This window comes from Phasianus colchicus, chromosome 3 (genome assembly GCF_987193195.1).
Source record: "Phasianus colchicus chromosome 3, bPhaCol1.hap1.1, whole genome shotgun sequence".
Taxonomy (NCBI): domain Eukaryota; kingdom Metazoa; phylum Chordata; class Aves; order Galliformes; family Phasianidae; genus Phasianus; species Phasianus colchicus.
The window spans coordinates 63,731,776-63,803,864 of NC_143438.1; the positions used below are offsets into that span (position 1 = coordinate 63,731,776).

Sequence of the window (72,089 nt, forward strand, 5' to 3'; positions counted from 1 at the left end):
AAGGTGGTATTTTGGATAGAAGAGCAATGAACCTCTTAAATATTCTATTTCTGCACATATCTGCTTTGAAAATGAAGAACTCCTTAAATGGTGCATGCTGCTGCTAGACAACCTCTTTATTACCAAATAATTGGTCTTTATCTTTGATCTGAATACTTCTTAAGAAATACTGTATTTAGTGAATAACTTATTTATTGATGGCCTGCAATTAAGCAGATGTGTCATGATTTGCAGAAAAATATCATGATCTGCAAACAAATTTGACGAAACATGATAGTTGCCTTGAGAGCAATTCAGATCTTATAAGCGCTGACAAATGTTTCACCCTACATTTAGCTGGTTTAGGAAGATAACGCATCTTTTTTAATGCATGGTGCCAAACTGTGAGGAAATAAGTATGTTGGGTTTCATTATGTGGATGGCAGCCTTTGGAAAAATATGAAAGCTTCATTCTGATTTCTGCAGTATTCTGTAGGAGCTGCAGGTGCTTAGCAGTTTTAAAATTCTGACAAGTCTATATAACAAATCAGTGGATGGTAAACGTTTGCTAAGCATTTTCAGTGAATGAAATTCTTAGAAATGTGGTGGTATTTCAGAGGATAGTAAACACTTACTATATCGTAGAACAAAGAAATTATGGTGACACATAAAGAAAATGAAAAGCATAGTAAATTAGTCCAATCTTTATTAATGTATAAGATCATAGTGGTGCAAGATTAGAAAATGGGATCCTTCCACAAATTCTAGATGTACACATTAGTACAAAATGAAATACTTATTTTGTGGAATGTGCATCCAAAGAACATCCCAAGGTTGGTATGTCTACAGGGTGAATTTTTCTAGTGACTGGATAATGTGTTGAGTAAAAAGGCCTGCAGGTAGTTAATCTGATGTTAGGCAGATGAATCTTTTCTTCTTCCTTAAGTACTGGAATTCAACTACGATCAAGAGAAGCAAGTATGGTGAATAAATTGTTAGGTCTTGCAAAACACAGAAAACAGATTTTTCTTGCTGAATAGTTATTCTTCTTTAAAGCTAGGAAGTATAAATGTACGTAGGTCATTCTGAAAGTAGTGCCTCCTATTTATTTCCATGGAAACTACAACAACTACAAAGAGCACAATAGTTCTATTGGACAGAACAAATTCTCAGCTACAAAACTCTATTTTTCAATAGTCACCATCATTACCTATGTATTTTTGTGACCAGAAATGATATAATCCAGGAAATTGTTCTCTTCAGCCTCATGTTCAGTGGGTCCTGACAAACTGACTTATGGTGTTTCTGTACTTGTATGAGAACTTGTGGGATCCACCCGGCTCAAACTTTGGAATATTCCAGCACTGGCACCATTGTTTCTAACACATTGAAGCTGATATTCAGCTCCATATACCATTTCCCTGGTTGTAATCTGCCTCATGTGGATGAGCTGATCAAGATGCTCTTCATTTTGTGGTGTCACAGCTGTGCATGGTGGTCTGGCACATGGCTTATCTTTCAGACCACTGTCACCACTGCTGAACCACATCACTGTACTCACTGTACTCACATCCAATGTCTGCTCTCCATAAATGTTTAGCAAGGGTCTATGACTGTCAATGGGTGCAATTTTTTCCAAAGAGAGGAATTCAATTCCACACAATTGCTCTGTACGCACTTCTGTGTCAGACATCATTTTGTCAGACTACCCTCTGCTGCCATCTGTCACACAGCAACAAAATGAAATGGACTATTGATGGGAAGGTTCAGCCTCTACTGCCTTACCACCAACATCTGCCTCTGGTGTCATGGGCCAACATAATAAATTAGGATGCGTTACTTTCAGAGCAATATTCCATTTCAGGCCTTCATCTATGGGTCATATAAGAAAGCAGAGCAGGTAAAAGTGTGTGAATTGCATTGTGATACTTTGTCAACTGTGATATAGATGTGTATACACACTATTCTTTGTATCTCAGTATTACAGTAACTCGTATTCACAAATCACACTATCAACCTTCAGTCCTTCTCTTGAGAGTATTTGATGACTCAGCTATGAAAGTTGCAGGGTTTTTCTTTTTAGTATTTTTTTTCCTCTTGCAATGGAGCTAAACAGAATACTTAACAATGATATTCAAAATAAGCTTTAGGGAAGTTTTGCCAAAAAAAAAAAAGGAATCGAGTGTCTAAGCAGGCCTGGGTTTTATAATTTGAAAAACCTGTACTTTCTTGTCTTAGTTTTTTATCCACTGTCCCATGTATCTCAAGATCTTCACATACTTTTGTCTGGATTTGTTTCAAAGAGTGTGAATCTTCCAAGTGGATATGGTCATTCTCTAACATGCTGAATTTTTACTTGTATCAGATTTTGACAAGACTTTTTTCTATTTGCTTGGATTACTATGGTATTTTTTTCTAACATTTTAGTGTTGATGTCTTGCCAATGTGTAGTATGCATAATAAATTCTTTTTTCTTTTTGCAGGATATTTTCTCTACAGACTATCCTTCTTTCTAGTTAGCTTAAATGAGAAAAACACTTCATTCATGACAGATCATCACAATGTCTGGGCAGGCCTGTGTTTTCAGAAGCTTTACCAAAAATTTTGCTATCTTGTACAAATGTAGTTGAAGAGCATGTCTGATGTCTGCCTGGACACAAAGGTTTCAACAGAGGTGCTGAACTAGTGTGCTGATGGTCTTAAAGTTGAAAGACGTCTTCTTCTCTCTCCTTTGTTTCTTCTTTTCACATGGAACTACTTCTTGCATTTAACAGGGTTGGATGTTGACATCTCTCTTTCCACTAAAACTCAAAACACCAATTGAAGTATAGATAGTTGTATTAAGTTATGTTCTAGTTCAAGTCAAAAACATTATCTGCTTAATTTTTTCCAATAATGTTTCTTTGGAATTTGAATGTCTAACTATGAAGTCCTGGTTCAGAAAACTCTTATAATCAGTCTCTGAACACATGGCCCATGATTTAGTTTCATGGCAGTAATAAAAGAATGTTCCTTTTCATATATTTCATGCCAAGAAATAAAGTTTTTCTTTTCTGTAGTTGAATGAATTTATCATTTTGCTCTGACTCTTCTGAATTTCAGATAATTATCTTGTCACTCTAGTTCTCATCACTGTCAAACTGTAATATCTAGCAGTCTTCTCAGGAATCTGAAACACAATGAAGTCATGCTATGGACACTCAGAACAATCTCTTTCCTGAAAAACTTTCTTACTATTCGACATGGGCTTCTTTGTTAAGTAGAGCTGCAGGAGTCATTTATCCCAAATACATACTGATGCCCACCCAGTATGTAAGTCTAAGTCTTTGATACAGGGAATGCCATAGTTTGCACTTAAGGGACAGGGTTTAGTGGGGCTGTATTGGTGGCAGGCAGATCTTGGAGATCTTTTCCAACCTTGGCAATTCCGTGATTCCATGACTTCATCAATTATGTTCTGTCCTGGGATGAACCCTTCACTGTGACACAGAAGATCTTTTTTTTCCTATGAGTCTTTCCTAGAATATCTGGGACAGTAATATCCAGGTACTGTTGTACAACTCTCCTTAAGCTAGATAAGTTTCAGGATTTGGCTTAGCCAAATAATTGCATAGTTTTCTTTTATAGGCTGAATTTGATTCTTAAAAAAGTCTTTTCAATGCTAATTGTAGGTGTTTTGGCATAATTAGAAGCTGTTGGCTTTTTAATTTGAATAGCTGCTGTGCTGTAATCTTTATAAACAAAATGCGGGGGGGGGGGGGGAGGGAAGGAATATATTTATTTTCCTACTTTTCTTGCTAGAATTCAGAAAACTTTTGTGAAAACTGCGGAGAATAATTTTTAACAGCTGGTTCTCAATATGATGATTGAATTGTTGTTTAACAGTATTGAAATAAGTGGCTTATCTCAATAAACTAAGCAATCTGCTGCCTTACTTGGTAAACAGTCTTGAGTCTGTCAAAGCTAGAAATAGAGACAGTCCTTACAGTAAATATGTAAGACTCCAACAGAATTTGTAGTGATTTTAGTTTTATAATATGCTTGGAGTTTTCGTGCTGATTCTTTTGTTTAAAGAGCATTCACTCTATCTTCATGCACAAGAACTGTCGTGCGTCTTTCCTGTTTGTTTGGTTTTTGTTGTTGTTTTTTGTTGAACAAGACAATCTAGAAGTGAAAGACAGTATCCCAAAATAATGTTTCCTTCTCATTATATTAGTTTTTGCATTGACCTATATTAGGCAAATTGCTTTAGAAAATGTCCTAAATTGCTTAGTACATTTTAAATGGTGAAAATCTGATCAAGTTCAGTATCTGAGCTTCAGTTATCTACCCTTCAGTTCAAGTTCAGAATCTGTGCCAGATAGATGCATGAACTGTATCGTTCCATTTAGAACTAGTCCCAAATAAACAATTGGAAACAGAATTTAGATTTAGTTGGGTAAGTAAAACAGCAAAACTGCTTTAGGAAATCACCACAACTTCAATTTTCTAAGCTCCATTTATGTCTCATATCTCACCAAAATGACAGGGGTGTGTGAAAAAAAGGAGGAAAGATAGGAATCAATGAAGAAAAATAAAGTTGGGAGTTTTTTACTCTCTAGTTTGGAATGTGAAACGAGGGAATGAGATGGAGAATCTTTGGTGTGAAGTGCATTTTAAAGGCAATCTCATGGCAAACCATCTCAAACTGCGTAGGTTTGGCCTTCATGGAGTTGGATAAGGACACCAGGCTGTGCATTCCTAATCAGGATCTTCCATCAAAAATAAGGGTTCTATTTTTTTTTTTTTTAATAAAAATTATTTCATTGTCAAAAACATTTTTTTCAAAACAAAAATGTAAATAACCATCGGCCTTCCTTCCTCTCCATCAGAAGAGGGGTGGCCAGCAGTGATTGTCCCTCTCTACTCTGCCCTTGTGAGGCCCCATCTGTAGTATCGCGTCCAGGCTTGGAGTTCCCAATATAAGAAAGGCAGGGAGCTGTTGGAGAGGGTCCAGAAGAGGGCGAGAAAGATGGTCAGAGGGCTGGAGTACCTCCCCTACAAAGACAGGCTGAGGGAGCTTGTTCAGCTTGGAGAAAAGAAGGCTGCAGGGTGACCTCATTGCAGCCATTCAGTACCTAAAGGGAGCCTACAAACAGGATGGGGAATCAACTCTTTGAAAGGGTAGATAACAACAGGACAAGGGGAAATTTTTTTAAGTTGACGGAGGGAAGATTTAGGTTGGATATCAGGGGCAAGTTGTTTACTATGAGGGTGGTGAGATGCTGGAACAGGCTGCCCAGAGAGGTTCTGGATGCCCCATCCCTAGTGGTATTCAAGGACAGATTGGATGGGGCCTGGGCAGCCTGGTCTAATATTACATGTGGAGGTTGGGGCCCTGCTTGTGGCGAAGGGGTTGGAGATTCATAAATCTCAAGGTCCCATTCAACCCAGGCCATTCTGTGATTCTGTGATAAAATTTTGACATTTGAACTGAACATTACTTGAAATATTTTGGAATCCTATGAGAAAAAAAAAAATCTTTAAAAATGTGAAGGTTTTCATTATCTTTCATTACCGGTCTTTTACTTTTTTTTATCATAACTATTTTCTGTCAGGATTGTTCTGTTTTGTTGTTTTGTTTTGTTTTGTTTTTCTCTACATATACAGATGTATGTTTTTTATATACACGAGTTGGACAAAACTTGTATTTGTAAGCTCTTGTTGAAAGAAACATCTTTCAAAGAATAGTAAGAGACTTGCCCTAATAGCAGCATAGTCTCATGGATCCATCCTTAATAAATCTGAGTAGTTTTAACCAGACTGCCATTTGTCTGTAGTACTATTAATCCGCAACCAGAGAGACAACTCTAAAATAAGAGGTGGCTCTGTGTTTGTGTTCATTCTTTCCTCATAAATCCATATAAAGTTGACTTCACTACATCTTGCTTTTGCAGATTACACATGCTGGTCTTTCCATTTATGGCACAAGTATTGGGTTTATTAGGATGTAGCTTTTACAAATATGAACTTCAGTGAAACAATAGTAATATTTTAAAGCTGGTCACAAAAATGGGCAATATTCAACATTCAGCCTTCAGTTATTGAATTTATTTGTGGTACGGATTTCAACCGTGCCCAGAAGTGATTTAATTAAGAGTCAACTTATTTCTGGCCATTCTAACTACCACAGTATTCAGATGAACTAAAGAGCTGTGTGGATTTCAGCATTGCCATGGTTACAGATTTGGCCTCTCTTTTCCTTGAGCTGGTTCTATGTGTAGTTGGAGAAGGATACTACAGAGGCAGATTTTATCAGATTTTATCATACCAATACTCCTTAACATCTTTATCGGTGACATAGATGATGGAATTGAGTGCAATATCAGCAGGTTTGCTGATAGCACCAAGCTGAGCAGAGCAGCTGACCCAGCAAAAGGGATGCCGTCCAGAGGGACCTCAATAAACTCAAGTGGTGGGCCCTTGTGAACCTAATGAGGTTCAACAATGTCAAGTGTAAGGTTTTGCACTTGGGTTGAGGTAATCCCAGATATATATACACACTGAGAGAAGAACTCCTGAAGAGTAGTCCTGCTGAGAAGGACTTAGGGGTCCTGGTTGTAGGAAAAGTTAATATAAGCCTCCAGTTTGTACTTGCAGCCAAGAAGGCCAATAGTATCTTGGGTTCCATCAGAAGAGGGTAGCCAACAGGGTGAGGGAAGTGACTGTCCCCCTCTACTCTGCCCTTGTGAGGCCCCAGCTGGAGTACTGCATCCAAGTCTGGGGCCTCCAGCATAGGAAAGATGTGGAGCTTTTGGAGAGGGTCCATAAGAGGGCCATGAAGATGAACTAAGGGCTGGAGCACTTCTCCTATGAAGATAGGCTGAAAGAACTGAGCCTGTTCTGCCTGAATAAGAGGAGCTTGCTGGGAGAACTTATTGTGGCCTTCCAGTATTTAAAGGGAGTTTATAAACATGAGGAAAATCAACTTTCTACATGGGTAAATAGTGATATGACAAGAGGGAGTGGTTTTAAACTAAAGAAAGGGAAATTTATGTTAGAGCTAAATCTCTAATTTAGAGGAGGAAGTTTTTTACTCAGAGAGTGGTGAGGTGCTGGAACAAGTTGCCCAGAAGGGTTATGGATGCCCTATCCCTGGACGTGTTTAAGGCCAGGTTGGATGGGGCCCTGGGCAATCTGATCTAGCATTTGATCTAGTGACTGGCAACCCTGCCTGTGGCATGGTGGTTGGAACCTGATGACCCTTGAGGTCCCTTCCAATCCAAGCCATTTTATGATTCTATGAGTGCAGTTTGATTGCAGTGGGTTGTAATGAGTCGGTCTCAGCAACAATCTGCAGGAGTTATTCATATTGCTCTTGTCTGTGCTATTCTCCTCTGACCTTTAAGTTCCCATAAGGCTTATTTATTTACTCTTGATATCGTGTGAATTTTTCAGCAAGCCCTAGTCTGGGGCATTCTGCATAGAATAACAAATCTTCTGTGGTGTACTGGGTAGCACAAGAAACAGCCTGCAGTGTTGCTGTTCAATGCCTACTTCCAAGTTCCAACATTAAGCAAGAATTAGCATGAAAATGTTCAGTTCAGGTTGAGCCATCTCAGTGCATAGCTACTCAGAGGCTTCTGCATCATGCTGTCCATAACTTCTCTCTTAGACACCATGTTTTCACAGTTTTGTCTGCATAGTTGGAGACAATGCAGCACATGCTACTCTATATACTCAGAGGTTTTTGTATATGTCAGTAGAAAATGTACAAATTTGCAATTTCAGGAGTGTGTTTAACCATGCTGTAAACACTTACCATTTCCTATGTAAAGTAATGCAGTTGTTCAAAGGAAAACACTGAACAAGCAAAAGGAGTTAACCTGATTCCACTGAGGGAGAATCTGCTTGTGAGAAATCTCTACAACAGACTGAAATCTAGCTGCTGTTGGTTTATTTGCTGGAAGAAAACCAGACCATCATTTGCCCACTTCCCAGAAGTGTGTCTGTGTGTGTTCTCTTTTCTCTCTTGCTAATACTAGAGTTGCGATCTTGCAATAAGGCCCAACTGTTAAAAAGACTATCTCAAGGAAACTATTGTTACAGAAAATACTGACATCAGCCCAACTTCTCTGTTGTTGTACTTCTCCTGGTGGCACAAGAGTAAAGACTGGGTTGATTCTTTCTTGGAACAAGAAATGCAGCAAGAATTGCTAAGCCCAGCTTTAATTCTTTGCTGGGTTATTTTGTTTACTTAAAACCTCCTTTGTCCCAACCTCTAATTACATGTATTCTGTGTAAATATGGATCAGAGAAAAAAAATAACACTGAGTTCTCCAGGAATATGAAGATGACGGAAAAGTGCCTCATCCCACTTGTATTTGTGTATTCCAAAAATAAAGCATGCCTCTGTTTACAAAAGAGATATTTACAATTGGTATTATTCCTTCATCCCGTAGGAGAGGAAGCAACCACCAACCTTGCAACACTGTGAACTCGGTTACTAAAGGAAACATGAATTTGTGAATCTTTGTAATACTCATTACAGTAATTGAGTACCTTGCATCAGCAGGTAAGTGCTGTCAGTTATGTCTTTGGACTGTTATGAATCCATTTAGAAAAAAGGAAAAAAAAAAGTAGAAAAATAACAACAAAAAGTAAACTGAGCTTGTATTCCCTTTATAATTTGTTCTGCTTCCTACTGGTAGAAGAAGTCAACTTTAAAGGACCACTGCTATAAATCTTTACAACAGCCACTTTCTGTTCTAGTTGTGCTGCTCTTAGCTAGTTGTCTTTGCCCACCATCTGGAACCTTTACAGCTTCCTGTAAAACCATGCAAGAGAACACTCCCTAGTCTGAAACTACCTTCACTATTGGATGAATGAAGCTTGTCCGTTTTGCCTGAGGTGATAAAAGATTATTTACTTCCTTTATCAACAGGTTTAGGAAGATGGTGACAAATAGTGTTACAATATATTCATCTATCACAGCTTCACAAAGCAGTTATCTCTCTGGTTAGTTTGATACAGTCTTTCCCCTTCATCCATGAAGACTGTGTTCCTAAAAAGTGCTGTGATTAACAAGTCAACAGATATCAAAGCATTTTTTTTCCCATAAGAATGACTGTTACAGATGGGAGATGCAAACACAGACTTAAGTACAATTTATATACATGAGGACAGTGTGGGTGCTGTGAGAGGTGAAGAGGCAGAAGCAGGATTATGAGCTGGAGGAGGTGTTGGATTTTGGACAGCTGAGATGTTTCAGACTGATCCGCCACATTGTTTAATATCCTGTTCATCATTATCCTAACTGTCATCATTATACTGTTTTTCATTCTTCATCGTTGATAGGTAAATAAATTTCACTCAAGTTTGGAGGAAGATAATGACAGTGATGAAGGATGCATTCAGATGTGGAGTTTTCAGTACAGAAGAGATACGAACCTGTTGAAGTGTGTCCAGAGGAGAGCCACTGAAACAATCCAAGGGGGGAAACACTGCCCTACAAGGACAGGCTGAGAGTGCTGGAACTGTTTTGTCTGGAGAACAGAAGGCTCTGGGGAGACCTAAAAGCAATGTTTCAGTATCTAAAGGGGGGCTATGAGAAAGAAGGTGACTCTTTAGCAGGGTCTGTTGTGATAGGACAAGGGGAAAGGATTTCAAACTAAAAAATGAGTGATTAGAGTGGATGTAAGAAAAATGTTTTTTACAGTAAGGGTAGTGAAGCACTGGAAAAGAGATGGTGGATGCCCCATCCCTGGAGGCACTCCAGGTCAGGCTGAACAGGGCTCTGAGCAACCTGATGTTGCTGCAAGTGTCCCTGTTCATTGCAGGAGTGTTGGACTAGATGACCTTTAAAGATCTCTTCCAATTCAAACAATTCCACGATTCTATGAAAAAGCAACCATTCAGAAACAGGCAGCAAGAAGGCAGAAAAGCTTTAGGTCAGGCTTTTGGCCTTGTGATGTGACAAAGTTTGATAGACATGTATGGTCCAAAAGAGCTCAGCCACAAACACCAGCCCCCAGGAAAGCAAGCATCTCCTCCAGCTGATAAACCAGATTATCTTACTGCCTCCTTCTGAACAGTTATGCTTTCATCACTGTTGTCTTCCTCAGATGAATTAAGGTCAATAAATTATGAAGGATGGAAATGTTTAATGGTGGTTAGCAAGGAAGGCTGTTAAAGGATTAGTGATGGTTTTGATGAGCAGCTTCTGTCTAGTTTAATGGCTCCATAACATAACCATACTAAAGTTTATATCATGGAAGTCAGATTCTTTGTTCACTGACCATTAGCACAAGCTATTAAGTTGTCACATCATTATACAGTCCTAAGCTTTTTACTCAGCAGCACTCTTGCCTCATTTGGCGTAGCAGATAAGAGATGTTCACTCAATGAACAACAATTCAAAACTGTTTTCCCTTGCTTACTCAGTGTGTGGCCTTCAAACTGATTTATTGCATATTGTTTTCAAGACAGAGCTATGAAGACTGTTAGGAATTTTCCTCACTAGGGTGCACACGCATGTCTCACAAAGCAAATTATTTTACTGTTGTTATAGACAAGGGGGTACACCACACAAAGATTACATTTGAAATTATCTGCTAGTTTTGGTTGCCTAATCTGAGGCATTTGGGATCTGGTTTGCTCGAAGTATTTGTAATGAATAGGCCTTCATATGATAAAATACAGATTTCATGGCTCTTACTGCAAGTTCTGATGGCTTTTGCAAGTAATAGCCTGAGATCTCCAGCCAGACACATAGAAAATAAGTATATACTTACAGTCATTTAAATGCAATATAATTCAATTCTTTACAGTGAAGAATTAACTGAGATCTTTCTCTCCCAGCATCCCCATATCTTAACTTACCATCGTTGCTAGATGCAGCAGGTATGAACAAACTTGAGGGCTTACAAGAGAATTAATGGGAAAAAGGGGAAGGATGTCGCAGAACAGTGACCAAAAAAGCACCAAAAAAGGTAGCAATGTGTGATAATGCTTGCTGGGTTACCTTCTAAGAGAGACAGAAGTCCCTATATGTTGCACTGAGCTGCTGTTTCCAGAGGGTTGCTGCTTGCCTGAGGCCTGTACTGGGACACTGTGGATATCTTGCTGAGTAATCTTGATTTGAACTACTATGCTTTGCCTCTCATCCACACCTGCATGGACACGAATTATACTATTCTCCTAGTGCAGTCCTTGAGCAGATTACTGCAGTCCTCTTGGGGGCAAGAGTGAAGGGTATGGAGCTCCAGGTAGCGTTCTCCTCAGCCTTCTTGTCAAAGGAATCATAGACTCATAAGATTACCAAGACTGAAAAAGACCTGCAAGATCATCCAGTTTAGCCATCCACCTACCACTAATACTTCCTCACTAAAACATGTCCCTTAGTACATGGGTCAGTACTCAGTACAGGGTCAGTAACTCCAGCACCTCCCCGGGCAGCCCATTCCAGTGCCTGACCATTCTTTTGGAGAACTACTTTTTCCTAGCGTCCAACCTGAATCTCCCCAGGTGCAACTTGAGGCCATAATATTCTGTGAATACTCTGGGATGTGTGGAAATGCTGCTCATTATCTGTGTAACCAATGTTATTAGAAGGGTTTTGGTCCCTATGACTATAGGACTCTGAAGAATGAGAACTGCCAAGGAAAGGTAGGGTCCACTTCAAAATATGGAGAAAGAGCTTATCTGCGAACAGACCTGCTAACCTTGTGATGTGGGCTTTAAACGAGGTTTAAGAATCATTTCTTCAGAAATGATGTGGGGATCCTAGGAAGCATGAGCCCTCCAATGTACCCTTGCAGTGATGAAGGCTTGCTGTATACTGACCTGTGATAGCAAGAGCATGTCCAGTAGACTGAAGAAGTTGATTATTCCCCTCTATTTGGTACTGGTGAGACTACATCTGGAGAACTGGGCCCAGTTTAGGGCCTCTCAAAAGTTATGCCAAGAAACTGCAGAAAATCTAGAAGAGGGTCACTGAGATATTTAGGAAGATGGCACATTTTTTTATGAGAGACTGGAGGAACTGAGTTTGTTTTATTTGCAAGAGAGAAGGCTGAAGGAGAAGTCAGAGGGCACTCTATCTGTCTCTAGTTAGGACTAATTAGATGTTAGAGAGAAAGATGGAGCCAAATTCAGACTTCATGGAGGCACACAGTAAAAGCACAAGAAGCAAATGCCATAAGCTGCAAGAAGTAAAATTAGTTACACGAGAGTAGTTGGGTAATATGGAGAGAGGCTGTAACATCTCCATCCCTGGCTCTGAGCAGCCTGAACTAACTTAGAGGTTATTGTATTTTTAGCAGGTGATTGACTTCAAGAGCTCTCATTCAACCTATTTTTTCATCTTTATTATCTACTGAGATTACCATTTACTTAAAAATTATCTTCTTGTCATTACAGAGCACACTCTTCTGCTACATAAATCACATTTCAGTGTTGCTCTGAGGCTAGAGATAACGTCCTACTATTTGACATTGCACTATGAGTGTTTATCTGGCTCAGTGCTTTGCCAGGGATCATAGAGGAATACTGTAGTAGAACTAGAGCTGCCACATAACCTAGTGCAGTTATTCACATTGAACAGAAGATAATGACAAAGACACTGTCTGCATACTTTTACATCTGTCTCATTCTCTTTGCAGGTCACTACAATGTTAATAAATCACTGAAACAATGTGGTTCCTATAATTGCTTTCACTTTTTGTGTTGAATGGACATCTTTCATCAGAAATAGCCTGAGCAAAGATATCCTTGCCCTGCAAATGAGTCTGCGGAGAGATGTACATGTTTGCAGTTTTTCCTTCAGTCACAAAGTAAGGATCATCTGCTAATTTGGGCAAAAAGTTTCTTGGTCAATGTGAATGTGGGTACTATTGTCTGAAAGGAGGATTTATCTCATGCAATAAAGACAAAAATAAATTGATGAGTCGTGGGACTTTTGACTGAGCAAGTAAGGGTTACTTGCAGTCTTTGCCAAAGCCATTATTTACTATTGTTGCAACATCAGAGGAGCAGTTACCAGGAATTAGTGCCAGTTTGGTTCCATGCAAGGCAATGCTCATGGTTCTCAACATGTCTCACTGGATTCTGCAGAATCTGTGAGCACAATCACTGCTGGTAACTAACTTTTTTGCCAAGGTAGGAAGAAACTGCAAGGCAATGAGGATTCACTAGAGATTGTGCATCCAAGCAGTAATTAGGTTCAGTGCAGAAAGATATCCAAGATATAGCTTTTTCTTAGTCTTACACAGTATGGCACAAGTTCACTGTTTTGATCCAGAATTGGCTGGAGGGGCCCTGTTCTACTGTACAGCTACCTTCAGATTCAGTGGAGAAGGAGAACAGAGGAGGTTCTCTGTCAGAAAGTATCTTGATAACCCAAAAAGTTGTTTTAATTTGGTCAGTTTAACTTAGATGCCTTTCTACTCTTCCAAGTATAGCAGTTAGCATTGTGACTCTGTAAAGCCATGTGTCCTGTAAGGTTTTATGAGGAAAACATGAAAACAAAATACAATTTTGAACAGTCTTTTTGTGGTGTGGCCTACTTAACAGAAATAATTAAGAATAACATAAAAAAAAATAATCAAAGGTTATTTTACAAGTGTTACATTTGTAATTCTTAAGGATAGAAGGTTTTAAAGCTTCTCTCTGTCCTAAAATATCAATAAGCACTTGTGGCAATAGCAATGTTGGGATTCCTAATCCTGCACATATAACATGGCTTGTGCTTTTTAAAAACAGTGCACATATAAATGATTGGCATACTAGACATCCCACCATATATACAGGAACAAAAGGGAACGTTTATGACAGGCAGTTGTAGAAGCTGACAGTTCTGAAAATCATTAACGTGCAAATACATATTCAAAGAAAAACCATGAGAGTATTGTATTGATTTTGTGTATGTGATGGATGCACAGGTGAAGATTTACTCAGAATGAGGGATTCTAGCTTTCCATTAGCAGTTACTATGTATTAAAATGTTGTGATTTACAGTTGTGTAGGCTATGTACACTACTACTCTCCAGAGCTTAAAGGCTTAAAAACCAGCTAGAAACAAATAATTTTCAGGTGCATATAAAGAGCCATTGTGGAATGAGATGGTTTTTCATAGCTATAGGCCTTCAGTAAAAAAATCTTAAGGTCATTCCTTTGCAAAACTCACACATTATTAGATCTGTTTTGGCTCCATCTAGAGATTCATTTACAAATTGACAGCAGTGCAGTCATCCACTGTATCCACGTGGGCTTTGTGTAAGAGACCAAAAAGTACATAAAATTCTATATGTAGACCTATTTTTAATGCTTAGATTGCTGTCAGATAAAAAACAAACACATGGCCTTTGGACCCCAGAAAACATGCATAATTAAATACTTAAGTAAACTTTAAGAAAGTGAGTAAAACTTTCTGCAGTTTATAGGCTGCCATGGGCTTTGAAACATAGGTACTCAGCAGTGGCCAAAAGCGTACATCACCAGAACTGCATTTCACTCGTGAAGGCTCCAGATGGTAGCTGTTGGACTGGGACTTCCCATCCAAAGCCTATTTGGGATGAAATTCTACTGTTAATTTCATGTAACAAGTAGTACTGTTGGGTCTTGATATAGGCACAATGGTTTGAAATTGAACAGTTTCAACATACTGCAGCAATTGCCTTTTTGTAGCCTTCAGCTATACGTAGCTCTGTGCAGGAGTGTTACCAGGAGGAACATTTACATAGTATGTTATTGTAGATGAGTGAATTTGCCAAAGCGGTCAGTATCATGAGCTTTGGCATCTTCATAGGATCCTGATGGTCATAAAGACCCAAGAGATCCTTATACGGTACAGCAGTGCTGTAAGTAAACTTGTAGCGGTTCTGTACTTCAAGAGAAGACATTGCAGATGTTTAAGCAATAGGAGGCCCTGTGGGTCAAAGCCGAACTCTAACCTGAAGAATAATCTATAGAGACAGATTATTAGTTTACAGGATTCTCAGTACAACATTCTTCCAAGAAAGTATGAGTATAGTTTTAGAGAAAAATCTGCATGTTTAACTCTGGTCTTGGTTTGCTATTCCAAAAGAAAACCAACCTTATTACTAATCTGGATTACTTGTATGATGGAGAATCAATGGACATATTAAAAAAAAAAAAAAAAAAAAAAAAAAAAGCAAAAACAAACAAACAAACAAACAAACATGTTAAAGAGAGGGATGGAAATGAAAATGACTGCATTCCTTTTTTTTTTTTTTTTTTTTTTCCCCCTCTGCTGTTTTTACATAACTAAGCAGCAAAAGCTGTAAAAAAAAAATAAACCAATTAAAATAAAAAAATATCAAGTAGTGACCTGAGGCCTTCCTCAGTTGAATACAGGTAAGGAGAGCAGACCTAGGACGGAGTACTCCAAGGATGCTGCCCCTCTGCTGTTCCAGCCCAACCCTCACTGCAGGTGAAAATTTTCCTGACTCGAATCTGTCTCTGAATCCAGTTCTTATTTGAAAATAGGTACCTGCATTGATATTTAACTGGATACATGTACCTACAAGCTTAATCCTAGAGTACGAGAGCCAAAAGTGTCACCTAAAATTCTCCTACCATGCTTGTTCCAAATAACGAACATTTTGGCAGGGCAAAGAATCTCGGTCTAATTTTTGCTTAACATTCACAATACAAATCTAGACCAAAATATACTCAAGCCATTAAATTAACTTATACCATATGTAATGCTGAGGTCAAAAGAAAGCATTGCTATTATCCAGAAATACTCACTTTTCTAAGAAGTATACGTCATTTTTGCCGTAGGCAGACAGATGTGAAATTGAACCCATCTCAATCACAAAATATTATTTTGTACGTATAGAAAACTTTTTCACAGGTAAGTATACACCTCCAATCTGTTAAGAAGAGCAGTTACCACCTGTCCAGGTACTTTTGCAAACCTAACTTAGCTTCATGTTTGAGAAAAATAAATCTGGGACAGGTTTCTGGACAGTCCGCTGCAAAGACAGTTGAGCTGGGCAGCTGTGGGAAGATAGGAAGCAATCACACCTTTATAATGCTAGGATTTTAGGTCTATCTCCCCTCATTTGTGACTGTAGTGACCAGGCGTCAGAGTCCTCCCTGGCCATAGTACACCAGCTGGCACAAATCCCTTCATTGGCCACAGCTACCTGTTCCCCAGCAGCACACAGAAGTTTAATTCCATAATTCCAGGCTGTAAATTGCACTCCTGCTCTTTTAGGATGAGCTGGCTCAGCTACTAACTTGCCATGTAAACCTTGGCAAATTGTGTTTTCTACTTAGGCTTTTCTCTTAGCAGAGAAAAGACAGTAGTACTGATATCAGATAGTTACTTCAAAGTCTGCTAAGAAAAGTGCTGTCATACAAAGGCTTTAGCAGTGGAAGCTGTAGAACAGTAGTTCATTTCAGACAGACAGTGATTGTAATCCAAAAGAGGAGAAATGAACAGCTTGACAGCAGGAAGCCAGATGTCGGGCAGACAGGCTAGCAGAAAGTTAACTCAGTCCTTCCAGGTACTGGAAATGAGCTAGTCTGAAATACTGTTCAAAATGCATGCCTCTAGAGTTAGAGTCATTCACTTCTTCCTACAGTGAGCTAGATAATTTTTAATTATATACAGTAAGGAAAACAAAATAAATAAAAAGATTAGATGAGGTTTTCTTTTTGTTTTAGATCTTTTGTCTACCATGTTTCATGCCCTCAAAACACTTACTTGAGAGCAGAAGTTTCAGAGGTAGTAATGAGAAATAAAACAGCAAAGATCATGCAGAAGCCCTCCAAAACACCAGACACCAATCTAACAAAGTGATCATTAAAACTAAACCACAATAATAATAAAAGAAATGCCACCAACCAGTTAACAGTGCTCAAGTCAGAGCTAAGAACTCCTCACCTTCAACACTTCTGGTTATAAATAAATGCAACACTTACGTCCTAGATCCTCTAGTCTTCTAGGGTAAAGAGTCTAGTGCTCTGTACTACCAAATAATTGATTTAATTTCTTCTTAACACCTTAATAGCACTTCCTATGCTTAACTCAAAACAACTGTACCATTGCCCATTATTTATGCTGATTTCAATTCTTCTGGCTTTTCTCACAAAGGAGGGATAGATCAATAGACTGTCTATATAAAAGAAAAGCTTACCACAATTTTCCTCCCTTCTTTCACCAAAGGATATTTCAGTATTAGAAGATATTAGCAAAATACAACAAGATTATAAAATATCATTAAAAAAAAAAGCCAGTATTACAATTTACAATTTAACACTTAGACGTGTCCTACAGTTCAGTCATATTAAACAATGCCTGTCAAAAGACAGTAGAAGAATAAGAGTCCACCTGTTTTTCAAACTAAAATTAGACATGTTTGGAGCCTAGCTTGACTTTCATTTTTTGGTGTCTTGGCTCACAGTATATTTGTTTCTATCTTGGAGGCCTTATAATGATGTGTGATATACAGTATTAGTATCAAAAATTTAAACATCACTGTACTGAAGTTATTAGATACTGTTGTGGTATTCTATATATTAGATGCTCAGAATAATTGAGACCTGAAAACTTCCATTGAATTTTACTGGGAAGTTAAGAAAGAGCAGATTTTCAGTAACAGCTGCCCTTATGTACAAGTGTGATAATCCCAGTGTAGCTCCTAACAAAGTGCAGTAGGAGTGGAAACACGTACTGTGGATACATACGTGGTACCCATGTGCCATGGGTACAGCACTGCTGCGGAGGTGGACAGCACAAGCCTGGTTAAGTTGTTCCAAACATCCTCATTCAGGATGAGAAGGATGTAGAGCGTGCAGCATGCTGACTTACAGCCCCTTTGTATTGCCAAAATTGCACTAAGCAAGAGAAGAGTAGTACTGCTGTTTGTACCTCCCCATGCTCCCTTTTTCTTCTGTACCCTATGTACTATGCATGTAGTCTCTACCCTATATACAACATATGGCCCTGTGACAATACACTCCCTTATTTCTCACTGTATTTTCCTAACCAAGTATGTTGTTATTTTATAACGTAAGACGTTAAGTACAATGAGGAATTTATGTGAAGAAATACTTAGCAGATTAAAAAAATGTCTTTGTGGAGTTTCTTATCATTAGAAAAATAATTCAGGGAAAATTACTTAGAACTCTGAAAATTTGCTTAATTGCAATATGACAAAAAAAAATCACAAATACTTCCGGTGTTCATAGATAAGACGATCAATATCTGGTATCACCACATAGGGATAAATTAAAAAATTAAGGAATCTTTGTGTGGAGAAGTGTTTCTGAGCATCTCTGTTCTTAGCACCCACAATTCATAAACTTAGTACTTGATTTTTCAGACTGCTTGGACATGAGAAACACTGCTTAAGAGCCTGCTTACATCAAAACTTGTCTTTAAGCACCATGAAGATACTTTGGGGATCCCAGACACCCATAGTCTGCTGTGGTACAAAAGCTTTTAGAAAATAAACAAGAATGCCAAGAAGAGTGGAAACTCCATAAGAGATAGCAAACTATCAATTTAAACATCACTAAAGAAATTCTTACTGCAACCTACTGAATGAAACTAGTTTGGCAGAATATATTTTCCAGGATCTGGGAGACTGAAGTTTTGTTCCCTTCTAGCTTGATTCTTTTCAGATCTTTGTCTGCTCTGTAGTTTTCAAACTTAAACTAAAAATCCAGATCTTCTCACTGCCATAGACTTGCATGTAACTTCAATAAGGAGCAGCACAGAGATTTTCTCACTTACAATTCTGTGGACATTACTCTGAAAATTGGGAGATGGAAGGAATGTTTTGAACAAAACACACACGTCCAACTTCTGAGGTGTAAGACAGTTATTGCACAATGCAGACTCCATCCTCCTTCCTTACTGGAGACTCAGAACTGACAATTCTCTAAAAATAATAATAAATAAAATTGGTCTCCTTCCAGTGAGATCTGCAAGATCTGCATGCCCAACAGGCAGAATCAACAAAACTTGTTGAAGATAGGCAAAAGCCTACCATCCTTTTTCTGAGCACTACATACTGCTAAGACACAGCTGTGTGACTTCCCACTGTGTGTGGTGTCTAATTCCAAATCCCTTCTAAGCACATACTATCCACTGCTGCAGTTCTCAACTCCGCTGTGAGTTGCAGTTATCTGGAAACAAGGGTCTAACTTGTGCCCTCTGAGCACCTGAAGAGCCTGCATTAGTAACTTCTACTGAGTAAGAGAGGCTCTAACTCAGAGGCTCTGTTTTAAGAGAAGAAAAAAAGAAACAAACCTCAATTTAGAAATAATGACCACTGACAAAGGACCTGGCACACTACTGGTTAAGTGTTCCAGTGGCTAATTATCTTCCATTAAAAATGTTTAATTTGAAGCCAAATTTGATCTGGCCTCAAATTCAAGACATTTCATTGTATTATAACTCTACTACATCAAAGAATTATTTTATCAAGCTATTTTTCTCCATGGAGGTAATTAGAGGTAGATACTCATTTTGTAACCACGTCTGTATTTAAACCGAATAAATTAAGCTCTCTTAGTATTATAAAGCATGTTCTTGATTCTTGGCATGAGAATTGGATACTGCATTTGGCACTAGCATAAGCACTACTGGAACAAAAGTAATATTACCTCCCCCATACCATTTGATATTCCCTTTTTAAAGCATCCAAAAGTTGCATTTGGCCAAGTGGGAGTGTATGTTCAGCTGACTATCCATCATGTCTCCTAACTTTCTCTCAAAATGCTGATGCCTGGGATGGGCTCCCATTCAGTTTCCAGATGTATGACTTTACACTTGGTGATAGTGAAGCGGGCTGTAAGAGCTGGACACCAGCAAAAGAATACCAATTAACTGTAAAACCTATAAACCTTAGCATGCCTGAAAACTTTATAAGCAAGTTGTTAGTGTTTCAGAAGTCTCCTGTTGCTGTTCCAATGGCTATTAGGTAAAGCTTCTGGCTTCAGTTCTGAGGGAAAAAGGGAAGATGATGGCCATTCCGAAAGAGGATAAGAGTTCACAGAAATTATATTCCAGAACGTGACAGAGTCTGGCAGTTGTAAACAGTGAGAAAGTAACATGTTTACAAGAACCCAAACTTTATCATAAAGGATTTACATTTTTTATTGCTTAGGGACCAAGTGATTTTCTTCAGCATCTACATTTAACTCATATTACTTTGTAAATGCTCCAAGATGTATTATTCATGCATTGTGTAAACGGATCATGCCTCATTTCCAGTACAAATTCTGATCTTAACTATCCAACCACAAGCTGTTTCTGTAATTGCATACTATGAAACATGCCTGGCAAGCAATATTAAAATCCTTAAATTTGTGCTAGCAGAAGGGATGACCAACCCCTGAATCTTATTGCTTATCTGTGCAGCTTTAAGCTAACAGAATCAAGTCTGTAGCATGACAAGATGAGAACTGAGGTTTCCCACGATTCTAATAGTGTATGTGTAATTTATACGGGAAGACAGTTTTTCCTTCGTCCAACTTCTTCATGACAATGCTTTCTCACTGCAAATCAGACTGTGTATTACATTAAAAGGATATTTAAAAAGCAAAGTACTTCAATGGTTTTCAATTCATTCACCCAGAAATCCACTTATTTACCCATAATTTATTTACTTGCACTGAAAATCCAAGGGACTGATACATTCTGATGTAGTACAGTGATCAGCGTAACTGGACAGAGATGGTGTTACTTTCACTTTCGTCGCAATAAGCTGTGTTAACGTATTTTGGACCTCCAAAGTCACAGCAGGGGAACCGTCAGGTATCTTCAGGTTTCATAATTTAGTTGTTCAATCTGTAAACACTGTTACTAATTGACACTCAGCCCTTTCAGCAATTTCTTCTTAGTAATTATTGATAGCACTCACCTCTTTCCAGTAAAGCCACTACCTTCACTTCCTGAGCCATTTACAAAGATGTAACAAAATTAGCCTTTGACAAGCTTTAATAAACTGGCACTCCTGTTACAAGCTTTTGGAAAAAAATGGAAAAAAGTCAGCACCAGTAATTTTTAAATCAACATCCCTCATTAGTGCAATACAGTGCCACAGCTCACCCTGAGAAAAATAGATCAGATAGAATAGATGCAATAGATGCAATCTGTTTATCTATTGGACTCAGCAGGCTAAGATCCTTCAGTTATAACAGAATGGCTTGGGTTGGAAAAGATCTTCAAATCATGTAGTTCCAACTCCCTGCTATAGGCAGCCACACCTCCCTCTAAACCAGGCTGCTCAAAGCCCCATCCAGCCTGGCCTTCAATGTCTCCATGGAGGGGGCATCCATAATGTCAGCTTGAATATAAGTTCAATTCAAGGATTCTGCAATTTCAACAGTCTCTCTATAAGACTGTTAGCCCTACACATCAGCAACAATTGTCCTAATCCAAACAAATCTTGTGGCTTCCAATTCTACGATATCCAAAATAAAACACTGCAAACATATTAGGTAAAGCAGAGTAATTACTCAGAATGTTTAAAAGACTTTTTGCATATTGTATTTTATTTTTCCATCGGTAAAAAAAATAATCATCTGAAGTTGTTAAGAGCTAGAAGTAAATACTATGACATTAGAAACAGCATCTTTATGTTTTAAGAACAAAAGATCTAACCTTGGCTATTCTTTACATAAAGAAATTCTCACATAATTGTTGTTACTTAAAAAATAATTAATCCCTTGCCTGTCTGAAGCTGAAAACAGTATTACCTGCATACTGGGGATTCAAAGAGTAATTCATATTTTTAAAGAGATTGCTCCAAATTGTCTTATCAACTAATGCTGCTATGAAAAAGGTTTACAAAAAGAACAACTGAGGTGACACTGTTTTGTGCAAGAAGATTTTATTAACAGACCAGACTTTGAAAAACTGCAGCTGGGCATCTGAATCTGAAACAGAAAGAAAGAAGTATCATTAGACACAGACAGATCTGAAACTACTTTGGCCACCCAAAGAGTTCATATACTGCTACACTTAATAATGCAGACTAAAAAGACTACTTTTTCTTTACCAGACTTAAAACTTCAATATTCTTGCAAACTTTAACTTCTAAACTGATATCTCTGCACTGAAAACACCATTGACAGAGCTAACTGAATTAAACACTTCTACCTTGAAGCATTGCTCTCTCTTTTCCTATTTTTCTGAAAGCTTAGCAGAAGACAATTCTATACCTGAAGACATCCTGAGGCACTGAATGTATTTAATATCTTCTCCAATAACCCTGTTTTCATTAAGTTTCAGGGACTGCTTACACAGAATAATTAGAACAAAAAGCAAACTTGTCTCAAGTTTCTTTTAAGGTCTGCTTAAGAGCTAATAGCATCCAGTAACTTAAATTGAAGGACAGAGTAAGGCCCCGTTATCTGCCAGTATTGGCAGATGCTTGACAGTGAAGATGGAGGGCAAGGGATCCACTCTGACAGAAAAGCTACACAGTTTGAATTAAATATAGTATTTTTCATCTTATGCTCAAAAACCACACAATAGTAGTTGTGCTCAACCTCCCTTTTGAAGGCTCACAGATTAACTTCAGAGAAGCATTTGTGCGAACACAAAATTTCTAGAGAATGCTACCAAGAGTAAAGTAACAGCACCCAAGGCATCAAACATTAGAGCAACTCACTTTCTCAAAATCAGTTCTTTACATAGGCAAGCTAAAAAGCTTTATGGGAACATTGTCCCTATTTTCCTGAATTGCCAGGCTTCCATGTGCGGTGTAATCAGTACTTTAAAAGGTCCACCGCTTCATACAACAAGACAAACAAAAGAATATGCAAGAAGTTTGGAAGAGTGAGAAGAGAGGAAGAACAGCCTACACATAAGCTTCAATAAAACAGCTCAGCCAGACAATTGGAAGGTTATCTCATGAGGCTCTCTGGCTTCTTGCACAGAGAGTAGATAAAAAAGAGCTCAATCTGCTTAAAGAAAAAAAACAAAACATCACAGCAAAGCTTGATTAAAGAGAAACAGAGATCACCTCCCCTCAAAAACATGTTTCTAAGAACAGTTTATTATCATTTTTAATAAATATGCTAATAATCATATTACCAACAAATAGCTTCTATTCCAATTTTTAGCTCTAAAATCTCATTACTACCTGCTATTTATATTAACCAAGCCCTTGGAAGTTACTAGTTCTTAATCAAGCCACAAGCTTCTTGCCTTTGAGGAGTTTGGGGAAAACTGCATTTTTGCCTGTTAGTTTTTCCAACCATTCTGAAATAACAAAGCTTTTTTAAATTCCAGAATATTTAGTGTAACAAAAAGGCATTTATCCTTGAGGGAAAATTGATAATGGCAACGCTGAAGTTGGCTTAGTGTGTGAGAAAAATGGAAAGATGGGAAATACGAGACTTCTGAAAAAAAGCTTTGTCTCTGAACGATTTTTCACCAAAACAGAAACAGCAGAATGACAACAATAAATACAGGACAGACAGTTTGAAGCAGATACTTATTTCAGGCTTCAGCAGCCATTTCCAAACTTCTTTAAGTGGTGTGTCAATAAAACTACCCATTTCTAAAGGACAGCATATTCTAAGTGGCAAATTAGTCTTTCTAAATTAAAGTCTTAGTTAATATGAAAGCTTGAATTGAATCATTTTGAACAAAACCTTAAGCTGAGAATTCAAATCATTAAAATGCTGTAAATTGAGAATTTAGTTTCTCCCAATCCTAAATAAACTTCCCTCTTTTTTGGAGAAATCAGACAGTATGAAGAACTACTGTATTACAATCACAACAGTAATTGTATCAAGCATTTATTAAAGAGAATTGAAGACTGTAGCCAAAAGTCTGAAGGCCTCCCATCCTAACATTCAAACAATGCTTTCAAACACATTATTGGTGAAGTGAAAACAAATTAATGTAATGCTTCCATTTCAATAAATTTATCATCTGTAATCAAGATTCAACTTCACAAAGACTACCCTACTTGGCTATTCCAGGTACCTACCAGTCAAGCACAAATGAACTGTCAACCAGAAACAACTCCAGCTTACACAGCAGATAGAACAGTGGATAATGTTAACATTTGGTAGTATCTTACCATTAGTTCATTCTCCTTATCAGTCTGTTTATCTGATCTTCTCTGTTACCAGCATCTCCACCCTCCACAAAGTGGATTGTTTTCTTCTTCATTCCACCCCGAGGAGAGGATAACTTGAAGGGCCAAAGGAAGTTGTTCACAACTTTGAAGTTCTTGCCAACAGTGTAAATTTCATGGATCACATCTTCCATGCAGATTATGCCAAGTTTTCCTAAAATTTAGAAAAGTTTTTTCTAGAAGGTCTACAGAGCCACTACCAATGACAACCTAAAAATTATATATTTCTAACTGCCATATCTATCTAGCTTAACAAAATTCACTAAGCGAAAAAGCATCCACTCTGTCAACATGGCCCATGACTGACTTTTCCAACAAAAATGCATCAGTTGCAGCTAACTCAACATTATTTTGTTAATACTTTCTTTGTATTTGCGTCCAGCAGCAATAACTGCTCAGTGGATCTTCAGAAAATACTTTTAAATACACATAACAAGAAGTTACACGTAGCTCAGGGAAATTCACTGAACAATTCATGCTGTTGAATGATGCAATAGCATGTTTTCTTCATGCCATTCCAAATTCTTCAGTGACGTGTAACAAGTGAACTTCATCAAATACAACGCTAAAAAGGCAGGTGGTAATAACATAATACCTGTACCTTCAGAATTTGAAAGCATAAAACATGACACTTCTGACTGGAAGGGAGATTTAGACAAGAGAGACTTTACAGCTTCTTGGCATGACTGGGAAAAAAGGAGCCTCTTAGAGTTCGATCTGACAAGTCACCACCATGCTGTGCTTTGACAAAGTACACTGATAGCTTCAATAGCTGCTACTTCTCACAGGAACATTAAAAGGCAAGTTTACCAGAGCATGGACATCTAAGATATAAGCAAATTCCAATACTAAATTTGAAACTTCAAAGCAACTTATGATGAACTTCTTTCCTGTTCCAGCACTTTTTCCTTACAGAAATATCTACTATCCCATTAAATGTCAAGGAGATTACAGTCAAAATTTACAAATCTAAAATCCTAAACTTTGGTTCTCAACACTTTTACTTTCAATACTACCTAGTGAAAATTACTGCATGCTTTGTATTAATACAGAAAAAGAGCCTGTTAACTTATCACTTCTATTCCCAAGAGATAAGTAAGTACAATCGTCCAGCTTAGCACTAGTTGTCCAGTGCAACTAGTTCGGTTTTTGTTTTGTAGAGTGAAATTTTTGTTTACCAAGGCGCTTCCGAATCAGGGAGTTATCAGTCAGAGCAATGCGCTTCTTGTTGATCTTGCCATAACCACGCTTGTAGATCAAATCATGCACAGACTTCAGATTGGGATAACTGAAATAACAGTCAAGTAAAAGTTATTAAACTGTACAAGCTGGATTCCAAATGGAATTTCAATAGCAAACAATTCAAGGTAATTACAGCACATCCCAAAAGTAAACATAAAAGTAACAGAGAAGTAAATCTTACTTCTACTGAGCTCGCAACAGTGCTGGCAACAAAATGTAATCATATGTAGCAAGCACAGCCTTAGCCAGGATTTTTTCTTTCCCTCCTTTGATTTCAAAACAGTCTGAGCACAGGAAAATACGTAAGACTAGCATAGCAAAATCCAAGACGATCAACATTCCCATCACTTTGATAGAGTTGAGCATGTTACTCACCCCCATGCAATATAGGGTTCAACAATCCGCAGCATGTTGATAGAAGCTTTGTTGAGCTTCACGAAGGTGCCATTAAAAATCTGACGCAGGCGAAGAAGCTGTAACACCTTCCTGACCTTGGGGCTGACACCATTGATACTAGAGGAACACAGCAAAAAGCCTCAGTTATCTATGTATGAAAACATATAGGTATCATCACAGCAAAAACCAACATTAAAGAAACAAAACTCAAACAGAAAAATAAACAGTAATGTCTTCCTATCTTAAAACGCATCACGATTTGACCCATTTCACAAAGTAAAGTTAGTATGTTATCATATTTATGAATTCTAGGATTAAACAAGATTTAACTCCATGAAAATAATTCAAACAAAAATCACACTTCTTAACTACATAACCTTGTGTTCTCCTGCATATAATTCATTCTCTTGTTAGTTTTCTCTAAAACTTTTACCAAAAGACTAATAACACTCAGTAGGGAACAGTGGTATAAAATTTTATCAAGATGAACTTAAACAGACTAACAGTTTGCATGTATTTGCAGTCTTGTTTTGCTTTATTTGTTGTTTTAATAAATCAAGGATTCCCAATGGCAGCACACACAAAGCAAAAGGACTTTTCACTCAACTGAATAAAGTCACTAATGTATCACCAACATGACTGCCAGTGCCTTCACAAGCATCCTGTCAAAAGCTTGGATTTATTTACACGTTTAAGCCCATAAAACAAGGGAAGTGACAAAAAAAAGAGACAATTTCAGTGCTTCTGAATATAAACAATGTATTCTTATTCTTACCCTCTTATTCTGATGACAAATGCAAGCTTCGGTTCAGCTGGAACATAGTAATTACCGGCTTTTCGGGCCATCCTGGCCATGCGGATCTCCTGTCTGTACATGTGTCTGTACTCCTTATGGTAAGCTTTGGCCCTTTCATAGATGATTTTCCTTTGCGCTTTACGAAACTGGAATAAACCAAACATTACTTAAGGCTATATAGTGCATTTTAATATACGAAAATCAAACTTCAAATAACGCAGCATATTCCTGAACTCCCCACAGATACGAGGCACATCTGTCTGTAATGCAGTCTTCAGGATGACCATAAGTCAACAGAAACGTGGAGAACTCTGCCACCCTGCAGTAGTGCCTTATTTTGAACATTACCACATATTGTGCTTATCCTCACAAACACTGCCAATTCTTTCCTTGCTGAGCATTCACCTTTACAGATGCTTTATCGCAGCTCTGCCTAAACCTAATTCTTATACACAATTTCACCTCTTCTAGTGAATGTTTCAGATCTAAATATTCAGAAAATATTGTGCCCTTCCAATACTTGAAGGAGCATATAAACAGGAGGGGGAACACCTGTTTACAAGGGTGGACAGTGATAGTACAAGGGGGAATGGCCTTAAACTGAGACAGGGGAGGTTTAGGTTAGATATTAAGAGGAAGTTTTTCACACAGAGGGTGATGACACACTGGAAGAGGTTGCCAAGGAATGCCCCCATTCAAGGCCAGGCTGGATGTGGCTCTGGGCAGCCTGGTCTGGTGGTTGGTGACCCTGCACATAGCAGGGGGGTTGAAACTCGATGATCATTGTGGACCTTTTCAACCCAGGCCATTCTATGATTCTATGATATAAACATTACAAAGTTCCTGACTGCTTTCTGTCAGCAGTGATAGCAGCTTTCTGAGCTGCCTACAAAATAGACAGCAATCCAAGCAAGGAGTTGTGCAATACTCACCTTTTTTTGTGCCAACAGCCTCTTCAAACGTTTGGCTTTTGCAGCTGCATAAGCCTGTCGCCTCTTCAAGAGGCTTTCCGGGACAGATGGCACCTTCTTTGCCCTAAGTGACAAGAAAAACACTCTTGAAACCCACGTTTAATAAAATCAGCACATCATAAACACCAAAAGTAATAAAAGACAACATATACACAGGCCTCGTTGTCTCCAGCCAGTTTACTGGAGGCATACAACTTGTCCTCACTGCCACCAAGCTTCGACACAGCCTGACAAGATCACCTTTTGTACTGAGACAAGGAAGTCTAACATACTATTCTTCGGTTTCTGCACACCTATCAAAAATAATTAGCAATTCAACTTCATGAAGCATTTAGCAAGTAGCTCAAGGAAGAGAAAAGCCTGATAATTTAATTCAATTTTACTTTAATAACGTTCAAACTTACTTGCATTTTAAACTCCTTGCTGCTGAAACACGTGCAAGACTGGCGTTTGTACGGTACTAACAGCTCGGGCCTGCGCCTCCGAGTCCTCTCAACCCAGCATAGCCCTGACTGCATTCAGTCCCGCAATTCCCCCGCCCCGCACAGCCGTGCCCCGGCTCTACCTCCCCTCTCTCCCCACCCCACGGCAGCCCGCAGCAAGGAAGGGACAGAAGAGGCGGCAGCCGCATCCCCGCCGCGCTCAGCCCCAACCTCCCGCCGTTCCCAGGCCGCCCTCCAGGTCGCTAACAGAGACCCTGCAGCCAGGGAACGGCAAACAGCGTCCCGACCGCGGAGGCTACCGACAGGAGCCGCCACAGCCGCGGATGGCAGCGGATTGTCGCGGGGCAGGGCGGCCACTTACTCCTTGTCCGCCATGATCGGCGCCGGAAGAGAGAGGGCAGGCGCATGCGCGGGGACAACTCAAGCCGCCTGCCTGCGCGGGCAGGGCCCTGAGCTGCGGAAGGACCCCGCGTTTGGGTGTCCAAGGCGGTGCCGGACCGCGGCGCGGAGCCCCGGGGTGACCCGTGAACGCCTGCGGCGCTTGCGCGTGCGAGCTTTCCGTGCTTCAGCCTTAAACGCCGCGCTCGGCGCTGAGGCACGCGAGGCGCCGCCTCTCGCCGCACCGCACAGCACAACACAGCACCGCACAGCACAGCTCAGCTCAGCCCAGCCCCGCAGCGCACCGGTGTGCGGGAAGTTTCCTCTGGCTGCTCGCTGCGAACATCTACCCGTGTTCCTAAGCCACCTTACATCCCTCCGAGCTCGTTAGAACTATAGCGGGGAGCGCAAATAACTTCCACCAGCGCGCAGATGTGCCATAAAACCCCTATAAAACCGGGGGCAAGCGCAGAACCCGCTTTCTCCTCCGGCGGCTGCCGAGCGCCCTCCGCCCTCCTCCGGCGGATCAGCAGCGCGGCGCTCCGGCCGCTGCCTGAAGGTGGCGCTGCAGCGCGCGGGGCGGTGCACGCTGGGACATGTAGTCGGGGGGCGGGCTCGGAGTCCGGCCGCGCCGCTCGGGAGGGAGAAGCCGCCGCAGGCCGGGCCTGGAGCGGTCGCCGGACCCTCCCCCGGCGGCGGGGAGGGAGAGCGGGGCGAGGAGGGGCCGCGGCGGGGGTGGGGGTCCCGGGAATGCGGGGCGGGCCCGGGGGAGGGCCGGGGAGCCCGGGAGGAGGGGCCGCGCCGCCCGGCCCGCCCTATATAGGGCGCCGAGCGAGCAAGATGCTCACTGCCAACAGCGGGGCCGCGGGCGCGAGGGCGCGGGGCGGGCGGCGATCTCCTTCCCCGTGCTCCTTCGTCGGGCGTGGGGTGCGGGACGGAGCACGGGGCGTCCCGGGCGGCGGGCGGAGCGCGGAGCGGAGCGGGGCAGCCCCGGCAGCGGTAGCTCCTCCGGTCCCGGGCTGTCTCGGCGAGAACAGCGGCCCCAGGTGCGGAGCCGGGCGAAGGGAGGCTCCGCTCCGCGCCGTGCCCGCCGCTGCGGGCGGGGGTGAGGGCCGCCGGGCCGGGGGCGAGGGGCCGCCAGCATGAACATCCTGCTGGAGCTGTTCGTGGTCACCTTCCGAGTGCTGTGGGCGTTCGTGCTGGCCGCTGCCAAGTGGCTGGTGCGGCCCAAAGAGAAGAGCGTGGCGGGGCAGGTGTGCCTGATCACCGGCGCGGGCAGCGGCCTGGGCCGTCTCTTCGCCTTGGAGTTTGCCCGGCGCCGGGCGCTGCTGGTGCTGTGGGACATCAACACGCAGAGCAACGAGGAGACGGCGGGCATGGTGCGGCACATCTACCGCGAGCTCGCCGAGGCCGCCCCCAAAGGTAAGCGGGGCTGCGCGCTGCCCCTCGGAACCCACCTGCGGCCGTCCCGCCCCGAGCCCCGGGACGGCGCCGGGGGAAGGCCGTCCTGTCAGGGAGCCGGGCTGGACGGCCCTGGCCGCGTCCCGAGTGTCCCTTCGTCCCCGCGGCGGCTCTCGGAGCTGGCAGCGATAGCGAGTTCTCGTGCACCGCGGTGACACCAAAGTAAACAGAAGTTTTAGTGCGTTGGAAGTAAGTTTGCTCTTTCGCTCGATTCTTTATTTGCCTGCTGAAATCCAACTGAGAACGATTTCTCTTTTCTTTCCTCTGTGTTCCTTAGTAGCTGGAGACGGAGAGAAAGATGTGCTGCCCCATTGCAGCTTGCAGGTTTACACATACACCTGTGATGTGGGCAAAAGAGAAAACGTCTACACAACAGCGGAGAGGGTCCGCAAAGAGGTTGGAGAGGTTTCGGTCCTGGTTAACAATGCTGGCGTGGTCTCCGGGCACCACCTTTTGGAGTGTCCTGATGAGCTGATTGAGAGGACCATGATGGTCAACTGTCACGCGCATTTCTGGGTAACTATATGTTCATTCGTCCTGCCTTTTCTGTCAGTTAATTTGAGGGAATTAACTGCTGTTGCTTAACTCCTGTCTCCTTGGGTTTTGCACTTGGTCCCTTTCATTTGCAAGCTCTCCCCATTGTAGGCTTCTCTTCTAATTTAATTTTCTGTTTAACAGGTAATGGTGGGTATTGAAGTTATTAATAAATTGCTTTGAATTGTTTCTATGCTTCTAGAATCCTGAGTTCACAATCTTATATGCTTATTTAGCCCTGGATATGAAATCTGTTGCAACTGTAACTTCGAAATTTACCTTAGAGGTCCTTGCTGTTAAGGAATGGCTTTGCTCCCTCCTTCCATAGTCTTAGAGCAGAATGTCAGCAGCTTTAAGATGCTGTTTTAATGATGGTTACAATAGCATAGTTGCACACCTCTGGAGAAAAAGGCTTATTAGAAGCCCTGCTGGAGATCTTGTTTGAATTGCCTTGGAGGCAAATTGTTGCTTTTGGTGGCTGGAAGAAAAGGCCAAGAAATCAAGCCAAGAGCACTGTTTTGGGAATCCTGTGTATTTGTCTTTATAGCTTTCTCCTGGGGTTACCGGTAGAAGTAAGAAAAATCTTCAGAGTTGATCCTAAGGTGATACTGTTTCTGTAACTAGCAGATTATTATCAAGAAGTTATTTGATGAAGCTATTTGATCTTGCTGCTCTTGTCTGCCTAAATCTTGTTTCCTTGCAAGTTTTTATTTTTAATCTCACTGTAGTGAGCTATAAAAGCTGTTATGTTGAAGGAGGGCATGATGCACACTCGGGTTAGCATTAGCTGTCAGACTGAGCCCATTGTTAGTATTGAACTGTTCTTTGGTCCTTCAAATAGTGTTATGAAATATACTTGCATAACAATCAAATGATTAAGCAATCTGAAATACGCTTCAACTTGAGCTTTCCTGGCTGTTCTTACCTTTGGATGATAAAATTTTGTAAAATCCTCCTCTTTAAAACTTAGAAGGGCCTCACAAACCTGGGGCTTTAACATGGAAGTTAAATGCTGTTTCATAACCCTAAAGGAGCCCCTTCAAATCCGCACTGTGAAATACTTAATAGCAGTGCAGTCTTTTTCCAATGTATTGTAAAGCTCGCAGAAAGTGTGCTTATACTTCAATGCACACGAGATTGTTTAGAAACTATTAAAGTGTATTTTAGGGCAATTTGGGCAATTTGAAAGTTTTGAAAAAGTGCGTAAGACCCAGCAACAACTAAGAGCTCTGTGTATTCTCTTCATAGAAGTGAAACTGATGCTGAAGCAAACAGAGATGTACATTGGATTTAATGACTGTTATTGATGTGGTTTAAAAGCAGAATTGACAAAGTTTCCAAGAACTCTAAATTATGACATCACCATGAATTAAAATATGGGAGGATCCTAAATGCTCCAGCTGTTCTTCCTTCAGGCCTAAGTCATACACTTATTTATAACATTGTTTCAGAGACCTTTTTAAAGCATCCTGTGCATGTTCTTTTACAGTAATTAAATATTAGCTCAGTCTAGTATTGCTCTGACTGTTATTTTCATAAGTTTCATTCATCTCTAAATGTTAGTATCAAATGATGACTTTAACCATACCTTTTTAGATTACTTTTTTTTTTTTTTAATATCTGAACTGTGGAAATTGACATCTTGGCATAATCTTCTAAGGAGTAGTCAACACCCTTTCTATTTACTTAGGATCTGTTAATATGGTATGCTTCCTGCAGATCCTGTGTCCTGCTTTGCTTTTCCTTTTATTTATTTTTTGCTCTTGGCAAAGCTTTTCCTAGTCTTCCCCTTCCTGATCGCAGAAAAGACTGGCTTGGCCAACAGTGGGTGGACTTGTATTAGAAAATAATAATACTCAATTCATAAGATATCATCTGAATCAGCTGATTTGAAGCCAATTTTTTTTAATGCAAGTCAATGCTGACTTAAATAAAACAATCTGTCTAGATGTGTGAAGTCTTATGCAGCTAGACTTTTCCATGTCAGCTGAACTGGTGGTCCAAAAGCAAAGCAAATACTCTGGAGTATTATGTAGACTTCTAACTATTCTTGAAGGATGTTTCATCCAAAAAGCTGTAAAAGAATTTTGTATTGACATGAATCTTCCCTGTAATATTGCTCAGTAGTTCAGTGTTTGTGCTTTTGGGGTCGTCTTGGTTTTTTTTTTGTTAGTTCTTTTTCCTCTCTCCCCTGTGTAACACAGTACATTTTCCCTCATATGTTGATCACTTAACAAGCCTCACTGTGCTTCTACATAAAAATGTCAAATAGAACTATGGCACTGTCCCCTTGAAGCCTCTGAAATGGGGTTGATTGCATGTTCTCTGTGCAGGTGAACTGAACTTGTTTTCTGTTAGCAGCTACGATTTGAAGGCTGCTGAACCTCTGCAGTAGGCAATAAAACTAAAGCCTGTCACTGGTTTGCTGTTGTGACTCTAACTGGGCTGCGTACCATATCACAAACTGGCAGTAAGGAGAGCTTTAGCAGCATACAACAGCTTAAACAGATGCTTTCCATTTTGCTGACATCCGTGATTTGTGTAAGCCTTCCTATGTGTGTTCTATATAAACATGTCACCAATGCATCATGTAGCAATTTCCACAGCATAAAATCCATTGCAGTATTAAAAACCTGTTATTTCATGCTGTGATAACTTGAATGCTTCTGATATTGAAAACACAGGGACAAAATCCATTCTCGGTTTGAAACAAGCCAGCTCTGGTATACTATAATTTGCAGATGCATAAAACTGTAGCAGTAATGTAACAGTATCTTTCTTGCCAGTCTGTTGCAAGAAAAACTAACTTGGCTGCACTTGTCAAATGCTGGAACAGGACTCCTGCAGACAGGGGCTTCTTTTTCCTTTATGTCAGGATCCAGATTTGAAAAAATATTTAGTGCAAGATTAAGCAGTTGTTTTATCTACTTTCTGTTTAAAGTTTTTTTTATAAGACTTTACAATAAAGCCTAAATGAAGTATCAGCACACTGTTTTAGATCATAGGAAAGTGTTCAATAAAACTACTGTACAAATTATTTCAGGATGGATTGAGATTTCTTGTATCTATTATTCTGCCTGAATGTGTAGTTATAAAGCCACTGCTGAATAGACAGGTATTAGTATTGCAACACAGCACAGTTCCTGGTGATTTCTCCCAGATTCAGTTGTTGAACAGAGTGAGATGATAATCAGGCACCACAAAGTTCTGTGATAAGAAGGTCCTTCTGTACAGCAGGTCTTCAGCATCCAGCTCTGAGAGAACAGTGATACTACTTCTGCTGTTCATTGTCGTCTCAATCCTCTGAAACTTTCAAGTTGAAGCTCTCCTCCTAGTGAGTTCTCTTCAACTTACCAAAAGGGGGAAGCAAAAGCATTTAGCTCTGGCTCTGTCATATTTAAAAAGAAGTGGAAGGCTAAAGCCTGGACTTGTACACTGCTGTTCCTTCACTTATAAACTATTTCTGAAGTTGCGTGTACGTCTTCCTTTGCAGGGATGTAACAAATTCTAAATGGTCCAACACTGATAATATGAAGAGAGAGATACTGCATAAGAGGGAAATACTGCTTGAGTAACTTAGGGGATTATTTAGTCCAAAATATCTAAATGTAAACACCTTTGAAAGAAAAAGCTTGGTGGAGTGTAGAGAGGTTACTGAATTAAATACATATTTATGCAGGTTGTCAGCTTAATCAGACTGAAAGACTTGCTAAAACCTTGGAGAATAAGTGGCTTATCTATAAGCACTATCTAATCTCCAACTCTAAGGATTCTGTGATTCTAATCTCATGTAGTTCCCCAGTGTTCAATATAACTCATACCCATGGTTAGTATGTGAAAATGTTATGTAAAAATGTTGCACATCAAGTGTGCTCAGTGACTGTTCTACAGAAGAAAAGATAATTTAATTATATGAAGCTGCTATCTGAAACTGTACCAGGACAAATCTTTTATAAACTATTGGCACAGTAGTTTAATTTGTCTTTGTTTCTGAAGTTCTAGTGTTTATGATAAAACATACACACAGTATTCTACGTATGTGCCAACTAGCTGTATTTAGCATTTTGGATGATGGAGTTAGCTGTCTTAATTTTTAATTTCATGATAACGTGTCCAAAGAAGTTTGCTTACTAAGTTTATAAGTTCTTGACTTTTTTCTTTGAAAAATGAGTTGGATCAAATTCAAGCCAAACCATGTGTATATGATCCAAAAAGTGTCATCAAAACTAACTCTTCCCTTGCAAAATGATTCCAATTACATGCCACCAGTAAATTACCCTAGACAGCACATGTGTTTCATATAATGCAGTAGCATGCTGGGTAATGAAAATGAACCAAAAGCAGTCAGGCTCTTAGCTACAGAAATAGGGTATTGGTCATATTTAAATCTTGCAAGTGCTTTGGTATGTTTCTGTGGTTCATATGTTCTTGGGCTTATTTATCAAGGAAATAGAGGAAATCTTCTATCAGTTGAGAAAAATACTGTCTTCCAGATGTAGTTTTCTAAAATATCCATCTTTCCCTCTTATGCAGCAATGTATTTAACAAAATCTTAAGCAAATAAATGGCTTTATGTATATTTCATGCCCACTCATGCTCCAGAAACTACTGGCTTGGAGCTTTCTTTACTGATGTATTACACAGTGTACCAGGACCTTATCAAATATGGTTGCTATCAACCTGGAGTCTTCTATTCTGTAACCATTGATTACCTGCATCTTGCAATCTGTATGCATCTATAAGCTAGTCTTGTCATATTTAAGTTGTTGTGATTATTTTCAAAAAATCAGTTTTACTGACTTTTTCTTCCCAGTTTTCTGATCCTTTTTGAGGAAATAAACAAAAGAAACACATCTGATTAGGTACCTAGATGTCTAAGTTTCAGCTGTGGAAGGGATCTTGCATCACTTCCAAGAGCATCCATACATGTGGATTGAAATGAGTGTACTCCTTGATCTGAAGAGTTATCAATTAGTGTAGGTTGGGGAGGTAGATGAGTCTCAGTCATATTTGAAAGGAAAAAAAAAACCAAATCCTTAGTTTGTCATCTGTAGGAATTTTGTGAATTCAAGCAATAAATTAGTATGTGAGAGAGGAGCCTGACCAAAAGAGCTTCTAGAGTTCTTGGCTTCATTGGCAACACTTCCCTCAGGACTGTGAGAAGAGTGTATTGAAGATTCTTTACATATGTTACAAAACAAGCTTTCCTATGTGTATGTTCTGTGCTAGGTAATCTTACTTGTGTGATGGAGAATGCTGACCTGTTTTGTTGAAGCAGTAGTTGAATCCATGCATCTCCCTTTTCTGTAATGGTGTAAAGTGGTGGTGGTGGTTTTTTTTTTTTTTTTTCCTGTCCCTGTCAGTTCACAAAGCTGAAATGATGGCTCAGTGGGTCTTAAAGTGCTTCAATTATGCTCAAGTTTTTGTGGCTGCTCTCAGGCATACTTTTGAGGTGGATTTTCTGCATCATTTGAAAGATGTATGGAACTTAGGCTAAAAAAAAAAAAAAAACCCAGAAAACAAAGATTCTCAAATTGCAGCTCATTAATTGTTTGTTGCCTGTAGGTCAGTGGCTGTAAAGGTGGTGTACCATGTGGCCAAAACAATAACATTATTTTCACAGAAAAGAAATGTGATAGGCCCTTTAAGGGAAAGGATAGTTTCTCTGAAGAGAACATGCCAAGACTTCTCAAGCTAATTGAAATACGTTTGAAGTATTAGTCAATTATTAGTGGCTAGTAATTCCAAAGACTTCTAAAATGAAGCTGGAAGTGTAGTGTACCTTGCAGAGGAGCAGAGGAGAGGTCCTTGAGGTAATCTCACACTTCAGTCTCCTGTGACTTTTATGAGGGTTAGAGACTTGTCAGCAAACCGTATCAGTGCTTTCAGGATTGCTAATCTACTCTGTAGAAATGGTGCTGGATGAGTGATCAGTGTGGTGATTAAATTCCTCTTTCTTTTGGAATGAGTTAAGTCAGCTGAATAAGCAAAAACCCCTGCACTGATTTTGGTCTGACGTTATGTGTTACTTATGAAAAATTTGGGAAGCAGGAAACCTGGAATAGAAAATAGTCTTTACCACTGTGGTGCTTAACCTAGCTTGAAGTGGGGAGAGTGCCTCTGCTGTTTCAGGCAAATACTCCGTATAAAAATTATGTATGTGCTTTCTTTGTCCCTTGGTGGTTAGAAGAACAGTACTTTGATAAAGTATGATGAAGTGTTAAATTACTGATTGTTCTGTCTAAAGTAACATTTATAATTTTACAAAAAGTGATGATGTTAATGAGATCTTAACGCATTATTACCTTTCTGTAATAACCAAGTGACAGTAGCATACTTCTAGAAGGCAGATGTGTTTGTGTGCTCAAATACAGAGAAATATAATCTTAATTAAGATGTGAATAAGTGTCTTGCTAGCCCAGTATTTTCCTCATCAGCAAACCAGCCTTAAGTGAACAATGTGAGCTAGCAGTCCTTGTCTGTAGTTCTGAGGGCCATCAAATACTCTGTCTAGACAGGTTGAAAGAAAATTAATGTCGTGTTTTCTAGCACTATCCCTGCCATTTTTTAGCACCATGTTTTATAACCTTCTATACTTTTATCTGTATGAGCTGGAAAGTATTATCCTTTCCCAGGGCATCTCATAATTTGATTTGATCTGGATCTGTGTGTGTGTGTGTGTGTGTAAAAATATAGCTACAATCTAAATAAGGGGGCATAAACTGCTGGCATCTCAGTTTCTTATCATTTGGTTTGAAAGGAGATATGTAACAAGCAGGAAAGAGGTTTACATCAATGCTTAAACTTCTGAATGAACGCTTTGTTCTTGTAAATAATTGTATTGGAATAATGATTTATATGCCAGCCAAATTAACACTTGACACAAGTGAGGTATCACAATCAGGAGGGGAGGGCGTTATAGGCCAAGGAATGCAGAAACAGCTGCAGAGCAGAGGTGACTCTTGGTGTGAGCCTTTTGAAATTCAAGTTTGTTTGGCTGTTGAATTCTGCACCTAAATGTACCCTGGTCAATTCTGCCATCTGTTTGAACTTGTGTGACAGCTTCTCAAGCACTCCACTTACAGCATGGGTTTGTATAAGTGCTTGAGCATATGCTTAAAAATAACTTGGCCACAATTTCTGTTGACTTAGGAAAAAATTTCAAGGCAGCTTAGTGGTGGCAAGCATGGAGGCATCCCTTGAATCCGTGTTTTGCCTTATGCTAGTTGTGGTGTTCATCTGATCCTTGGATGAGCCAATTCAGCTCACAGAACTCTGCAGAGGGAAGCTTCATTTTCTTGTCCAAATTGATTAGTTTTGCTTTTTAGAGACTACACTTGCTTCATCAACATTTTAGACTGGCACTCACCAAGTAGTATTTGTGTGAAAGAAACTGGACGTAGGGTAAAACCATGTGGTAGCAGACAGGACCTCCATAGCTGTTTAATGAAACCTCATTCTTGACAAGATTTTCTAGAATAGGATGTATGGGCTTAAATCATTTAAATAGGCATACATGGTTCCAAGCTATTGTAAATCTGTCAGTCATAATAGTCTGAATTTAGTAACTTCATTTCTAGAGAGAGCAGTATTTTAATTATGCACTATTAAAAACCCTTAGATAAAGGGTTAACAACTCTTGCTTATTGCTTTGCACTGATACTGTGATTGCTCTTGCACATCATAGGAAGCAATTGTGCTGTTTTGGTCAGTATATTAGCTGTAGTTTTGGTCTTTTTTGTGTTGTTTGTGTCTCATCAAGAGAGAACTTAGCAGGTAAGACTTTTTTTTTGTAGACCTTTTTTTGAGGAAGGACAGGGAGAAGTATTTCCACTTTGAATTTTAAAAATGTTTTATCTCCACGTGCTTAAAAAATGTTGCTCCTCATTCACTGGTTTACTTTGTAGTAAAAGGGAGCCTTCTTTTAGAGTCTTGCTTGTTCCTGAACAAGCTTTAAAGCTGAATTTTCATTCAAATGCTACAGCTTCTGTATCTTTTAGTTTCCAGTAAATTAGACTGTTGAGTGAAGAGAGCAGCTCTCCTCCTAATCCTGTTTTTTTTTTTTTTTTCTTGTGAGATATTCAGTTATGGTGCAATTACTTTCATTTTTTTTTAAAGTAATTGATTTAAAACAATGACCTAGTTACTGAGTTGGGAAGGGTGAGTGAAGTGACTCAGCTTTCATCTGTATGCAGGTATTGCACAGCAATAACAGTGCTGTGGAGGTACTGCCTTAAGGTATGTAAAGAAATCAGAGACGATATTTTTTTTTTTGGTTTAGCCACATCTTCAAAAGTCAGTTACGTAAATTGTAAAAATATGAGTGGTGACTTCATATTTTCCCTAAGTGCTGTTCTCTAGTAATATTTGGAAATATGCAGACTAAAATATTAAGCGTTACTAAGTATTCCAGAGCATGACTAAGCTTATGGCAAGCTGGAGAAGAATGTGTATTTGGAAGTTGAACTGCGTTCCTGTTCACTGAACAGAATATTCTGAGCTCTTATCTAATAGTTTTTCTAAAATGAATTTGTTATGTGGATTTTTTACTGACTCACAGTGGCATGTTTTCACTTTTTTTGTCAAGATTATCAAATAGCTGGCAATAAATAACTGCTCTCCAAATGGTTGGACATTTGCTACAAACTTGTGCTAATGAAGGTGAGGGACTGATGTGTTTGTTACACTAATGTCAACATTGCTCTGAAATACCACAAATCCTTTGACTGGGCCATTTGTCAGTATATAAACAAAGGAGAATTTCTAGTCATTTGACTTCAACAGGGCTTAAACCCAGCTTTTGTGGAAAGAAGTAGCCAACTGTTAACTTCTGATATTGCTTGACCAGCAAACTCTGAAGTAACTTTAAATTTGGCATTTGGATAAATGCAAGTTAGATCTTTACTGATGAATTTGCATATGGAAGAAGATAATGTTGGTAGTGCTGTCTACTGAAATTGTAACTTAAGTCCTTTAGCTTCTTACAGTGGTGTTGGAGTTCTGTTAGTTTTGAGTATATGAAAAGCTTGGATGCTAATACAATTGTTTAAAGAAAGCACATCCTTCTGCTTGAAATTGCATGTTACTTTTCAGAGACTACTGCCAACTGTGTAGCACTTTAAATTGAACTGTAATCATGGTTTGGTAGTGGTTATAGTCTGAAAGCATACTGAAATATTGTTTGTAGATAATAAACATCAGCCCACCTAATGAGGTATCTTTGGGCAGGTGAAAATAGTTAATCTTTTCAGCATGATGACTTCATCTGAAAGCTTCAGTTCTCATGCTTGGTTATGCCTTAAACTTGTGCTGACCAGAGAAGTCTGCATGTATGCATTTGTTCCCAATTTCTACTAGACATTTATCATGTGAGGAGAGCTAAATGCATAGCTAAGCCTCCAACAGCCCTCTTACCGTGCTATCTAACCTACTACTAAAACTTTTCAGCTTCTAAAATTTTAATTTGGCATTTGGAATGCACAGTCACTAGCCACCTATGTTCTGCACTTCTGCCTTGCTTAAGGAGATAAACTCTTCCCCTTGCTCATTGCTAGCTGTTGAGAATCCAGTATGATTGTACTGTCTGAGCCTTAAAAGCCATTGAAATTCAGTGCAGGCAGAATTGTCTGTGAGTGCTCTGAATGAATACCTTTAAGAAACTGGCAAAGGAGCATAGTCAGTGGAAGGCTTCTGATAAAAGGGGAGCATCGATTTATTTTTGAAGATAACACAATATGCATGTGTCCTAGATTCAGCTGAAAATATGATAGTTCCAGAGCACGCTCATCTAGGTGCCCTGTGCTGCCTTAACTTACTGGACTCACTTTTTCTAGTTGAAAGGTCTTCAGACCAAAGGAGAGAGAGTTGAAGTGGAAAAGATGCTATTTTAGAGCATGATAATATATTAGACAAAAGTATATGGGAGATAGAGAAGTAACAGGGGAATAAGCATACCTCTAAGATTTTTTTTTTTAATAAACTTAACACAGGGACAAAGAATGTCTTTGCTTGCTTATGAACTTCTTTCTCTGCAAGAGGCAGAGAAATGTTTTGCTGAGAAGGGAGCTGGTAGCCTTGACTTAAGTGGTGAATGTGCTCCATTATTCATAGTCACTTGAAATCAAAGATTTGCAAGAAGTGAAGAGCCCTAACTGTACAATTGGTGATTTAAGTAGCAGTATATACATGCATCAGTATATAAAGCAGTTATGCAAGCCATATCTGTAAGTACAGATAAAGTAGATAAGTTTATGTGCATGTATGGTAGGATATATACAAGCATGTCCATGAAAGGCAGCCAGATGCTTCCACAGAAATGACTGGTGCACATACGCTCATTAGGAAGACCAGACACTTAAGTAGACATCTGTGGGTGGAAATAATTTTAAAAGCTTTAAAAATCTACAACCTGTTTCTTCTCAGTAGGAAAGAATACAAAAGATCTTGGAGCAAAAAGGTGGAGACTGCATACCAGTAAAATGAAAGCTCTAATTTCCTCTTGCTGGTATAGAATTAACAGGGGTAGTTCAGCTTGAATGCCCAGTAAGCATACAAAGCAGTTGCTTCTCTAAACAGAAGTGAAACATTCTTAAGGAAAAACTGGGGCCACCTTTGCTGTGGTACATGTACCTAAAGTACATACCCTTGGTAAAGGTGTCTAAAGTGCTGCTGTGGTGGTGAACACAAAGAAAAGGTTTATGTAAGGCAACTGGGACTTTGCTTAGCTCTAGATTGCCTTAAGCCTTACGTAACAGTGAAATTTCCATCTTGACTCTCAAGAAGAAAGCTTCTGAAACAGGAATTCTGTTAGCATGCTTGAGTACTTGCCTACACTTCAGAGCAAGGGGAGAACAAAGCTGTTTTCTGTTCCAGTCCTAGTTAAGCAATTTGGGATAGTATCACAGGAAATGAAGCCCTTAAATGAAAGGGGAGGGAAAGACAATGTAGTGACATAAGTTAACAAAAGTCTCTGTTGCAAGGTCCTTCCCTAAGCACTTTTCATATTCCACACTCTGTAGACACAACCCTTTTCTGACTAAGCCCTGTTAACAAACTATACAAAAGACAATTTAGCCAGGCTATGTTCAGTTGTCCTAGGCTTGGTATAATTAGTTCTGGTAGTAAAGAGTGGAAAACAATGATTAATGACTGAGAGATAACTAGTGGTATTAGTTTCCTGTGATTATTTTTTATTACTTATCTTATCTTTACTATCTATGCATTGTAAACAGCTTTCTGGCACTAAGTTTTGATTAAGGAAACTATTTCATTCAGTTTCAGCTTTCTTCTGATGCACTCAACATGAGTTCATTCGATGTAAGAGAAACTACCGCTAAAGCTGAAACATTCATTGGAAACAATGGTAGCTATTAATATTGAAATTTCAAGGACTTTTATAATGGCACCCTAAGTACTACAAATGCTAAACAGTGTAGAAATGTATGTTACAGTCCATAATTACATTTCTTCAGCAAATTGCATGATACATTTTTGTTACTACTAACAAACCCACTTATAAACTTTAATAAATGAGGTTTGACCTAATTTTCCACAGATATGATGCTTCTCAGCTGACTGTGTCTCTTTAGAAGCAAGGGATTTTGTGGATGGATCAGCCATGAGAAAGGAGAAAGCAGAAATATTAATTACTGATATGAATTAAAAAAAAAAAAAACACCAAACAAGAGATTCAAGTAATAAATTATGATTTCACTAAGTAAAGACTTTGTGTACTTCAACATCCTATTTCAGGTAGAGTTAGAGCAAAAATATATTTTTCTCTGTAAATAAAATACAGTTTTAAATTATCTGGTGCTGTCTTAGTGACTTAGATCTTCGGAGTACTTATTTTGTTACCTTCACCTCTTAACCTGGTTAGATCTTATCTGTAGTTTCACTCCATCTACAATTGTAGGGCACACAGAATATTGGTGTGCCCATGTGTGGCCTTGCATCCTTGCTACTTGTCATCCTTACAGACTACTTGTTCTTTCAGGAGCTTCTGGTTGCAAGGCAACTGTAACATTATTACTGTGCATGTACGTTAAGCATTAACTGCTGTTGCAGTTCAATATTAAAGGAATCCCCATGGTCCCAAAGCAGTGGGTTTTTATGTGAAGGACAAATAAAGCTTTAGTGAGAAATTAAAGGTTGTGTTGCCTGCCAGGAGGTAAATAACTAAGGGACTCCTTTTGAAATGAAATATTGGAAGTGCTAGCTTTTTATTTTGAACGCAAAACCTGTTCAGATAGTTTCTTTCCATGCTTTTAATACAGCTGTCTGTGGCGGCTTGGCTTGAGGAAATCAATGTATCTCCTGTTCCTTTTTACTCTAGAAGAATCTGGGCGTGATCACCCATGAACAATCCAGAGAAATGCATGGCTTTTTTAATTCATTACTTTCTGAAAATTACATAATTCTGACTTGTTTTTCACAATAGCTTATTGAGAATAGAAACTGAAGATCAAAAATAGCACTGATCTCTACAGCTATTTAAATATTTACTTAGACAGTGGCTAATTATCCAGAGGGGGCCCAGTGCTTCTTGAAACCAGCCAGCAGAGACATCTGAGCTCCTTTCAAGTTGAGGCACAATTTTGGTCCCTTACATTTGCAAGGTCAACAATAGTTGTAGACTTCTATCTGCCTTCTGTAGTCAGCCTGTTAACAACGCAGCCATGTCTGCTTTGCTGTGTGGTCTCTCTAGTGTCCAGTTCAGGACTTCTGATGTAGTCTTTGCACAGTTAATAATCTCACCTTAAACTAATATTTTGGAGATACTTGTATAGTGGAATTTAAGAAGGGTGGGAATATAATACAGAAAAAGTAATTGAAGTGATAGGGCAAATGTCAAATTATTGTGCTCAGTTCTCTTGGAAACAATTAAAAAATAAAAGGAAAACTAACAGTTAAATCCAATCTTGTAATGGTATGCTTTGGTGTGTGAGAAGGCATTTTTGGATATTGTAGCCTCTAATGTGAATAAATTCCCCTTTGAGAGTTACACAGTTCTAGGGTATACTTTCAAGACTCTGCTAAAAATATTTGGCAATGGCTTTTGTTATAATGCTGTGAATGAAGTTTTACCCCATGTTTATAAAATGTATTTAAAGTCTCTCTTATTTCAGAAGATAGCCACTGTATGGCTATAGTTGAAAATAACTTCAGTATATTTACTGATAAGCTTGCCATGGGGTTTTTCTGCCTTTTAGGTGCCTCACTTTTCCTTTCAACATGCAGGAGTGCATTACTGCTATTCTATCCAGTTTGGAGAAACCTCCATTAAGACTTAGGCTGCCACACTCGGTTTGCAGAACAGTTTGATGTTCTCTTTTGTCAGACTTCCGTGCCTTACTTTCCAGTTATTGGAATGAAAGAAAACTGGAGCACGTGATAACTTCTGAGTTTTAACCCATGGCAGCCATGTGCTGTTCTACGCGGAAGGAGAACCTGCAGTGCTGTACTGTAGTCCATGAAGAAAGGGAAGAATGTAAAATCAAGTGTCTATGCAAGGCAAAGAGAGGATGCAAAGTGCATTTTAAATAGAAACTGGAACTTTTTTTTGTCACCATCTCCATTGCTTCATATCAATACTTTTATGTTATTAGCCATAGTAGTGGGCTGTTGTGACTTCTGCTACCTTAGTTCCAGGCTTAAATAGAGTCATCTAGATGGGTCTGTGTCTCATGTCATCAACTCTGCCTTGTGGATCTGGCTGAAAAGTTTTTAACATGAAGATTAAAAAACAACCAGTGCAGTTACCCAAGTGTTGTACCTGTTAATACTGTCATGCATCTGGCTGTTCTGGCAGTCAGGAATAGCTGTGGCTTGAGTAAAATCATTATCTGTTACACCAGCATGCCACTCTTGTGAATTAACAACAGCAATAGGAAAACTTGCCTATTCCTATCAGCCCCTGGAAAGTAACTACACTCTATCCACCTTATTTGAAGGGATTATATGGAAAATAAGCTATCCCTTTGGCATGAAGGAATTTCTGCCTTTACATAAAGCAGCTTGTTCATGCTATCAGAATAGTTGTAAAGGGTGGTTGGGTGTTGGTGGAAAGCAGAAAGTATGGGAAAAAATACTGTATTGAAAAACAGAAACTTTAAAGGATCTTATACATTGGTACCTGCTTTATTTGTTTCTTTAATATAAAAATAAGTCTATAAACATGAGGTAGCATGTGCTTTTCTACTTTGGTGTGCTTTGTACATTCAGTATTCATTGTTTTGAGCTGCATACATCTAACATTGTTTTCTGTGTAGGCTTGCTTTCTACTTTAAGAATAATTACTCCAAAATTTAATTAAAAAAATCACTTTCCCAAACAGAGTATTTCTTCGTATTCTCATTTGCTGTATTTAGGCTAATTTGTCTTGACATTGCAGCTGTGCTGTTCTTTGTGTTGCACAATCTTTTGAGTTTTGTTTCATTAAGAATGGAACTAAAGAATTTGGGGAAGGGGAGGGAAGAAGTGCTAGACTGTTAGAAGTTAATTTGCCGTAAACCAAAATGTTGAGAACAGATTACGAAAGCTATGAAGTGACATGTAAATGCTTGTTCAGTTTCACACTTACGAGAAATAAGTCATTAAGGCTGTGTGCACATGGAATACACGTTACAGCTATTGGGAATAGTTCTTATATATTCAGAAGCATGGAGGAAGTTGCTTCGAAGGTTTGAAATTGGTCTTCTATGGAGCCTGAACATAAAGATTAAACAGTCTCAAAAACAAACAAACAAAAGAACTAGCTCTGCTCTCTGTTCAGAGAATTCTTACATTCAGTCTGCCTTACCTAACTGATTTATCTAATCTGAACTGCAGATTAGAAAACTTGTTTGTTCTATACTTTGGGCTTTTTTCTGTTTTTCTAGGAGAGGGAAAGAGAGCACTTCTGAGTAAAGAAGATGCTTAACTTTAAATTTCTTGACTTTGACCACTGTGTATCTTTCCTAATTCCTTGTAGCATAATTCCTTTCATCTACTGTACTTTCTGGTTTATCCTCTGTGTAGAAAACTGTGCGACATTTGTCATTAATAAAAGACCTTGCTTCAACCTGAACCACTTAAATGATTTTAGTTATATGTCTTCCTCTGCAGCTGTGAGATGTAAAACTGAAATTAAAAGATCAAACCTGAAGGCAGATAGTTCGATTAAATCATTTCAGTTAGTTTGGGGCCTGGTTCTTGACCTCTAATGCTATGGACAATACCACATTTCTTGCATCGTATTTTCTAATACTTTTTTTGGCGGAGGATTAGTGTGTCCACGCATCACCTCAGAAAACGAATGTGGGCTGTGCTACCTGTTCAGACAAATGCCAGATGGGAAGGCCACCCAAGAGGCATCTTGCCCCTGAACCAATCGAACTTTGAACCCCTTTCTCAGCATCATGACAAGCATAGAGAAGATGTCAGGTCTGGTAGGCAGATGTAGCTGAAGCTGAAAGAAACTAGAAACAAGAAACTAGGTTGGTCTGGTTTATGTACCAGACAGAAAAACTGGGGACCAGAGTATGGAGGAAGCTGCTTTGATCAACGAAGTAGACTGTGCCAGAAGCTCAGTAAGAACACTGATTTATTTGGGGATTGCTTATACCACGAAAGAGAATAACTTCACTTTGGGATTGTTTTTCCCAGCAAGAGGAGGCTGGGAGGAGCAGTGGGCAAGCCTTACTCTGAGACTGAAAATGTGTCCCCCAATAGGGTGTGTCTGCCTCTTGCCATGCGTGTTTTTAAGTACTGACTCCCAGCTGCAGCAGATGGCTGGAGGATGGCAGCACCAAGATGACTTGCTATTATCCATTTAGCTGAGGTGTTGATAGTTCACTGCTGTGTTTTGTACGACTTTTGATGGTGCAATTATCTTTATCAACTGTAAGAATAGGTAATAATATGGATTTATGGACGCAATTACAATTCTATGTATTTCCTCCACAACTCTCAACAACAAAAAAGATGAAAAGAAAGAAGATGACAATATAATAGAGAAGACAATAAAAAAAGAAAATAAAATAAAACCACCCCAAAAGAAGCACTTTCAGGTCGATTTTCTCCTATGAGATAAACGTTGTCTATGCCTAGGACATAAAGTCTGTTGCCTTTTTCTTTCTATCTCCCCCCTCACCTCTTGAGGGACAAACTCCAAGGCAAGTGCCTCTCTCTTTCTGTAGTTCCTGTGCTTTGCAGGCATGTCTTCAGTCTGCATTATCACACTTTCTGGCACTTGGGGTGGCAATCAGTCATTCCAGCGTGATGTGGACAGATAACTGAAACCTAAGTGGAAACTGCTGATGGAACCAACTAACGCTATGGAGGTGTAGTAAAGTGTTAGCAGGACTGAACTGGGTGCTCTGCTGTCTGAGGAGGTTGGTGTGGAAGACTTGGGCCAGTGTTGTGGGGTGACTGTGGAGAAATAACTTACTGTGTAATGTGAGGAAAGTGAAGCTTCTTACCTTTTTGAGACTGTGTTGCCTCGTGATGACCAGGCAACATGGGAAGAGAGGCTGAAACTTCATGTGCCTGGCACAGATTAGTTTAACAAGTGAACTAAATTCTTGTCTGAGGCTCTATATAAGAGGTTTAGAGATCCCTGCCACGAGGAAAGAAACAAATGCAAGACAGCTTGCTCTCAGATTATATTTTATAATTAGCTTCATTATACAGTTATGACAGAATCTAGGAGTTATATGAATCAACAGTAGAAAAGGCAAGGAGTCAGGAGGTCTGTTAATCTTCTATCATCTGCCAGCTATCCAGTGAAAACACTCTTTTGTATGGTGTTAGGAGGTCTGGATTAGTCATTTAACACCTGCAGGCAAAAACGTTGTACAAGAACATGTGAAAATCATTAGAGCAAAACTATCCTGACATCTGTGATTGGAAAATGCAGACAGCATAAGAATGGAATTAGATGGATTCAGATGTAGCTTGCATGTCTCTTTAACAATGCAGCTGACGAGATTCAGACCAACAATTAAGCAAGCAGCAAATACTTCAGGGGCATTTGCATACTCTGGGTTTGGATCCAAATTAGATGGGAAAACTTGGTTTCTGGGAGGACAAAGAATTTGTAGTTCTGCTTGAGTTAGAATGGAATAGAAGCTTTGCCATGAGTAGATTTATATATTAACCACACATTTGTGATTAACACACATTATCTGAAATTCCTTGGCAACTTAAAAGTGTTCTAGTAAAGTATGCTGATTACCTACAAGCCGAAGTAAATAATAACTGAGCAAACCATTTTACTACATAACTGATTTTCAGTATATATGATGTTCTGCTTGATGTTATATAAGAAACGTTAGTGTGAGTTGGCTTCAAAAACAGGTGACAAAGCTAGATATTGTAGTAGAGGTGGTCTTCTGAGATCTGCCTTCAATTTATCACTTAAAATTTTTTTTTTAAAAAAGCGTTCAGTCTGATTTGGGTGTTTAAACAAACAAACTTTAAGATAATCAAAGTGGTGGTTAAAAGCACTCATAAGGTTTCATCTTTACCCTTGATTTTGTTTTATCTTTGAAACCCTTCAGATATGGAATTAATAATGGATGTATACATCTACTTTTAGTTAGAGCAATGCTAATGGATACTAATAAAGATGGAAAGTAGTTCAAACTAGCAGATGTTTAGTGTATTTTGTATGTGAAAGGTAATATCAGTAAAACATCTACCTCTCCAGTATTTCGTTATTGTAAAATGCACAGGGTAAGTTAAGTGGATAAAACCATATCTAGCTGAGAAAATACATTATCAATGATTAGAACTGGTAATTGGCACCGATCTTAACACAGAAATGCTGTAATTAAACACTTTGCATTCCTTTTTCTGTCTTAAAAAAAAAAAAAAGTGACTTCCATTTTAGGTTCAAATTATCTCTTTCTGATAACTAGTCTCTTGCAGAAAAATAAACATGTCTGAGCTCAGTTGATCTTTTAACCTTCACATTTCTGGAGATACAATCATTGCTGTCTGAATTCACAAACTTGCTATAGATTTTCTGTTGGCATTTTTGAAAAACCAAGGAATTCCAAACCTATGCAGTGATTGTCTAAGTTCTTTATCGTAAACTGAGGTAAAGGTTTTTGAACACTTATAACTAATTTAGTAGCTCACTTTTTTTTTCTTGTTTGTTTTATTTATTTTATAGACGACTAAAGCATTCCTTCCCAAGATGTTGGAAATGAATCATGGACACATTGTGACAGTTGCAAGTTCTTTGGGACTGTTCAGTACTGCTGGAGTAGAGGTTTGTTGAATTGTAATAATCGGCTTTTTTTTTTTTTTTTTTTTTTTTGGCTTACAGTAAGGGTTTTTTTTGTATTAGCAGCTCGAGAAAATAGTCAAATCTTCAAAGGTATTTGGAGATTACAGTAATATGGATACCAAATCACCTAACATCCCTCTGTGAGTGGGATCCACAGGACTCAAGCAGACACCATACCTGTGCACTTGCCACTTGGATTCATTCAGAATGCTGAATGATTGTTGAGTAGCCTGGTAAATACTGGTAATTTGAAAGGTATCCACCTACCCATTACTGCCAAGAAATGTAGTGGTAAGGCTGAAGTCAAAGGCAAGGATTTTTGAAAAATCTTGTTTTTTTTTTTTTTTTTTTTTTTCCCGTGAGGAAATGGCTACCTACCTTCTTGCAGAATAGGTGCATTACTGGGCTTCAAGTTATAAGCAGTAGGTCATCTAGGACCTGGCAGCCATTTGAGAACACCTGTTTCTGTGACTTGTTTGATACATAAAACTAGGTAAGGATTAGAGCATATTAACTTGCATTTTGAGTCATTAGTACAAATGCAAGTGGGATCAAAAATCATTCAAGTAGTGAAAAAGAATTAATAAGTCTTACAGAATGATGGTTGTATTACCTTGTAAAATGCAGAGATTTATTTATTTATTTATTTATTTTTGGCATATAGCTTAGGCTCAATCCAGAATCTTAAGCTGCCCTGTTTTTTTTTTTTGGTTTTTTTTTTTGGGTTTTTTTTTTTTCTTTAACAGAAATAAATTAAGCTGGTGTAAGTTAAAGCTTTTTTTAGTGTATTTACTTTCTTGAGAATTCTTGAGAGAATTTCCTAGATGATGGGTGTGGGCACATCCAACTGAAAACTCGGATGTTAATGGTGTCTCTGCAATTATTTTTGAGTTTTGAGTATTTTATGAGATAAGCAAACTATACAATTTTCTAAAATTAAATATATACAACCGAATATTTATATTTGTTATAACTGAATGTTATACCTCCTATTGAAACTAACAAAAAGTGAAACATTTCAGATTTCTATACCTATGTCCTGCCAAATCACTAAGCTTCTTCAAATCTGACCCCTAGGTAGTATTAGATTTCTCAGTCTTCTATTCCAGCATTTGATATTAAGCAAACTGGTAAACAGAGTAACTTGCCATACAAACCTGCCTACTTCAGAGACTTGAATCCAAGTTAATCTCATACATTCAACTTTTCTGTTTTCATGATCCTGCGCTGATTGCTTTAAAATTGAAGTGACAGATGAGTTGATGTGATGCTATATTCAGTGGGTGTCTTTTGTTGTTGCTAAGTTTGTGTAGAGTCGCATCAGATATGCTTTGGCTTTAAACATGATTCATATCTATCCCTTTTAAGGTGCTTTTTTTTTTTTTTTCCTTGTTCACTGCCAACACAGGATTATTGTGCTAGCAAATTTGGAGCTGTAGGTTTTCACGAGTCTTTGAGCCATGAACTGAAAGCTGCTGAAAAGGATGGAATAAAAACAACTTTAGTCTGCCCTTATCTTGTAGATACAGGGATGTTCAGAGGGTGCAGGATCAGGTGAGTAAAATTTGTCTCCCTTATGTTTGTAGTTTTATAAAAATAGTTGACAGTAATTTAACCTCATTACCATAAAAATATTAAAATAAATATTATGTCTGTTTGCATATGTTAGTGTGATCAGTAATCCTGACCCTAGAAAGGGACTTTCTGAATTTCCTTTGTCCCATGGTACTTAGCACAAATTTTGACCTATATATCCTATAGCTGTATAGTGAATGCAAAAGTTGAAGTATTTGTCTTTGCTAAGGCATTCCAAAAACAAAAAAAGTGAGTTAATGAACTCTCTGAGGCTGGCAGTTCTTTATATATCTTGATTAATCAGCCTTAATCAAATATTTCAGAAAAGAAATTGAGCCTTTCCTTCCACCATTGAAACCGGAATACTGTGTGAAGCAGGCTATGAGAGCTATCCTTACAGACCAGCCAATGATCTGCACACCTCGCCTCATGTATATGGTCACCTTCATGAAAAGGTAACATCTGAAATGCCATTTAGTTAGCAATACAAGCAGCAAAATGCTAGTAAAATATGTGAATATGTCCACTTTCTAGATTTAAACACACTCATACCTTTACAGGCCATAGGTGCTGTTCAGTCATAATTCCTATCTCTTGGCTCGCACAAGTGATATTGCTTTCTTGGGAAGTTCCATAAAACTGTGATCCTATGTACTGTACATCCTAGTTTTGCATTTCTATTATCTTTCATCCTCATTAGATTCATATTCTCTTCAACAGACTTTTCTTCCATTTTGTGAGTTCTTTTTATTTAGGAAAGGGGGAATAAGGAAGCTTCCAGCAAAGGAACTATTTGTGTCTAGGATGAGTATGGAGGAGGCCCTGCCTGCAGATTCTCTAGGACTCGCATCAGTACAGTAAAAATCCGCATGTTCAGAACCAAATTGCAGAGTCTGTTTGTGGAAAAGGTTATTTAAAGGAATCATCTCCTTTTGTTCTAACACTTCAGGTTTGGGATGAGAACTAGCCTTCTATTTCAGTGATGCAATGTAATACGGGAGTTGGCTCACTTCCACTTATGCATCATCACTTGCATGCTAGTTTGTAAAGAATAGTTTCACAGCTGTATGGATTTTTCTTTTTCTTTAACCTTAAGTGTGTAGTAGGAACCTTTGAAATCTTGCAGTCCTGTGAGAGATGATTGAAACAGAGAGCATTGGGATTTTTGCTGTACTTACAAAGCATTTGTTCTCTCCTTTAAGTCTCTCCTGGTGGATAAGGTCACCAAAGACGAGGGAGGACCTTGACTGCTCTCATCTTTGCTGGAAGAGAGCATGTATGTGTTTCTTCTGCCAGCAACTTGAGAACACTACAGTCTTTGAGCTAGCTTCAACCAGAAGCTCAGAGGGTGCTTCAGTGCTCTCTGCACAAGCAGTGCCTCCTGCAACAACAGTCACATCAAAGGCCCTTGGGGTTTTCTTGCATTCAACACTTTAGCTTCCAACAGGGAGATCAAAGCTTCTGCATAATCCATGCCCCAGGCAGCCGCATTTAGATCAAAGGCCCTCCAGTGGCTACTGCACAAACAGTACTACTGCCAGCAAAGACACCTGTACCAGTGACATCTATTTCAGTGATCCTTACTCCTAATGCCTAGATTCTGTGCATTACTTTACACTAAAGGAGTGTCTGTCACACTCTTTCCAGAGGCTGAAGAGATTCTGTCTTAGTCCTTTGATAGAACTGCTGAGCATTACTCTTGAAATAAAAGTAGTATATAGGAAGAAGGAGAGGGTCCATAGTCAGATATTCATCTCATTTTACCTCGTGGAATTTTATCTGAAGGGGACAGAGAGGAAATTGCTTTCTTTATTTCAGACCTCTTTTTGAGGATGTATGATTGAGTTTAGAATATGTGTAAAAGTTGTTAGACATCTGGTGATCAAAGAATTCCATAAACTAATACTAATTCCAAATTCGATTTTTCTAAATGTCTGATGACTTCTGGCACTACTTTTGGTTGTTAGTAGACTTTCTGTGGTGCACTTTGCACAGGTTTGTGAAGAAGCAGCAGAAAATCTGTTCTAAGCTGATAGCTGGTGAACAAATAACTTCTTCCTCCACCTTTATGCCTGCCTGTATGGCTGGGTCTCTAGAATTTCAATTTTCTCAGTAAAACGTCCTGGAAAATACTTTTACTAAAGTGTCTTAGGAAGCCTCTGTGATAGATATTATGTTCCTTTTGAAAGCACAAGTACATAATGAACAGGGCTTTTTTATTTTTGGCCATCTTTTAACGATTTTATACCTTGTGTTTTGCAGTATTCTGCCCTTTGAAGCAGTTGTATGCATGTATCGGTTTTTGGGAGCAGACAAGTGTATGTACCCCTTCATTGCTCAAAGGAAACAGGCTACAAACAACAATGAAGCAAAAAATGGAATTTAACACTGGTTTGGATGGACTAACGTTTATAGGTGGATATGATAATGTTACCTGAGTGAATTGTGAAGTGCACTTGCATCTAAGAGATGCAAAAAGTCATCATCTTACTGTGGCATTCTCTTGGGTCCTCAACCTGTGTATTGAACTCTAAAAATCAATGTTTTTTTTATATACTGTAAATAAAACTGACTAGAGTACTTGGAAAATGTGATAGGTAAACAAGGTGAATTTACAATGTAGCCGCCACCATTGTCCTTTAGAATCTCACTGTATGTACAGTAAACTAGTCATACTACTTCTTGTAGGGATGCACTGTGTGATATCTCTTCCTCAGCTTACCAAGATTTATAAAACCTGTCTACAACCAGAAGATGCAATGTCTCAGAAGTTGTTCATTTTTCCCTATGGTGTTTGGTAAGGGGCAGGGAGGGAAATCTTGATATTTAAGCTACTGCTTATGACCTTTTAGCAAATTCAAGGACAGTTTCTGACTGCATCTCTTTGCTTGTTAATCCAAGCTCTCTAAAGGACACGTGGCCAGATTGTGGTGTAATTCTTTTTTGTACCAATTGTGTGTATTCTATTTAAACAAAGATACATTTTTTTGAAATCTCTGCAGATTCAAAGGCAAGTGAATGTATCAGAAATGCATTCAAACTTGTACTGGGCATCTGGTTTTCTAGGAATGCAGTCAGTGATTTAAATCGACTTTTTTTCAAGTCACTTGATTTGAAATATGCTCTGTTCTGTTTCCCTCTATATATGTCAGAGTCCAGTCTGCTGTTACAGACTATGTTTCTTTTCGTAGTACTTATTTCCGACAGAGTTCTCCCACCCCCTGAGGAAGCTGTTGTACTAAATTTCTGTAACTGGACTTGTGCCTAAAAGACAAAGCAACTCAGCTGAGATACAAACTGTTTATGTAACTGCTGGTCATATGCCAACTATTAGCAAATGAAAAATAGAGTAACGCCTGATGCAACTTTACATGTGGAGTATGGAAGGGTGTAAAGATTTTTTTGAGTTGTACTCACATTGTAGAACAGCAAATGACATTTTTACAGTATTTTTTGTAAAGCGAACAATTTTGTGCCTTGAATTTGGTAATCTGTATTAGTGAAGCATTGTAAAAGTGAACTTCTACCTCTGTATCTTAATGTATACCATCCACTTGTAAACTACTATTGGACAAATTGTGATTACTTTTTTTAGGATGTCTTGTTACATAGTGACCAATGCCTGTGGTTATTAAAGTGAGCCACCTTTTCCTTAAATCTGTGATTGGAATACTTTCTTGAAAGACTAGTTCAAGGTACTTGTGCGTGCTCTGTAGCTCTTTATCATCAACACAGTTCACACACTTATTGCTCAGTTCCTGTGTCTGCTTTGTCAACTACAAGGTTTAGTCTAACCTCTTAAGCATTAGTAAGTACTATGAAATTAGGCTTTAGGTGTTGACAGTTTTTTTTTTTTTCTCTCTAGTTTCTAACCTGGTCAATGAAGTAATTGGTCAGTGAGCATCTGAAGAGTTTTGGTTTTCTATAGAACTTAATTAGATATACATAAAAATAACCTGGTGCGGATGTGATTTTAAGGGATTAAAAATGTTTCAGTGTAGTTGCAGTTACTAGTTATTACATATACATAGCATACATACATTGCTTTTTATTTTATATGTTTGGAGAATAGTATTTTAACTAAACCTTTTAGAAATTAGTTTAAAGTAGATGAAACTGTTTACATTAGCCGTTATTCCAAATTCCATCCTCTTGAAAATGACTCTTAATTTGACCCTAGGGAAGTAATTAACTTCATGTTCTTGCAGCAAAGTCACTAAGAGTAATACAACAAATTTCATTCTATTACACAGCATAATTTTAATGCACTTTTTTCCCCCTCTAAGGTGTTTTAATCTATATTGCTGTCTGAGACTGAGAAACCGATTTTATAGTTGATATATTGATTCCCAAAACACATACTAGTCTGGCAGAAGTGGAAAAATAAAAAGCTGACCATAATATGAAGTTCCTATAAAGCATCATACCATTTTGTGAGGGTAATAGACCAACTTAAAAAGCAAATTTCAGGGTTTGTAGAGTTCTCCTTCAGTAAGCAGTTACGTTATCATACTGGTTTCTGTGAGCTCAATACTATTCCAGAACATATGGTTCATCTCTCTGTTTGAACTGTTTGGCTGAGGCTCATGGTTGGTGCCCTCTGTGACCATGTTTCTAAAAGTGTTCAGACCCTTAACTTTCAATCTCCTGTTCAAAAGTCAATTAGCTGCATGTAGAGAAAGGAGATAACAAATGCCATGTAGATCTTAGAAGAATTGCCTAAGTGCTTGTCAAGAGGTCCTTTGAGACTAATCTTTTATTTTTCTAGTTTGTCAAATAATATCAAAGTTATTGCATACAACGTCCCCGGAGACAGCATAACTACAGATTTAGAGGAATTGATAGCATGTCTTGCAGAATGCTACACTGTGCTTAAATTCAATTCAAGCTTCACATTTAACAAATTCAAAATGTTAGTTTCTCTATTTCAGGAAAAAAAAAAAAAAACAGAAAAACTGATTTGGAAACAGTTTTGGAACTTCTGTCAACTCTGGCCATACCTTAAAAGGAATAGAACATTAGAAAGATTGTCACTCATCCAAGACATTTTTTTGTTGACTTCATGGCTTTCTAGTTGCACAGGTGCTGCATACAGAGCAGGAAGTAATGATTTGTGACTTGGCTTAGATTGTCCTGAGCTGCTGAAAATACCTTGTCACACTCAGAGCTTCCTTTAACACTGGGATCAGAATCTATGACAATTACTGTGCAAACAGATCAGATTAAAAGCTTTAAATTAATACTGTAAATATGCAACTTGATATGGGAACATTTTCCTTCATTCTGTAGGACATTACCTGTTACACCTAGGTGAGCAAATGCAACACACCTTTTGATATCTGTCTGTCTTTGTCACGCTGTAACAATCAGCTGGAATAAGAGGGTCATTGAAAATTTCACAGAAAGCTCCTATCTTAACAATGCTAAGCTTGTAGTCATGTAAATCAGGTATTTGAAGATCATTCTCTAGAACTGCTTTCCTAGTACACAGGACAAATCACACCCTTTACTTGGCACATCTACAGTGGCAATTATGGGTTAACAGTCAGTGGAGAGAAATAGGCACTACCTGAGTTAGGCTCTGGAGATGTTTCATCCTGTTTTAGTTGTGTGCCTAAATATGACGATTGGGTACTTTCACTATGAAGGAGCTGGATTCTTTCTCACTAAAGATGTTTGGCTAACTAGTTGAGACATTATCATCTGTGTTTGGTCACAGGAATGGTGCCTTTGGAGTTTACACATGTTCCTTTTAAACTGAAGCTTCAAAGGTATGAGATAACACTTTTCTCTCTCTAAGGAATAAGCTTTCTTGCATTTGATTGGTGTTAAGAATTTGTGTACGGACAGTTACTGCAGTATAACTAGTATGTCAGAAATGTATTCTCACAACCAGTCCTATGTCATGGTAGCTTGCTCTTTGGCTTACACTTTGAGAATTTGTCTGTAAGTGTCTACACAAATAGTCCTTTAGAGCCAGGCTATGTTCAGCGGTGCCCAGTGCCAGGATAAGAGGCAGTGGGCACAAACTTGAGCACAGGAGATTGCCTCTGAAGATCAAGAAAAAATTCTGCGTGGAGTGGATGAGAGAGCACTGGTACAGCCTGCCTAGATGCTGTGGAGTCTCTTCCTTAGAGGTTTTCAGAGCTGCCTTGACATGGGCCTGGGTGCCCTACTCTGTATGTCCATGCCTGAGTTGGGGTTGGTCCAGGTGGATCCAGACATTCCTTCCCATCTCAACTATTCTATGATTCTTTCAGACAAAAGGGAAGGAGCCTTCTTTTGGGTTAGTAGATGTGCAATGGAAGTGAACTAGCATCTCTTAAGGTCTGGGCCATATCGGAAAGAAATTTACAGTAATCTGAATCCACTCTCAGTGAACCAATTAATGGAAAACAGAGCCTGGATTAATCTCATAAAATTATGAGCTAAATAAGAGCCTGAAAGCCTAGACTTTCCTTCTGTAGGGCTGATATATCTGGGGAAGAAAATTAACTGCTGTAAAATCCAAACTGTTCTCAAAGTGAGTATTCGTTCTCTTCCACTCACCAGCCTTTATAAGAAATATGCAGTCACTGGGCTTCTAAACTGGGTATACCATTTAGTAATCTTAGTGAGAAAAGGCAAATTTAGGCTTTAAATATCTTCAGTTTTGGTGTTAGCAATTTCTTGTACCACTTACATGCTGGTTACTTTATGTTTTAATTTCTTTGCAAATCGGAGCACCAAACTTAGATGCCTACTGTAGTACAAATAGTTCTTTCCCCACATACAGTTAGGCCTGGTCAGGTGGTGAATCGTTAGAGCACAGCAAATGCATACCTTACCTTACATCATATAAGTGGTGCAGAAGATCTGTTGCTGAGGTAACCTAATCAGGAACCATATCCTTTCACTTCATAATGAATAAAAAATCCAGGAGCAACCTTTGCTCTCTACATTCAAACACTGTCACAAACTGTCATATCTTATGTACGTGGACAAACCCTGAAAAGCCTTTTCTTTATGAGGAACTTGGGGAATTCAGAGGAATCAAAGATGTGTAGCTAATGCACATAAATTAAAGGATTATACCGTGATCACTATGGCTCTGAACATGTGCATCTGCACAAGAGTTTAATGCCTATTAAAGTGTTAACTTAACCTCTCAATTTGATTCCTAACTTTTCTCAGCGTCTCTGAGTAAACAGTTCCTAAGCATCTATTTAACAAAAACAGATGATCACAATGTTAAGTGGTAATCCATTATGTACTTACTGCAGAGTCTGTTTCTGCCCATTAATGCGTAAAATCTAAGTTTTCTGAGTACAGAAGCTTGGGGCTGTACTCATTGCTTGCAAGTTCATACTGCACAAGAAAGAAATAAAACTGTCTATCCCAGGCAGAAGCTTTTCTCAGTGCCCCCAAAACGCAGTTAGGCAGAACTGGTTGATGAGGGCAGTTGATTTAAGGCTGACATTGTCAGCAAGCTCCTAACCCTGAATGCCAGGTGTTTAGTCACACAGCTGCTCCTCTTCCTTGCAAAAAAAAAGTAAAGCTGAGAAGACTAGGGGCAGTCCCTGACAAAGTTAGAAATACAGTTACAGAAATCCTCAAAACCTGGTATCCTAATCAGCCTACCATGATTCAACCTGGCCACTAAATGCTGATGTATGTAGTGACAGAAAGTCTGGCTTTATCATGCCATCAAAGAAATGAAAAAAATTCGTACTAACTTTATTTAAACATAGTTTAAGTGGACAACCTAAATATTTAAAATAACTTCAGAAACTGCATTACAGCTTGCATACTTACCTAACTCCTTAATGCTGGCTATACACAAACAATTCATCTCTTCCACAAAGAATAAAAAAAAGCTTTTGAACTAAATGATGAATGCACAGAAGTCATGATCATGTGTGTGTGTGTGTACATAAGTTAGATCATCAGGATGTTTTTTCCCCCTCCCTAAAAAGGGCTACTGTAGCTCTTAATGAAGAAGCTGTAATGTGTTTTCAAAGACAGCTCCTTTAAACACAGCCTGACCAAATTGCCCTCAGGATGTTAGCCTGTTCTGACCAAAAACATTTCAGCAAGCAATATGCCTGTCCCAGTGTCTATGGCACTTTGATAATTGGAGCCTTTCTTTCCTAATCCAATTACTGATAAAAGCTGCTGTGGCACTGAGACACTGAGATCAGCTCAAGCAGAGGCCATTAGCAAAGCCAGTTGCTATGTCCAGGGATAGATTTTTGGTAGGACAGGAAGAATGGGGTGCTAATATAACTTTAGGGATTTCTTCTCCATACCCCATGTTAGCAGCTTCATGCCCACACAGCACCCAGACACATGCTGACATCCAGTCCCCATCAGATCACAGCTGCAGCCATCCACTGTCCCAAGGACACTGCCAGTACTTGTGCACACACATCCGGCTCAGAAGTTACTCTGGGATGACAGTGCTTACATGCATTCTTGTGTGCATGTACCTTTATATTTTGCAACAAGTGTAAACTGTTCTGGCTTCATTTAAGCAAGAACAAGGAAGAACAAATCAGGAAAATAGACCTTTCTAGCTTTTTTCAAAAGGTACTCCTAGCTAGTTGAACCTCTGACATATAATTTCAGGAGCGTCCTGTCAGCAGAAAGATCAGAGTAGAGGGTGGAATTAAGGTCTTCTAAGTATTCCCAAATCAACATAGTGTCAGCTCTCTTCCTTTTATGGGTGTCTGTATGGAGTTTTCATCACCAGCTCTTGCCATGTTGCTTCTACTAATTCAACCTTGCTTCTGGTAGAAACAGTGGGAGCCCTAACATGAATACATCTCCAAGGGACCAGTGTTTCCTCAAAGCCTCAGCTTTCCCAGGGCTTGCCTGTGAACTGCAGTGCTTGATATGCTGAGGGCTGCCAGTTTCTTGTCTAACAAGTGCTCACGGTGGTGGGAAATAAGCACAAGGCAGATGACACTGAGGCTTCCAGTGGAGGGATCATAAACCAGAATGATCCAGCAAAAACACTGATACGTGGATTTTCTCATCTCTCACTTGTATCCACAATCCAAACAACCTGACAAGAAATGCCAGCTTTTCTCCGCTTGCAGGGATTCAAAACAAAAATCATTTAAACAATTGTTCTCCTTATTTTTTTTCCAAACTTACAGAAGTGACCATTTCTCTGGTTCTTTAACTAACAGTTTTGACATGTAAAAGTAACGTGTGGCTCACATAATACATCATCTTCTAGCATGTGCAAAATAAGGCAGTTCATTAGTCTCAGAGCTAAACTGGGAATTCCTGAGGAATACTGGTATGGTTCTGAAAATTCAGATTGGTCAAGTGATAGCTCAGACTGTCTGTTCAGGTGTAGCATTCTTTTACATCCTTTGTGTAGCAAAGCCAAACAAAGAGAGCGATTAGAAGGTGTGTAAAAGTGTCCTTCCTAGGCAGCAGAACAAGCTAAGCTCTCCATAGTAATGCCAGGTGTATGAGAAGTTTATAAGCTTTGGGAGTAAGTTTTAAAAAATAATTTGAAATATGTTTTAATATGGAATCTTTATGTATAGGTAGAGTACTTACAAGCCACAGCTGTTGGTGGAGCTTTCTCAAGAAAATAACTCATTTCACTTCTAATGAAAAAGAATCATAGTGACTTTCAGCAAGCCACTGTCCATCTCAGGATGGAACTTGGACCAGAGCAATGAATGGAAGAAAAGTTATGCCCAAATTATCCATTCCTGAAAAAGAGGCAAGATTTTAGCTGGAATGAGCAAGTACAATAGACCTGGAGGTAAGTGTTCCCAGAGTCTCCAAGAAACAGCTTTTAACTTTCCCTGGCTTTTTGGTATTATAAATATCTGCAGTCCCTTGTGAAGGTTCTCCTCTGAAGACCTAGAGCATCTAATATGAGCAGTCAGGTCAGCCAAGGCAGCCCCTTTTTACCGAAGGGCAAAACTGCACATGAAATTCCACGACCCTTGAGCTTGTGAGACCCAAGTTTCTTGTTTTCTCAAAAACACATATTTTCATTTTTGCCTTCCTCCTGATGTTTGAACGATCAGATGTGGAGATGCTGTCAGTGTTCCTGGGATTCACCTTGGGAAGCCGAGCCTTTGTTACTAAATATTTGGAATTGGACCTAAAATTATTCTCTCACTGGGGACTCATAACACAATCTGCTGCCTTGAAAATTCTTACACAAAACAGCTTGTGGGACTGGGATGGCTGGGAAGCGGAGAAACCAATACGGCACTCTGGGCCAGAGGGAACAAGGCAGAGCAAAAGCTAAAGCCCCACTGGGAAATTCATTAACCACGGCTCCTACAGCTGCTGTAACTTCCTGTTCTGTCACTGTCTGGAGTTTTTCCCCAAGTCTCATTCCCTGAAGATAATCCCGGTGTCGTGGTCAGAACTGTGAGGCCTCTCACCTGCCGAGGTGCCGCATCCTCACCTCTCTCCCTGCTGGGCTGCTGGGTCTGGCCCAGGGGAAGGAACCGACTGACGTGGCTGACTGCGTCAGCCTCCAGAGGGGAAAAGGAAGCTATTTACCATCATTCTCGTGCTCTTGCTTCTCTCCCAGCCTACGCTGGGAAGTTTCAAGCACCCAAAAAAGAAGTGGGGATGATATTTACCACACACAGCGGTGATTTTTCTTGCCCAAGCTTCTGGTGTTGCTGCAGCTGGAGAAGCTGTCCTGTGAGTTGTGCTGCCCACAGCCCTTCAGCTGGACAAAAGCGTCTCTAGCCACAGATGAGAAAAGCAGGGGGCACACACCCTGACACCCTTCTCACCTAGCAGAAAGGGGATGAGAGAAAGCAGGCATGTGAGCAGGAGTGCGCAGAGGTGGTCAGGGTACTAAACAAAGCTATTCTGAAGATTCTGAACCAATCCTTCAGCAGCAGATATATTGTCTTCCTCTGCCCTCAAGAAGAGGACAATCACTGTCCTACCTCTTTACAAAGCTGGAGTGGAGCTGAGGCCTTTGGCAGGTCTGGCTGTGCTGCTGTGTGGGCTGAGTCTGCTTTGACTCCTTCTGTCCTTGCAAGAGCCAAGAAAAATATTTCTGACACACCCAGTGCACAATAAGCACCAGGCTGGCATTTGGCGCATGCACGGATGAGTCAGATGGCAGGGATGGGGCAGGGGCACTGCTGTGTGTCCTCGTGGTGAAGAGCTCCCAGATCCATTGACTTCTCCCCAAGTGAGACCTTCTCAAGTAAAAAGCATCCAGGGTTGGGATATCCTCACCTCCCACCTATAAGGAGGGCAAAGCAGTTCACTGGTTGGAGGGACACAAAGATGGGCATTCTGAGTGCCACCAGTACCCCAATCTCTGAACAGCACGCTTGAGAAATGCCTCAAGTCCAAGTTCTCCCACCACAGACCACAGCCATGGTAAAACTGCTCGCTTTTCAAGGTTCAAGGCTGCTAGGTCAGATTCATCACCCAAAGTCACCCAGGCAGGCTCCCATCCAAATCAGCAGGACTCACTGGGAGAGTGGAAGCCTCTTCTGTTGAAACAGCCACCATCTGCATGCCTATTTTATTTCAATTTCTTTTTAAATAGCCACCTTGGCCTGGTATCAGTCTTAATCAGATAAGTCGTTGGCTTTCTACCTGATGCCCTGTGGAAGGGCCCCACTGCTGATCTGCTTTGTGTGTTCCATGCCGTCCCTGAATCCCTGGCTCACAGGAGCCCAGTGCTGGGGAAGGGCAGCTGAGATACGGAGGGAAAGAAGGCGTAATGGCTGCAAAAATCTGCCCACAAAGAGTGTTTCATAGCATTACTCTGTGTTCCTCCATTAAATCATGGCCCTGTGCATCTGAATGCATCACTGTATTGTTCAAGTCTACGAATTCCTAGTGAAAGTTGTCATTCGTATCTCACATGCCACTAAACAAAAATGGTTTACATGTCCTGTGATATCATCTTGCTTCTTTGCAAACCCTTGTTGCATGACTACCTCTGCCTTCTTCCTTATCTAGTCGTGCTCTAGATCAAAGCATGGGTTTTTATTTTGGACAAGGTCTTGGAGCATGTAATTTACCTCACATTTACCTACTACACCAATTTCACAGATCTAACTACTGCATCAGCTTCATAGATCAGGTTTGCGGATGTATTTACAAAGAGCAGTGATTGTTAACAAAAACACACGAGGTAGACTGGCAGCTGAATGCAGAATTCAAATACAGAGAAACAACTTTATAGATGTCTACCATGCATAGAAATCAGATCCAGCATGCAGAAATAGCCCCCTCGTTCTCAAATCTGTATTTTGAACTGACTTTCAACCAGGTGTTTCCACTTTAATTTGATCCCAGGCATTCCTAGAGGTGATGTAAGATCCAGATCCACGAGGTAATAACGAAGTCAAGAGTTGAAAAATTATCAAGGCCTAATCTGGCAATTTAGTCCCTTGTAAATCATTGTGGTTAGTTATTGCAGGGCCATTCTTACCAACCAAGTTCTCTTGGGACTTAGCATTAACTTCGCCACCTGTTTGACTGTCAAAGAGATAAATTTCCTTGAAGGGAATCTTCCACTCCTGGCTTTATTTATGGCTGGGGGGAAGAGGATGGATCAACTGGGAAACTTCAACTGCAAAGTTCTGCATGTGCTGAATGAGGAACTGATGCAATTCATTTAATCTGTTTGATATTTCACATCAGTTCCCAAAATTAAACATAGAGGATACATGTAGGATCAAGAAATTCCTCTGGCCTGTTTGCCAGACTGAAAGCTCTAATGAAATGTAGTCAATTGATGCTCCTTCCTCTCTTATTTATTTATTTTTTTTTAAACAATCAGACTCAAAAGTCAAAAGACCACTTCAGAGCTATATTGTAACCTCAACAGCATGCATTTCAGAGCACCTGTGCTCTCAGCGTCCCAGTGGCTAATTCACAAAAGTGTATCAATGAATTTGGAAAGCTCCTCCACTGAGAGAAAAACTGGAGAAAAACTACCAGTTGCTCCTGACAATATTTTCCTGAGTTTCTTCAGTTTGAAATGATACAGCTAATAGCATCTGGCTCGTAGAGAGGTTCTGGATGTAGACATCAACACAACACAGAACTTTTAGCCTTGCCTCCCCTTGTTCAGTACCCTGGATCTGCATCCAAACCACGCAACGTACTCTGAATCAAATCTGTCCACATGGCAAGTGATGTTTTTACTGCTCACAGCGGTTTGTATTTGTAGTAACTGGTGCTATATAAAACCCAGCCAATTGATGCTGCCTCTCGCAAAAGGCAAGAAAACAGCTTCCACTGCCTCTGTACCCCATCAACATTCTGACCACACAAAACAAGTGGTGTAAAGAAGTCTTTTAACCAAATTTGCATAAATTACCTCATTTGTCAGGCTTTTTTCATGTACTTATTTTGTTATTTTGTACTCTTGGAGACTGCTGGCAGAGTTGGAGGCAGTACTGTGCCTTCATCAGCACAAGGGCAGAAAACTCCCTGTTTCTGTTGGCCACTTTACCTGCCCACACATCAGAACAGCCAACAAAGTGCTCTTTGCCATCAGGTTTTTTTGAAGATTTGTGAGAAGTTTTGAGTGCAGATGGGACATCCTTTCTGACAAGGAGAAAAGGAGAAATCTTCATCTAGAAAAATAAACTAAGGAACAGGTCGGTGGGAAGGAATTGGCAGGATTACATGGGTTGATAATGATAGGACAAAGGGGAATAATTTTAAACTAAGACAGGGGAAATTTAGGTTAGACATTAAGAGGAAGTTTTTCACTCAGAGGGTGGTGACACACTGGAACAGGTTGCCCATGGAGGTTGTGGATGCCCCATCCCTGGAGGCACTCAAGGCCAAGCTGGATGTGGCTCTGGGCAGACTGGTCTGGTGGTTGGTGACCCTGCACATAGCAGGGGGGTTGAAACTAGATGATTTTCAACTCAGGCCATTCTATGATTCTATGAGTGCTGGAAGATGCCATGAGTAAAGCTGGGTATGTAAGTCCATCCTGAGGAGCTGGACAGAGTGAGAAAGATGATACAGGGCTAAGGGAGTATTTGGAATATGACTGGGACAAGTTTCTTTACAGGATATGGATCTTGCACACTCTTTATGGTCAGCTGTATAGTGGGCAATGCCCGGACTGTTACCCTGTACACCTTGGTGGGACATGAGGGATAGGTAGGCAACCAGAGCCGAAGCCCTGAAGTACCTCTTTTGAGGGGAGTAGGAATGTCCCCACATGAGTTGAAGCTGTTCTCAGGTGCTCTGGGAATACAGGATGCATTAGGTTGACAGTGAGAATATATTCAATATCCTTCCTAACACTTGCTGGTATTTCTGGAAAGGACTGATAAGCTTTCAGGTTCAGGATCCCAACGTCCATAGCTCAGAAGGCCTTGGAGTGTTTAGAAACCATTCACTAAGTTAAATTCATTACATCACTCTTGATTATATTGATGTTACCCTTTTTTTGACCCAAACTTTAGTCAAATATGTGGAGCTGCAGGTGTTGCACAGGAAACCAAAGATGGAGTCAGCTGTCTCTGTGAGGCAATCCTGTTTACTTGCAAAAAATTCAGAAACTGTGCTTTCCCTGAAGGTCTCAGATTGCAGGTGACAGTCATATGGCTCCCTGCTTCATGTCACTGTCAGCCAGTGCTCTGCTCAGGATGCTACCTCTCCTCAGGCTTCTCTCAGAGTCACATTTCTGAACAAATATAGCAGTGCAGGGATTGCACAGGCAGCATAGGAAGGGACATGACATTGCAGCTCCTTACCGGAGATCCTTGAGCATGCATTTTTAAAAATGACTAGTCACTGAGTTTAAAAGGAAAATAGAGAAAAAGGAAACAGAATTCAGCTGCTTTCCAGACAAGATCCGCAACGCTCAGCTGCAGAGCCACGATCCTGCCTGTGCTGCCTTGCTGGCCCAAGAGCCTTGCTCTTTTCTGGCTCAGCTTCAGCCCAGGAAGGCTCTGCGAAGCTGCATGTGGGAAAGGATTTTCCTTGTGCAGGAGGAAAGAACAGCTTCGCTACTGCTTCTTCCTCCAGCTGAAATGGAGGAGGCTGTGCAGAGAGGCTGTGGAATCTCCTCCTTGGAAATCTTCAGAGCTACATGGACAAGGTCCTAAGCACCCTGCTCTGGATGTCTGTGCCTGAGAAGGTGTTGAGCAAGATAGACCCAGAGATCCCTTCTCAACTCAGGCATTCTGTGATCCTATGATTCTGTTAAATGTTTTGGGCTTTTTTCCTAGAAGAAATAACCACCCTTTGTCAGGGTCCCAGTTTTCTCTGCAGATGCCTTTTCTACCACTATTGGGTCCTTTAGGACATCACCCCTTCCTCTGATCTGCAGGCTGCAGACGGAGACTAATAAATCGGCTGGCACCTCTGCAGAACGCTTGGCCTTAGTCCCTGTGGCCTTTCCCTGTCTTCATTTTCAGAGTGGGGCTATTTGTATTTTTTACTGACTGCAAACAAAGTGTGCAGGAGACCTGCTTGTAGAAGGTGTACTTGTCTTTGTGCAAAATACACCAGCACTGGGTGTCAGAGTGTTCAGTGACAAACCACACTTTGATAGGAGAAGGCGCTGGCTATTGTGGGCCCGGAGCTTAGGAGAGGATGGAAAAACAGAGTTAAACGTGTGAGAGACTGTGATGTGATGAGTGCTCTGGAGGACTGGGCTGTCCAGGGTGACGGAGACTCAGGACAGGGAGGGTGAAGGGAGTGATAAGGGCAAAGGCCAGAGTGAACTAGGATCAACCCCAAGTGAAAGCCATCTATGTACGTAAGTGTAAGAAGAGGGAACAAGGTTGTACAAGCAATTTATTTTGGCTTTTCTTGACTGTTGAGTCCTTAAATCAGTTAATTACAATATTTTCCACTGTGTTCATAAGAATATAAAAAAGCATATGCATGCCTAAGATAAATTAAAATTGAAAAAATACCCCAATGCTTGCAAAATAGCATTAGCCTAACAGAAAACTAATTAATTCTTTCCTGATCTCCCTTTGTAAGAGTTGTCTTTTGAAAAATGAGCAAGGAAGGCTGTAAAAGATAAAGCTGAAAAAGGAAGAGCCAGATCAATCAGGGCCACGTAAAAATTTGGGGTTAAGTCCCACTGGTTATTTATAAAATATATCCCTATAGAGAGAAGAGTTTCTGTGTTCAAACGTATGAATTAAGGCCATGTGAGACTGAACTCTAAATTTCCTGGCCTGTGTCAATGTAAGCCATTATAAAAATGTATGTATAGGGGTGTAGGTACTTAAAATTCTTGCCTTTCAGCTATCTGGGACACACTTCTGTGCTGTTAGTGTAGGAAATGTAACAAAGCGTTTGAAAGAACAAAGCTTGGAGAAGTAAGTCTTCGACTATAATTTGAATACACACTCTTAATTATAAGAGAAGAGCCAAATCAACCATTGATTTTGCCAATGTGTGAGTCCAAGATTATTTACTGGCAACTGGGTGTGTGCACGTGTACACACACTCTGTTGCTTGCATCCAGCTTTACAAGAAATCTTGAAAAATATTCCAGTCTGCTTTGCAGGATTACAGTAAAATAAATGTGACACCCTTTGCTATTATGTTTGCTGCCAGTGATTCAGGCGGGGGTGGCGAAGGAAGGGGAAAGCTTTTGGCAGAACAGCTCAAGGTCCCCCTACACTTGAACTTTGAATAAGCAGTGACTGTATCTTCAGGAGAACTGTGGGTGTTGGAGCAGGACAGTGAGATAGGCTGAGAATAAAAATACCTCAGCAGGGGTTTTCCTTTTACTTTATGGAAAATGATGCAAAACTATTCATGAGTTCCTTGTAATGGCAGTGTAAAGGGGCATGGGATATTTTTATTATAATTATTAATGCAGACCAAAGATTTGTTTGGTCATCAATCTTAGTCACGGTTATCTTAAAATGACCAAGCAGCTTTTCCGCCTTCGGCCACGCTGCTCACCCAGCACCCTGGCAGCCTCTTTTCCTGAGCAGATTTGAGAGATGAGTTTGCAGGAGAGGATGTTTTAAGAACAAAGAGCATTTCCTTGTGACTAATCCCTTTCTGATTTTTTTTTTTTTTTTTTTTTTGATGACGTGAAGTTTTCTAGTGCCAAAAGCGTGGCTGATACTGCCGCTAGCAGTTGCTCCAGGGACTTGCCCATTCATCTTTGACCTGGAGGAACAACTCAAGAAATGAGAGGTTTGTAGCCTTTCCCATCATCCTCACAAGTGCAGGACTACTGGAAAGTTAAGGTTAAAGGGCTGTGTGACCCTGGCGTAATTCCATGAGCTCAGCCCTTGCAGCATCTGCAGGACCACGAGACACCAGCCCAGCTTCTTGCTGTGGGTAGAGCCCTGTGCAGCATCTCCCTGTACCCACGACAGGGGCTTGGCACCAGCTGATCCTTAAAGGCGTTTCCCCCAACCAAGGTGCTGTGAGCAGTCGAATAAAGGCCTACGTTTGCATTGTTCTCACCTCCACCCACATCTAGAGTGCAGAAAATGGTGGAAACACAGAAAACCTGATTATTGCAGTCCCTCGAATGTTTAAAATGAGGAACCACCATGTGAAAAAAGCATTCACATCCAAGGGCAACTGACACTGTCACCTCTCAAAAATCAGAGATATGTGCTCTTGCCTACTGAACACCTACCTACGCACACAGAAGCACACACCATTTACACAACAAGAGCCTGATGGGCCCTCTGACTTCCTTCCTGAACTTAACTAAAAATAAAAAAACTTATTTAACATGGAGATTTTGATAAAGCTGTGGGCAGTTCCTGTGTATCTCATGTATTATATTTAAAACCCATGTTAAACCACTGCAATCTTTCCTCTTACTTCAGTGTCATTGGATCAGACCTGCAAAAAATATCTAAGAGCTTTCAGGCTGACAGTAATTAAACTCTGTCCCTGAAAATATCACCAAATCTGATCGAATTCTTCTCATATTTCCTTACTGAGCAGCTCTACTCTTACGAGTTGAGAATTACGTACTGTGCCTCATGGCAGGCTTTTAAATAACATACCAGAACTGTGTTTGCCACTTGCTAGCCCTAGTAAATTTGATATTTACACTGTCATCAGCTAAAGTGCATTGGGCTCCTGTTGTGTGACTTTGGGGATTTGCTGGGTTTTCTATAAAACACAGTCCAGCTGCAACAGTGAAGGCAGTTCAGTTTAATAAGCTAATAAATACTTTTAATGACCCTCATTATGTCTCACAGTGATATCTGGTATTAAACTGCAAGTGTTAGTCCAAGCAGAATGTAAAATAGAAAGCCCCCTGCCGAAATTGTGCAGTCTGTTTATGTGTGTATATGTACATAAACACACATACGTGTATGCATATAAACCCACTGGAAGTTTCCTACAGAAGAATGTTACAGCATTTATTTTTCATTAATTATTGAGCAATTTCAGCTGTCTTTACAGCTCAGAAAAAGGAAATCATTTTAAGTTGCAAAAGATTTGGGTAGATAGGAATGGTGAGATCGATTTGCCCAAATGTAAACGGCTGCTGGCTGGCTAACAGACATACCATACCCACGGCTGTGCCACAGGGCCCAGTTTCCCATGGGGCTCTTTGTCCTTTCCAATGCATTGAATTGCCTGAAACTTCCACAAACATGAATTGCAGTAAAACTGGTCACCAAGTTGATGCAAGAGGCTCCCCTGAGAGCAGTTGAGAAAACACATCAATTACCTTCATTAACACCACTTGGAGATAACGTAGGCAGTGGGAGCACCCTGCACCCCTGTGGAGCTGTTGGCTTTCTGGGCATTCTCCTAACAGGACATCACTGATAATCCCTAGGGACAAGGTCCCCCAGCTGATCCTGCAGTGGGTGTGAGACTGTTCTTTGATGAGGGGCACAGGCCACACTGAGGAGCGCAGAGCTGCCAGAGATCAGCATATCAGTTTGCTTAGCCAAATGTGTATTTGTAGCACAGAAAGACAAACAGAAGCCATGGGGTTGGAGAAAGCAAAAGCTTGCATATGCCTGCACATCCTACAATGAAGTCGCAGCACACAGCTCAGAGTGGACACTGTTATCCCAAGGGATATCTCCACAGCTTAGACGACCTCAGGCTCTGTATGGGCTCACGCATCGTGTTAGGACATGGAGGTCTGACACTTCAGGCTAAACTGAGAATGTAGGAAGTTTTTAAAAGTCTCCTTCCTAGGGAGGTTTATAATTTTGGATGGACAAAATGAAAGGGAGATGCTGTACGGGAAACAAATTTTAAGTAAGTAATTCAGAAAGGACCTATTCTGAATTTAAAAATAAATCTTATTAACGCTATGGTATGCAGTTTCTGTATCAAAACATGTCAATCATTAGTTCATCTTGACCAAATGTCAGCATGTGCTCTAGGCACAGACATATCTTTTTCATGTACAATACAGATAAATTCATGAATTAACTGGCTAGAATGAATTTGAGCTCTACAGTAAGCATGGGAGAGGAGCTTGAGTGGTTTTTATTGTTGCCAGAAAAATAAGATTATCCTAGAATTCCAAATATGTCCAATCTTTATTTTTAGTTAATATGTTAATCCGCTTAGCAAAATCTCCCACTCCTGCAATATCCCTCTGCTTTCTTGCATGTGGGATAGAAAATGATCTTGATTGTGAAAGAATTCTCTCAAGATTTGCTGTTGGTCATTTTACACAGGAAATTTTCTAAACGAGTCAGGCACTGTACAACCACTGTGACTTTCCAAGCCAAGCATGTTTCTACCACCTTTGTATGGTAGGCATATCAGCATCATGTGTGTGTCCACATGCTGTCTCTGCTCAGGGCTCTTCTCAGAGGTTTCAGAGCTGCTGGTGTCTGTTCTGTGTCCAAGTTCTGCCCACAACCTCAGTCTCTCCTGTTCGTAAGCACCCCAGATAACTTGCTGGCCACAGCTAAGCTCTGTTTTTGGAGGCACATCTAGGTAGTTCAGCTGCCATCAGGGTGAGTGCTCACATCATACGTGCTGTGAAGTTCTCTGATACTGGCAAGCATGAGAAGCCACACCTTTGCTTCGAACAGCTACTCTCATCAGGAGCAAATTGAGGGACGATAACAATTTGCAGCTGGTCAGGGAGATGTGGGACAGACCATAAAGCTCTGGACCACAGGGTTTCTGAGACAAGAAGCATGGTGGGCTGGTCACCCAGGCCAGAGAGGTTGCCCTCATCGGAGTTCAATAACACTGTTAGTCACCATGAAAATATTGGAAAATATAAACTATGGGTGAACTTCTCGTGGGCTATAAAGTTAAGCTGACTCCCAGAACATCCCCTCTGAACTAGGGATGGGAACAGTATGCAACTGCAGGCTCTGAAGTCAGTGACCCACATTTGGTGACACGGCCCAAGCTCTTGTTTTCCAAGACAGGGGCAGGGGTTACAATTAACTATCTCTATCCAATGTCCTTGTGTTTTCCCTCATCTCACAACAGAATTCTGTGTGGCCAAGTGCTGTGACTCATCTTAGGAGATCTGACACTATTTTTCCTAAAAACCCCTGTAGCAGAAAAAAGTTGTGAGGAGCACAAGTCTTGACGGATCAGAACCTCAGAAGGCCATAGGTAAAGAGAACCTGATTATAATTGCTTAAATCTCATGTATTTTTTTTTCAAATAACATTCTCGTGAGCTCTGAAGTAGCAGTAGGCACAACGGCTTTGTAAATACATAAACATGTAAATATTCATGTCTTTTCTGTAGGTGGACATGGTATGTACAGCGTATTTGTTTCATTTCCAAGTAGCACATCTATGCCATTAGAGGATGATGACGGCATTGATAGGAATGATGCTGAGATGCTCTGACTGCTACTTGGCAGCATTCTGGGTGACTGGTTACCCGCTGAGAAATTTCTGGACAAACATTGGAAACAAAGGGTGTGAAGGAGCAATAACTTCCATGTTAGATTTTTCTTTTCATCTCATCAAGTAACATCCCAAAACTTTGCCGACTGCACAGTGACACTGACAATTTACAATCACTACAGAGGGTTGTGCTGGCCTGTGTGTAAACTTGGCCCCAGTGTTACTATCCATATGATACTATTTTGATTCATGCCATGATTCACTGTTGGTGTGTTCCTCGTACACTCCACCTGCTGCAGCACATGACTCTGCTACTGCTACTATTTGGTTTTGTTGCTTTTCTTTTCTTTTTTTTTTTTTTTTTTAAAGAGTGATTTTTCCTTACAGTTGGGCAAGGTATGGGGTGCAAGGTAGGAATGGATGTGGAAGGGAACTGAGGTGTGACCTGGTGATGATAGCATCCGCAGACCAGCCTGTCTTCAGCTTTGTATGTTTCTTATATTTCAGATGATTTGATGACTTCCCAAACCAGCATAGCACTGTCACTAATAACAGCAGAAACCATAATGGCTTTCATTTCAAGTTTAGCCCCAGGAGCCATGTGCTGGCAACAGCTAATATCTCCCCATCTCTGTCAAGCAATAAAGGATCAATACAGAGAAATTCCTTCATGTGCTTCAAGAAGTACAGCTGCATTTTCCAGAGTTGAAATATCCCCCAGTGAGTCTGAGGGGGATGCTACATAGAAAAAGCTACACTTAAAGGAGAGGACTATGGTTAAAGAGAGCTGAAAGCTGCTGTACACCACAGTAGCATGGCAAAGCTGCTGTGCCTGTTATAGCCCGAGGAAGAATCAAATGCAAGTTGGTGAATTCACTCAGGCTGGCATGACCTGGCAGTGCGCTTTAGGAGGAGAACTGGGAAGGAACCAGCTTCTTTGTCCATGGAAACGTTGAGGGCCTTCTACAGAACAAGCAGCAAAGAGCTGTGGCACTGAGAGACATGGTTAGTGAGCATGGTAGTGATGGATTGATGGTTGGACTAGACGGTCTTAGAAGTATTTTGCAGCCTTAACTATTGTATGATTCTATGATTCAATGACTATGATTCTATCAAGTGTTTGACACGTTCATGGCAAAGAATAGTG

At 39.9% G+C, this 72,089-nt stretch overlaps 2 protein-coding genes across 3 annotated transcripts; one reads left to right on the forward strand and one right to left on the reverse strand.

Moving 5' to 3' along the window:
* Positions 1-21,816: 21,816 nt before the first annotated feature.
* On the reverse strand, positions 21,817-28,457 carry RPL7 (ribosomal protein L7). Its single transcript, XM_031604847.2, has 7 exons — positions 28,305-28,457; positions 27,462-27,564; positions 26,509-26,675; positions 25,713-25,850; positions 25,274-25,383; positions 24,039-24,249; positions 21,817-21,879 (listed from the first exon to the last, which is right to left on the reverse strand). Exons 1-6 carry the CDS (start codon positions 28,316-28,318, stop codon positions 24,041-24,043), a joined length of 741 nt encoding a protein of 246 aa, XP_031460707.1. The 5' UTR covers positions 28,319-28,457; the 3' UTR covers positions 21,817-21,879; positions 24,039-24,040.
* Positions 28,458-28,988: 531 nt separating this feature from the next.
* On the forward strand, positions 28,989-53,815 carry RDH10 (retinol dehydrogenase 10). Of its 2 annotated transcripts, none has more exons than XM_090137717.1 (6): positions 28,989-29,743; positions 30,063-30,298; positions 48,474-48,572; positions 49,999-50,144; positions 50,489-50,620; positions 52,428-53,815. In XM_090137717.1, exons 1-6 carry the CDS (start codon positions 29,464-29,466, stop codon positions 52,549-52,551), a joined length of 1,017 nt encoding a protein of 338 aa, XP_089993843.1. In that variant the 5' UTR covers positions 28,989-29,463; the 3' UTR covers positions 52,552-53,815. The 2 variants fall into 2 exon arrangements, with proteins under 2 accessions (XP_089993843.1, XP_031460706.1); XM_031604846.2 differs by having other exon boundaries at positions 29,026-29,743; positions 30,060-30,298.
* Positions 53,816-72,089: the final 18,274 nt, after the last annotated feature.

Excerpts from the sequence above, each read along its gene's own strand:
- RPL7 (XM_031604847.2), bottom strand. Across the intron at positions 26,676-27,461 it reads GGCTGTTGGCACAAAAAAAG|TTTCGTAAAGCGCAAAGGAA; the intron begins GTGAGTATTGCA and ends GGTTTATTCCAG. Across the intron at positions 24,250-25,273 it reads CCTGATTCGGAAGCGCCTTG|GAAAACTTGGCATAATCTGC; the intron begins GTAAACAAAAAT and ends TCTAAATTTTAG.
- RDH10 (XM_031604846.2), top strand. The coding sequence starts at position 29,464 with ATGAACATCCTGCTGGAGCTGTTCGTGGTCACCTTCCGAGTGCTGTGG. Across the intron at positions 30,299-48,473 it reads ACTGTCACGCGCATTTCTGG|ACGACTAAAGCATTCCTTCC; the intron begins GTAACTATATGT and ends TTTATTTTATAG. Across the intron at positions 48,573-49,998 it reads TCAGTACTGCTGGAGTAGAG|GATTATTGTGCTAGCAAATT; the intron begins GTTTGTTGAATT and ends CTGCCAACACAG.